A 72,089-nucleotide genomic window follows, 5' to 3' on the forward strand; every position below is an offset into this window, starting at 1 on the left:
GGTACCCAGACCCCGACCCGGCACCCCGACACGACACCCCGACCCCGAGACCCCAACCCCAAGACCCCGACCCCGACACCCCGACCCCGACCCCGACCCCGACACCCCGACCCCGACACCCCGACCCCGACACCCCGACCCCCCAAGCCTGACCCGACACCCCGACCCCGACCCCGACACCCCGACCCCCCGAGCCTGACCCGACACCCCGACTCCGAGCCTGACCCGACACCCTGACCCCGACACCACACCCCGACCCCGAAACAACACCCCGACACCGACACGGCACTACCCCGACATCGACACGACACCCCGACCCCCCGACCCCGAAACAGCACCCCGACCCCGACACGGCACCCCGACACCGACAGGACACCCCGACCACCGACACCTCCCGAAAAGGTGTTCTTTGGCCTTCCAGAGGCCGACGGGGTCATATATTTGTGAATTATTAGTTAGGTCATATATTTTTCGATTTTGTTATGAAAAACATCATATATAATTGTGTTGATCATGTAGTTTTAAATGTGCAGTTGTTTCATTGCTGCGAGGTTTGGTGTTCGACGACCTCGCCGTGCGTTTGACGAGCTCTGCCCTTTCGTTCGTGGGTGAGCACAAATGACAAGTCCTCCTCCCCCATTAATTATTTGATCTATTCCGATGAAACTTGATAGCTAGCTATATATATGTCTTGAATCATCAGTATGCGTAACCAATATGTGTCTCCCGTTCGAAAGCGTCATAGTTATAAATATGCATGCATTTGCATATTTATAACATTGATTCTTTCGAATTGTCCAAAGCTATCCATGGACATCCCGAGTATGTGTAGATTGGGTTCGTTTTCCCATATGCTTTGCTCCGGATCCGACGCATATATTTCGTCAGTGCCTCCCCTGTTGCTCTCCGGGTACACATCCTCTCTGTTTATTGCAGAGACGTGTATCAGGAGAACAGCGGGGAGGTGCTGCCGAAATTTTGCGTCGGATCCAGAGCATAGCATGGGAAAATGAACCCAATCTACACATACACGGGTGGGATTAGGACCTATCATTACCTATTAGAGTGTAGGTTGCATGGACGTAATAAAATTGACAAAGTAGATCAACTGATGAATATATACATGGTGAATTACATATATAATTGTTGTGTGTCCAGTAGCTCTGAAAGTCAAGATGAGTGACCGTGCTTGGATGTATACCGGTCACACTGGTCAGAACAAATGGAGCGCTGAATGGTTCACAAAAACTAAGGGGTTTGTGCAAGCCGCATTTGCAAATGGCCAAAAGAAAACCTGGTGCCCCTGTTTCCGGTGCGGCAATTGGGAAAAGAAGACAGAGGCTGAAATGGGCAAACACCTGCAGAAGAGTGGTTTTACGCCCGATTATACGGTGTGGACATTTCATGGTGAGTCTGCCCAACGTGACCGAGCTGAGGTGGATCATCGTCGCACCGACGAGCATGGTACCGGGATGGAAAACATGGTGCAAGGCTATGTTGATGCTCGGGATTCGGACGAGGAGATGGAGGAATCTGCAAAGGCCTTCAATGAAATGTTGGAGTCTTCGAAACGTCCACTCCACGAGCACACTGAGCTTTGTCAGTTGGATGCCATCTCACAAGTAATGGCTCTGAAGGCTCAGTTCAACTTGGGCAGAGAATGCTATGACGCAATTATGACAGTATTTGGACACTTTCTACCCAAAGGCCATGTAATGCCTGCAAACCTGGACCAGTCGGACAAAATCCTCCGTGCACTGAAGATGCCCTATGAGAAGATACATGCCTGTGAGAAAGGATGTGCCTTATTTAGGCTTGACTATGCGGACTTGAACTATTGTCCCATTTGCAAGTCTTCCAGGTATATTGTGGTAGACAACGGTATGGGTGAGAAGACACAGACCAAAATCCCCGTTAGTGTTCTTCGGTATATGCCAATCGTACCAAGACTTCAACGTCTTTTCATGGTCGAAGAGACGGCCAAACAGATGACATGGCACAAAACAGGCAAAAGAACCAAACTAGATGCAGATGGGAATCTGATGATGGTACACACATCGGATGGTGTTGCGTGGAAAAAGTTTGATGAATTACATGCTGACAAAGCGGCAGATCCGAGGCATCCTCGAGTCGGCATCAGCACGGATGGGTTCAGTGTGTTTGGTATGACGGCAGCCCGATACAGTTGTTGGCCCGTATTTGTCTTTCCACTCAATCTCCCCCCCCGGACAGATTAGGCAAAGAAAGAACATTTTCCTGACGTTGATAATTCTAGGACCCAACTATCCGGGCAAAAATATGAATGTGTACATGCAGCCGCTTAAGGACGAACTGCAAGAAGCCTGGGATAATGGGTTCAAGACATACGACGCCTTTAGCAAACAGAACTTCATAATGCGTGTCTGGCACATGTACTCGACGCATGACTTGCCGGCGTATGCGCTATTCGTTGGCTGGTGTGTGCATGGAAGGTTCCCGTGCCCCACATGCAAGGGAGCTCTTGAGTTTCGTTGGCTTCAGGCCGGTCGCAAGTTTTCTTGCTTCGACATGCATAGACAGTTCCTGGATCCTTGCCATAAGTTCAGGAAAGACAAGAAGAACTTCATCAGGGGTAGAGTTGTCAAAAACTCTGCACCACCTGCATTGACAGGCCAACAGACCCTGGATCAGTTAAACACTCTCGAGCCAGATCCACAACGTCCAGGGTACTTCAAGGGGTATAATACTAAGCACGCGTGGACTCACAAAACATGCTTATGGGATCTGCCTTACTTCAAAGACCTCCTTTGCCCACACAACATCGACGTGATGCACACTGAGAAGAATATCGACGTGATGCATACTAAGGCTAGAGTCGATCTGGAGGCGCTATGTGATAGGCCGTTACAAAACATGAAAGAACCGAAAGGAAAGTAGAACTGGACGAAGCCAAAGGCATGGTTCAATCTTGGAAGGCCAGCTATGAGGGAAATTCTCTTGTGGGTGCAACAGCAGTTGATGTTCCCCGATGGGTATGCAGCGAATCTAAAGAGGGGAGCGAATCTTGATAAACTGAAGATATTTGGTCTCAAGAGTCATGATTGGCACATATGGATTGAGCGGGTAATGCCGGTGATGTTGCGTGGCTTCATCCCTGAGGATGAATGGCTAGTACTGGCAGAACTCAGCTGTTTCTTCCGTGTTCTTTGTGCGAAAGAACTATCGCCTGGCGTGCTAGAAGAAATGGAAGAGTTGGCGCCGGAGTTGATCTGCAAGTTAGAGAAGATCTTTCCACCGGGCTTCTTTAATCCAATGCAGCATTTGATTTTGCATCTCCTGACCGAGGCAAGATTGGGGGGCCCGTGCAAAATCGTTGGTGCTACCCAACTGAGAGGATGCAGAAGACGCTTCGAGAAAAATGTAAAAATAAACGTAGAATTGAAGCATCGATGGCTGAGGCATTCATCACAGAGGAGGCGGCAAACTTCGTAACAGCGCACTATGAAGCCAAAAATCGTCATTTGCATAATCCGAAGCCTCGGTACAATGCTGACGGGCCTAAAAAGGGTGGATCCAACCTCAGCCTATTCAAAGGGAATCTCGCACCAGCTAGTGTTTCACATCCAGTATCTTTGGATAACGAAGAATGGCGGACCATTTCGTTGTATATCTTCAACAACCTGATAGAAGTGCGGCCGTACATCGAGTAAGTTCTCGGTACATTGTTTCGCAACTTCTATTTCCTTTCAACTACTCTTATTCCTGGATATGTCATACAGTCGATACGTCGCCATATTCTCGTATGGAGCGGAGATCCAAAAGGATTCCGTCGAAGAGTATGAGCTTCTCGCAAAGCAAGGAGGTGGCTATCCCGGTTTCATCTCTTGGTTCAAACAAACGGTAATTTCTGTTAGACAATTTCATTTCATTCGCTAATTTGTGCATAATGCAACAATCCTTTCATATTAAACTTGTAGGCTAATTCAGAGTCTATGGACGCCGAATTGAGACAAGTCGCTAATGGTTTTGACTATAAGGTCCGTTCATTTGACAAGTACGACATCAACGGGTATCGCTTTCGTACCTATGGCAAAGAGCTATCTATGGCCGACCGAAAGTCAACAAATTGTTGTGTATCTGCTATCGGCGAAGGAGGTACCGAGTATTATGGGAGAGTTGAAGCAATTTATGAACTTCTGTTCTATGGTGAAAACCCACCGAATGTCGTAGTCTTCAAATGTTATTGGTTTCAGCCGAAGGAGACTAGAAGGACTCATGAACATGTAGGGCTAGTTGAAATCAACCAAAGCACTCATTTAGATGTTCCTAATGTCTATATTATGGCTCAACAGGCGACCCAAGTATTCTATCTACCGTGGGCCTGCCAAACTAATCCAAATCTGAAAGGTTGGGATGTCGTTTATGAAGTGCCGCCACGTGCTAGACTTTCTCCCCCAAAGGAAGAGGATTATGAACCTCACATTAACCCAGACACATTGAAGGAGAATTCTTCCAAGAGACACGTCTTTCCAAAAAGCGTTTCAAGAACCGCTATACTTCACCCCAAAACATTGAAGTAGACAGCGACAATGAATCCGACATCACCCCAGAGGAGGAACAAGAAGAGCCGGAACAAGAAGAGGTTACTGCTGCGGATGACCTGTCAATGCTTGACTGATTACGTCAAGGTGGCCTTGCACATGTTGATGCCAATGAACCCTATGAGCCTGTCATTGATTATAGTGATGATGATGATTATGCATTTATTGATGATACTGATCGAGATTATTAGTAGTGTCAGGTATTACATTTTTTTTATGTTGTACTTGATGATGATACACTTAAGTGATACACATATTATTATTCATGTCGGTCTTTTTTTATGTTGTACTAATTTCGTTTACTGTTTGTCATGGCAGGTGTTGAAAGATGGTGGGCGCTGGTCGGGAGCGTGGTCTGAGGTCTTCCATTCCAGACGCACCTCTCCGCCGAGCGTTGCTGGACAGTATGGCCACACCGCCGGGCCCTTCTTCGTCGACCGCGGTGCCCAGCAGGGGATGAGGTAGGAAGAGAGGAGGTGGGGCACGTGGTCGTGGGAGAGGAGGTAGGGTGACTACTACGGCGCCTTCCTCGCCGCCACCCCCAGCTGTTTCACCCGAGCACGTGACTGCTAGGGTGGACTCGTCCGAGGAGGAGGCTACACGGACTCCGGTCCATGAGCCTCCGGTCCACGGGTCTTGGGCCCACGAGCCTCGGGTCGACTGGCCTCCGGCCCACGAGAGTTCGGCCCACGTGACCCCGGAGGAGCACACGTCCGGATGGGGTACCTGGCCGGATCAGCCCGAGGAGCCGAGTGGCCATGCTGATGATGGCGGGGAGCCGACTGATCTTGAGGAGGAGGGGGGCACCGTCTACCAACGTGGTGCTACACGGCTCCCGTCCGTGCCGGTGACCCGCGAGCAGAGGTGGTTGATTTTCCCTGATGGGGAGAGGTACGTAAGTGCATTTAATATTTTTGTACCTTGTGCATTCACGTTTTTTCAAATAACTAATGCGTTGGCCTTGTCATGCTGCAGGGGTTGGGACCACCATCATAGTGTCCGCCGGCCCAACTCCATCCTTGGAGTTCTTTGCCGGCTAAACTTCCCGGGGTTTGTCACGTTGCCTGGTGAGGGTCGGCTTCCAGAGCTTGGATTGAGCTGGGAGCACTACGTGGCTGCCCCGGCCCCGCCAGATGAGATTATCGACGGTGTCGTGTGCGACACGAGGGCAGACATGGTGATCAGAAAGTTCTGGGTAATTTCTCCTTTACACATTTAAAAATCTTCAACTAGCTAGTTATTAATTGTACTAATCAATATTGTCTTATTTGATTGCAGACATTCTACAGGTGTGAGGAGGGATACGAGGAGGACGCGGCACATGTTATCGAGAACGTCTGCAAGCGCCTACTCCAGAACTTACGGCACGAGGCTCGGGTGCAGGTTGTTCGAGACTATTACGCCTTGCGTGGTATCAAGAAGACCAAGTCGGCGTGCCGCGATAAGTTCCTAAGTAAGGAGCAGTACATGAAGGTAATTCTTAAGGCCTTGTCTACTTAAGTTCCTTCATTTAGTAATTCTTAGCCGTAGAGCTCAAGTTTCTATTTGCTAACTTAGGCGCCTCCCAGATGGTGTGCGGATCGGATGGATTGTTGGGAGGTGTTGGTCGATGAGTGGTGCTCAAAACAATGGCTAGCCCTCCACAACGAGGCCAAGGACAAACGTGCCCAAATGGAAGGTGTGCCACACCATCAAGGCAGCTCCAACTTATATCAGTTCGGGCGCAACTGGGTATGTGGTTTGCTTCATGATTCATGCAATTCATTCATCATGCTAGCTTGAGCCCTTTAATTACTAATTTTCATTGTTTCTCTCTTTCAGGCACGCTACAATAAGGCGGATAAGGTGCCAGAGGTGTACGACCTGTATGCCATGGCCCACACTGCCTCTTTCAATAAAGTCAAGGCTTTCTCTCAGTCTGACCTCGATGATGCAAACAACTTCACCAATATCTCCTCCCACAACAAGCTCGTGAGATATAGAGATGAGGGGAAGGCGAGGAAAGGGGAGGACTTTAACCCGAGCCAGGGTCCCATTGATCCAGAGCTGTTGATGATATCTGGTGGCGGGAGGTCCCATGGCTCCATAGCCATTGGAGATGGACTTATCCGTTGTCCTAGCACTCTCCCGGAGATCAAGGCGCACCAGTCGAGCTCCGCTCCTGAGATAAGGCCTTGTGAACGGCCAGTGTAACTCGCCATCAAGGTTAGTGATACGTACTCGGTTATCTTTCTCCATTACATTGTGTGCGCTTCCATCAATGATTACAAATGGTCATGTGAGTGGTGTTGCAGGCTGCTATATAGAGTGAGAGAGATAGAACGGAGAAACTTCTAGCGGAGGCGGCGGAGAGGCAGCGGGAGTTGGAGGAGAGGACGACAAAGATGATGGAGGAGGAGAGGGCACGGAATGACATGCAGGCAAGGGCCATGTACGAGCTCCTTGTGGTAAGTTTCTTCTGCAGATTAGCCAAAACATTCAAGTCGTGTTTGTCTCATTACTAACTAGTATGACTGAGTCGTCAAAACCAAATGTGCAGTCTGTGTGTGAGAAGACAGGTCAGACCGCTCCGCCGATGCCAGTGATTGCTCCTGGGACCATGGTGAGTTTTATTTGAATGGACATTACTTGCTAGTCTTAACATTTGAGTGTCATCATGCTAACAAGACATTGGAAATGATCTTTGGTGCAGCGTAACTCTAGACAAGCATCGCACGATCCTTCTCCAGCTACCGACACGAGCCACCCCGCTCCTACACCTCCTGGATCTTGGTAAGTTTATCTAGTGTTTTGCTTAACACATGCATAAAGACCTAGACTTAGCTTTATTTCCTCCAATGCTTACCATAATGACCTAGACTTAGCTTCTTCTCCTCCAAAATGACTTAATAAGCTTACTGGCCTCCAAAACCATCCATTTTACCTAAGTTAGCTCTAAAACGATCTGTACTTAGCTTATTTATGTCAAAAATTGCATAATTAGCTTAGTTAGCTCATAGACGATCCATTTTACCTAAGTTAGCTCTACAATGACCCATTTTACCTAGGTTAGCTTATAAATGATCCAGTTCATCCAAGTTAGCTCAAAAATGACCCATTTTACCTAGATTAGCTCCTAAATGATCCATTTTACCTACGTTAGCTTTAAAATGACCCATTTCACCTAGGTTAACTCCAAAATGACCCATCTTACCTAGGTTATCTCATAAACGATCCATTTCAACTAATTTAGCTCATAAACGATCCATTTCACCAAGTTAGCTAAAAAACGATCCATTTAACCTAAATTAGCTATTAAATGATCCATTTCACCTAAGTTAGCTCAAAAAGATCCATTTCAACTAAATTAGCTCATAAATGATCCATTTCACCTAAGTTAGCTCAAAAACGATCCATTTCAACTAAGTTAGCTCATAAATGATCCATTTCACCTAAGTTAGCTAAAAAACGATCCATTTCACCTTAGTTACCTCAAAAACGATCCATTTGACCTTAGTTAGCTCATAAACGACCCATTTCAACTAAGTTAGCTCATAAATGATCCATTTCACCTTAGCTAGCTCATAAACGACCCATTTCAACTTAGTTAGCTCATATATGATCCATTTCACGTAAGTTAGCTCATAAATGACATACTCTTCTTGTTCTAGTCTTCTTCTTGTTCTACTCTTCTTGTTCTAGTCTTCTGCTTGTTCTACTCTTCTTCTTGTTCTACTCTTCTTGTTCTAACTTTCTTATTTTTCATTTTGCAGATTTCATTCACTTGACGAAAGCTTGCATAGATGGAGTGATCCTTATCCCTTTCTCTGTTTCTTTTGTATCGTTGAACTATGCATGTATCGTTGGATGAAACTATTGTAATATATATGGTTGGATGCCTCTATGTTGAACTTGTTATGTATGATGGAACTATGCATGTAATATATATGGTTGGATGATGAAGTTATGTGTTGGATATCTTATATGTTTGCTCTGTAATGGCCTTTTGAAATATATCTATATATGTCATATATATTTGTGATGAAAATTGTTGGATTTAATAAAAAACAGATAAAAGAGCCAATATGCAGGCTCTTTGCCGTCTGCCACCGATGACAACGGGCTCTTTGCCGTCTGGCGCGGACGGCAAAGAAGACACGTGGCATCTAGCTGTGCTTCCTGGGAGCTGACCCATTTAGTCAGTTTGCCTACAGTGGCAGACGGCAAAGACTTTGCCATCAGTGGCGGACGGCAAAGAACCTGCACTTTGCCATCAGTGGCAGACGTTAAAGAACCTGCCATGTAGTGACGTGTAGATGACATCATACGGCGGACGGCAAAGACACTAGAAATTTTGCCGTCAGTGGCGGACGGCAAAGGCCTGCCGTTAGCCACTTAACGGACTGACAGCGCAATTATTGCCGTCCGCTGTCTTTGCCGTCCACCGCAGACGGCAAAGGGCCTTTGCCGTCAGCCGCCAGGAAGCAGACGGCAAAGTAGCTATTTACCGTAGCCTACTTTGCCGGAGCCTTTTGCCGTCCGCGGCTGACGGCAAAGGCCTTTGCCGTCCGCCGTTCATGCCTTTGCCGTCCGCCGTGGCAGACGGCAAAGTAGCTGATTCCTGTAGTGCAACTTCCATCATCATCATATACATGACTTGAGCATTTATTGTCATATTGCTTTGCATGATCGTAAGATAGCGAGCATGATGTTTTCATGGCTTGTCCGTTTTTTGATGTCATTGCTACGCTAGATCATTGCACATCCCGGTACACCACCAGAGGCATTCATATAGAGTCATATTTTGTTCTAGTATCGAGTTGTAATATTGAGTTGTAAGTAAGTAAAAGTGTGATGATCATTATTAGAACATTGTCCCATGTGAGGTTATCAAAATAAAAGTGGCCAAAGAAGCCCCCCAAAAAAGAGAGAGAGGCCAAAGAAGCCAACAAAAAAGAAAAAAAGAGGAAAAAAGAGAAAAAATTAAAAAATGAGAGAAAAGAGAGAAGGGACAATGTTACTATCCTTTTACCACACTTGTGCTTCAGAGTAGCACCATGTTCTTCATATAGAGAGTCTCTTGAGTTATCACTTTCATATACTAGTGGGAATTTTCATTATAGAACTTGGCTTGTATATTCCAACCATGGGCTTCCTCAAGTGACCTAGGTCTTCATGAGCAAGCAAGTTGGATGCACACACACTTAGTTTCAGATTGAGCTTTCATACACTTATAGCTCTAGTGCATCTATTGCATGGCAATCCCTACTCCTCGCATTGACATCAGTTGATGGGCATCTCCATAGCCCGTTGATTAGCCGCATTGATGTGAGACTTTCTCCTTTTTTTTCTTCTCGACACAAACTCCACCATCATATTTTATTCCACCTATAGTGCTATATCCATGTCTCACACTCATGTATTGCGTGAAATTTGAAAAGGTGTGAGAACATCAAAAGTATGAAACAATTTCTTGGCTTATCATCGGGGTTGTGCATGATTTGAATGCTTTGTGTGGTGAAGATGGAGCATAGACAGACCATATGATTTTGTGGGGATAACTTTCTTTGGCCATGTTATTTTGAAAAGACATGATTGCTTTATTAGTACGCTTGAAGTAGTATTGTCTTAATGTCAAATGATAGACTATTACTTTGAATCACTCGTGTCTTAATATTCATGCCATGATTAGATTACATGATCAAGATTATGATAGGTAGCATTCCACATCAAAAATTATCTTTTTCATCATTTACCTACTCGAGGACGAGCATGAATTAAGCTTGGGGATGCTGATACGTCTCCGTCGGATCTATAATTTTTGATTGTTCCATGCCAATATTCTACAATTTTCATGTACTTTTGGAAACTTTTTATACTATTTTTGGGACTAACATATTGATCAAGTGCCTAGTACCAGTTCTTGTTTGTTGCATGTTTTTTGTTTCATAGAAAATCCATATCAAACGGAGTCCAAATGGGATAATAACTGACGGAGATTTTTTTTTGAAATATATGTGATTTTTGGGGAGAAGAATTAACGCGAGACGATGCCCGATGGAGCCACGAGGCAGGGGGCGCGCCCCAGGGGGCCAGCCGTGCCTTGGGCCCTCGTGGCCACCCCGTAAGGCGGTTGGTGCTCTTCTTTCTCCGCAAGAAAGCTAATATCCGGTTAAAAACCGTGTTCAAATTTCAATCCAATCAGAGTTATGGATCTCCGGGAATATAAGAAACGGTGAAAGGCCAGACCTGGGAGCGTGGAAACAGAGAGAGACAAAGAGACAGATCCAATCTCGGAGGGGCTCTCGCCCCTCCACCGCCATGGAGGCCATGGACCAGAGGGGAAATCCTTCTCCCATCTTAGGAGAAGGTCAAGGAAGAAGAAGAATAAAGGGGGCCCTCTTCCCCTCTCTTCCAGTGGCGGATCTACACCAACACCTCCGTCATCTTCACCAACATATTCATCACCTTCCCCCATCTATCTACAGCGGTCCACTCTAACGCAACCCACTGTACGCTCTACTTGAACATGGTGCCTTATGCTTCATATTATTATCCAATGATGTGTTGCCATGATATGATGTCTGAGTAGATTTTCGTTGTCCAATCGGTTATTGGTGAATTGCTATGATTGATTTAATTTGCTTGTGGTTATGTTGCTGTCCTTTGGTGCCCATCATATGAGCGCGCGTGTGGATCACACCATAAGGCTAGTTGTATGTTGATAGGACTATGTATTGGATGGCAAGAGTGACAGAAACTTCAACCTAGCATAGAAATTGATGCATACGGGATTGAAGGGAGACCAATATATCTTAATTCTATGGTTGGATTTTGCCTTAATGAACGTTAGTAGTTGCGGATGCTTTCTACTAGTTCCAATCATAAGTGCATAGAATTCCAAGTCAGGCATGGCATGCTAGCAGTGGCCTCTCCCACATAAAACTTGCTATCGGTCTAGTAAAATAGTCAATTGCTTAGGGACAATTTCGCAACTCCTACCACCACTTTTCCACACTCACTATACTATCTTTATTGCTTCTTTACCTAAACAGCCCCTACTTTTATTTACGTGCACTTTATATTCTTGCAAACCTATCCAAAAACACGTACAAAGTACTTCTAGTTTTATACTTGTTCTAGGTAAAGTGAACGTTAAGCGTGCGTAGAGTTGTATCGGTGGTCAATAGAACTTGAGGGAATATTTGTTCTACCTTTAGATCCTCATTGGGTTTGACACTCTTACTTATCTAAAGAGGTTACAATTGATCCCCTATACTTGTGGGTTATCATGCTCCCACTCCTTACATGTGGCTCTAGGTGAAAACTTGATTTTCGGATCGGACGGTGGCGGCTATCCGTGGTTGTATCCTTCTGAGAGGCACCATCCTAGATTTCCTTCTTCATCATTGTCCGTCTCACCCCCTCTTTGGTGGCTCCATGTTCTTCTTGCTCATCTCTAGTTTTCTTGGTTGTCGTCCGAGTGGTGTGAGGGTGTCTGAAACCTTTGTATCTTGCCTTGGGTGTGTGTATTGTGTGACGATGTGGCGTGTGTTTGTATTGATTCGCTCAGATGTATGTGGTGATGGTTGCCTTATAACATAAAGTGGGGGGAAACCATTTTTCGGTAATGTGACGAACACAACAACAAATTTCAGATAAGAACTACTCAGAATCTCCTCCGAGACATAACTTCCTTTCAGTTCCATTGGGAGTGTATGGCCACATATAATCCTTGTTATTTCCTTTGCCCTCGTTATGACCTCACTAACGTGTTCAAGTGCTACTATTTTCTGAAGCAGAAGGTTGATGTAGAAGTCAGCACACAGTGGGGCGAAGAATGAATGGCCATGTTTCTTTTGCACATAATGCCATGCAATTCGCATATGGTGACAACTTGAACTATGTTGCGGGCGCCAAGCATCATCAACCATACGAGCAAAAACTAAAACTAGCTCATTCATGTGCCCCGTGATTCCAGAGACATCGATCGATCTGAGGAAGTACATACCTTTGCTGCAATGTACCGAAGCACTTACGAAACTTCTTTAAGCACATTGACTCTTCCAACTATCCATAATTAAGCCGCAACCACTTATGTTCCATTCTTCCTTGACTTCCGTTGCACGGTGGTCAGTTTCATTTAGTTCCTCCTACAGAAGGCATTCATACATAGGAATTTCAACCTGATCCCTATTGGAAGCCACTTGAAGCATCCTCTTGAAATATGTCAAGTTGAGAACATCCTGCCCAAGTCCGGCATCAATGATGAATTTTCCTATTGCTTCTGCTTACTTAGAATCAAAGTGAGCACCTGCATCTATCAAGTCAACACTCTACCTAGAAGATGATTTTTGTTTCTTCTTCATCGTAGAAAGATTTCAATATTGTAGGAAAGTGGCTTCTACAGTATAACCTCCCTGCAATGATTAACATATTATTCACTCATGTTTGTAAAGTGTAATTCACATAAATTACTGGCTTTCAAGTGCTTCCTCATGTAACAAGACTGCACATAATATATACTACAATGAGATCATACATTACATTACCCTAAACCAATCCTAACCCAGAAAAAAGTTGCTTGTTGTAATACTTTGTTATGTGTAACTAACATGAAGAAGAATATACAAAAATATGATCTACAGTGTGAAACACATTTACCAACAGCCAACAGATAAAAACATGAGTTTTTGCTAATAATTTTTATTATTTTCTCCATGGGAAACAAATCTTTCCGGATCAATATGATGGATGGAAGTTATTATGGTATGAAGAATTGTCCATCTTCACCATAAAAAGATAATATGTAATTAAATTGGTAGATGAACATTAACATATACTAATATGTGGAAGAGCATGTTTACACTAAAATACAGTTGGTGCAGGCTCTGGAATAAAGTAAAGATAGGAATGTGCATCGCAAAGCATGGAACGACTGCGTCCCGCCACAATACCCAATTCAGAAAAACTGGTCTAAACCCCTGCCATGGCTGCTCCACGCTCTAAACTGCTCTAAACTGGTCTAAACCCCCCAAGCCTCAAGAAACTAGTGCTCCACGTTCTTCAGGATGGCAGGCACCAATCCATAAACTGACAAACAACAGTCAGCGCCGGTATGTTACAATTTGACCTGAATCCCCTATATGTCATAGATTTTACGTTTTGCAGTAAGTCAGTGACAGTACATTGCAATTCTCTTGGTAACAACTGCTACTGTTGAGAGTCTTTTCTTCAATGATGACTTGTGCCAAAAACAAGCTAAGAAACAAGATGTGGGTGGAAAAATATGATTCATTCCTTGGTTACATTCATCGAAAGAATATGATCATTCATTTATAAACCCTAAACTCATTTCTAGAAAAAAAATCACATGTTTATCAAAATTGAAGTACGGAAAAGTTGTCCTCTAACTTGTAACTAGATTTGCATTCTGATCCCTATTGGAACCCACGTGAAGCATCTTCTTGAAAGATGTCAAGTTGAGAACATCCTGCCCAAGTCCGAACATTCGGCCCAAGTCCAGCCTTAGTGATGAGTTTGCCTATTTGCTTTTGCTTACTGAGAATTGAAGTGAGCACCTGTCTCCATCAAGTCAACACTCTACCCTGAAGATATTTTTTTCTTGTTCATCGCAGAAGGATTTCAATATAGTAAGCAAGTGGCTTCTGCAGTGTAAGCTCCCTGCAGTAATTAACAACATATTATTCACTCATGTATTAAAGTGTAATTCACATAAATTATTGGCTTTCAACTACTTCCTCGTGTAACAAGACTGCGCATGACATATACTACAAATGAGGTCATACATTACATTACCTGAAACCCATCCTAACCTAGAAAATATTAAACAAAGTTACTTGTTGTAATATTTTGTTATGTGTAAGTGACATTACGAATACACAAAAATGTGATATAGAGTGTGAAACACATTTACCAACAGCCAACAGATAAAAACATGAGTTTTGACGAATATTTTTTATTATTTTCACCATGGGCAACAAATCTTTTCGGATAAATATGGTGGGTGGAAGTTATTATGGAACGATAATTTAAGAATTGTCCATCTTCACCATAAAAAAGATAATATGTAATTAAATTGAAAGATGAACATTAACAAATTACTAATATGTGGAAAAACATGTTTACACTAAAATACAATTGGTGGAGGCTCTTTAATAAACGAAAGATGGGAATGTGCTAGCAAGCTGGTCCTAAACCGCAAACCCAGGCGAGCCAGGAAATTAAACAATCCATGTACCATTAGGTCATTAACTTGTCCCGTCAAAGCTAATTTAGAGTGATAATATCCCTGCAAAGTTAGTTACCTGCAGCAGAACTACCTTTTTGGAGCAAAAGTTAATTCCCACAAAACCATATTATATTTGTATATGTGCCCTCACCGAAAGTTTAAGCCCTCCCAGTCTTCTAATGTCCCCACCACCCAAAAGAATAAAGAATTAAGCTAATCAAATCTAGTCATGTCAGTATTTGCTCTAATGTGCCCAAAAACCACAAAAACACTTCTGATTTATTTGCCAAACCAGAAACCCTGAATCAGTGTAGGATATTTGTCGTGTCCAATTTATTTTGCTGAATCACACACCGAACCTGAGTCGGATTCACATACTGTATCTGTGTCCAAGAGTCTCTTGCAACACTCCTAATTAGCCAAAACCTAAACCTAAAAGTTGGGGGAGGATGAGTTATTTTCGGCATGTGCTCATATAAATCTAATTGGGTAGGCCTAGCTCAAGTCATGGGTATTCAGTTGAATACCCATGATTTTGACAAAAAAACAATTAGGTATACTACACATTCTGCATAAATATATACGCAAGAAGCAAAACTGAGCTAAGATAGGAGAGTATTCAAAAATTCAGCCAATGAACTGCAGCAGCCCGCCTCCCTCCTCCCACCTCTGACGTGGCCTAGTGGCCAAAAACGTTTCCAACAAAAGGAGGAAAGGGAAAAAGCCCAAACAAATTTCCATCTGCATCGCAAAGATTAGAACGACTACGTCCTGCCACAATCCCCAATTTAAAAAATGGTCTAAACCTCTTCCTCAGCTCCTCCCGGTCCTCCAACATGCCCCGCCCCAAGCCTCAAGCAACCAGTGCTCCACGATCTTTAGGCTGGCAGGCACCAGTCCATGAACTAACAAACAACGAGTCAACGACAGTATGTTACAATTTGAATTGAATCCCCTGTGTGAAGGAAATATGCCCTAGAGGCTATAATAAAGTTGTTATTTATATTTCCTTATATCATGATAAATGTTTATTATTCATGCTAGAATTTTATTAACCGGAAACTTAGTACATGTGTGAATACATAGACTAACATTGTGTCACTAGTATTCCTCTACTTGACTAGCTCGTTAATCAAAGATGGTTAAGTTTCCTAACCATGGACAAGAGTTGTGATTTGATGAACGGGATCACATCATTAGAGAATGATGTGATTGACTTGACCCATCAGTTATCTTAGCACTATGATCGTTTAGTTTGTTGGTATTGCTTTCTTCATAAATTATACATGTTCCTATGACTATGAGATTATGCAACTCCCGAATACCGGAGGAACACTTAGTGTGCTAGCAAACGCCACAACGTAAGTGGGTGATTATAAAGATGCTCTACAGGTGTCTCCGATGGTGTTTGTTGAGTTGGCATAGATCGAGATTAGGATTTGTCACTCCGATTGTCAGAGAGGTATCTCTGGCCCCTCTCGGTAATGCACATCACTATAAGCCTTGCAAGCAGTATGACTAATGAGTTAGTTACGAGATGATGCATTACGGAACGAGTAAAGAGTCTTGCCGGTAAAGAGATTGAACTAGGTATGATGATACCAACGATCGAATCTCGGATAAGTAATATACCGATGAGAAAGGGAACAACGTATGTTGTTATGCAGTTTGACCGATAAAGATCTTCGTAGAATATGTAGGAACCAATATGAGCATACAGTTTCCGCTATTGGTTATTGACTGGAGGTGAGTCTTGGTCATGTCTACATAGTTCTCAAACCTGTAGGGTCCGCACGCTTAACGTTCGATGACGATCTATATTATGAGTTTATGAGTTTTCTTGTACCGAAGGTAGTTGGGAGTCCTGGATGTGATCACGGACATGACGAGGAGTCTCGAAATGGTCGATACATAAATATTGATATATTAGATGGCTATGTTTGGACACCGGAATGGTTTCAGATAAGTTCGGGGAATTACCGGAGTACCCGGGAGTTACCGTTACCCCCCGGGGAGTCAATGGGCCTTAATAGGCCATAGTGGGAGAGAGGAGAAGGCAGCCATGTGGGGGACGCCCCCCCCCAAGCCAATCCGAATTGGGGAGGGGGCTGGCCCCCCTTTCCTTCTCTCCTTCTCCCTCTTCCTTCTTCTCCTACTCCAACTAGGGAAAGGGGGAAACCTACTCCTACTAGGAGTAGGAATTCCCCTTGGGGCGTGCCATAGAGAGAGCCAACCCTCCCCTCCTCCACTCCTTTATATACAGGGGAGGGGGGCACCCCAGAGACACACAAGTTGACAGTTGTCTTAGCCGTGTGCGGTGCCCCCCTCCACAGATTTCTGCCTCGGTCATATCATTGTAGTGCTTAGGCGAAGCCCTGCGTCGGTAACTTCACCATCACCATCATCATGCGGTCGTGCTGACAAAACTCTCCCACGGCCTCAACTAGATCAAGAGTACGAGGGACGTCACCGAGATGAACGTGTGCAGATCACGGAGGTGTCGTGCGTTTGGTACTTGATCGGTTGGATCGCAAAGACGTTCGACTACATCAACCGCGTTACTTAACGCTTCCGCTTTCGGTCTATGAGGGTACATGGACACACTCTCCCCTCTTGTTTCTATGCATCTCCTAGATAGATCTTGAGTGATCATAGGAATTTTTTTAAATACTACGTTCCCCAACAGTGGTATCCGAGTCAGGTCTATGCGTAGATGTTATATGCACGAGTAGAACACAAAGGAGTTGTGGGCGTGGGTATATACCTATTGCTTGCCATCACTAGTTGATTCTTGATTCAGCAGTATTGTTGGATGAAGCGGCTCAGACCGACATTACGCATACGCTTACGCGAGACTGGTTCTACCGACGTGCTTCGCACACAGGTGGTTAGTGGGTGTCTGTTTCTCCAAATTTAGTTGAATCGGTTTCAATGAACAGGGTTCTTTCTGAAGATCAAAAAGCAATCACTATACTATGTTGTGGTTTTGATGCGTAGGTAAGAACGGTTCTTGCTAGAAGCCCGTAGCAGCCACGTAAAACTTGCAACAACAAGGTAGAGGACGTCTAACTTGTTTTTGCAGCGCATGTTGTGATGTGATATGGTCAAGACATGATTATATAAATTGTTGTATGAGATGATCATGTTTTGTAACATAGTTATCGGCAACTGGCAGGAGCCATATGGTTGTCGCTTTATTGTATGAAATGCAATCGCCATGTAATTGCTTTACTTTGTCACTAAGCGGTAGCGATAGTCGTAGAAGAAATAGTTGGTGAGACGACAACGATGCTTCGATGGAGATCAAGGTGTCAAGCCGGTGACGATGGTGATCATGACGGTGCTTTGAAGATGGAGATCAAAGGCACAAGATGATGATGGCCATAACATATCATTTATATTGATTGCATGTGATGTTTATCCTTTATGCATCTTATTTTTCTTAGTACAGCGGTAGCATTATAAGATGATCGCTCACTAAATTTCAAGGTACGAGTGTTCTCCCTGAGTATGCACCATTGCTATAGTTCGTCATGCCGAGACACCATGTGATGATCGGGTGTGATAACCTCTACGTTCACATGCAACAGGTGCAAGCTAGTTTTGCACACGCAGAATACTCGGGTTAAACTTGACGAGCCTAGCATATGCAGATATGGCCTCTGAACACTTAGACCGAAAGGTCGAGCGTAAATCATACAGTAGATATGATGAACATAGTGATGTTCACCATTGAAAACTACTCCATCTCACGTGATGATCGGACATGGTTTAGTTTATATGGATCACGTGATCACTTAGATGATTAGAGGGATGTCTATCTAAGTGAGAGTTCTTAAGTAATATGATTAATTGAACTTTAATTTATCATGAACTTAGTACCTGATAGTATTTTGCATGTCTATGTTTTTGTAGATAAATGGCCCGTGTTGTTGGTCCATTGAATTTTAATGCGTTCCTAGAGAAAGCTAAGTTGAAAGATGATGGTAGCAATTACACGGACTGGGTCCGTAACTTGAGGATCATCCTCATTGCTGCACAGAAGAATTACGTCCTAGAAGTGCCGCTGGGTGCCAAACCCGCTGCAGGAGCAATGCCAGATGTTATGAACACTTGGCAGAGCAAAGCTGATGACTACTCGATAGTTCAGTGTGCCATGCTTTACGGCTTAGAACTGGGACTTCAACGACGTTTTGAACATCATGGAGCATATGAGATGTTTCAGGAGTTGAAGTTAATATTTCAAGTAAAAAATGCCCGGATTGAGAGATATGAAGTCTCCAATAAGTTCTACAGCTGCAAAATGGAGGAGAATAGTTCTATCAGTGAACATATACTCAAAATGTCGGGGTACCACAATCACTTGACTCAACTGCAAGTTAATCTTCCAGTTGATAGTGTCATTGACAGATTTCTTCAATCACTGCCACCAAGCTACAAAAGCTTCGTGATGAACTATAATATGCAAGGGATGGATAAGACGATTCCCGAGCTCTTCGCAATGCTAAAAGCAGCGGAGGTAGAAATCAAGAAGCAGCATCTAGTGTTGATGGTCAACAAGACCACTAGTTTCAAGAATAAGGGCAAAGGGAAGAAGGGGAACTTCAAGAAGAACAGCAAGCAAGTTGCTGCTCAAGTGAAGAAGCCCAAGTCTGGACCTAAGCCTGGGACTGAGTGCTTCGACTACAAAGGGACTAGTCACTAGAAGCGAAACTGCCCCAAGCATTTGGCGGATAAGAAGGATGTCAAAGTGAAAGGTATATTTGATATACATGTTATTAATGTGTACCTTACTAATGCTCGCAATAGCGCCTGGGTATTTGATACTGGTTCTGTTGCTAATATTTGCAACTCGAAACAGGGGCTATGGATTAAGCGAAGATTGGCTAAGGACGAGGTGACGATGCGCGTGGGAAATGGTTCCAAAGTCGATGTGATCGCCGTCGGCACACTACCTCTACATCTACCTTCGGGATTAGATTTAGACCTGAATAATTGTTATTTGGTGCCAACATTAAACATGAACACTATATCTGGATCTTGTTTGATGAGAGACGGTTATTCATTTAAATTAGAGAATAATGGTTGTTCTATTTATATGAGTAATATCTTTCATGGTCATGCACCCTTGATGAGTGGTATATTTTTACTAAATCTTGATAGTAGTGATACACATGTTCATAGTATTGAAGCCAAAAGATATAAGTTTAATAATGATAGTGCAACTTATTTGTGGCACTGCTATTTAGGTCATATTGGTGTAAAGTGCATGAAGAAACTCCATACTGATGGGCTTTTGGAATCACTTGGTTATGAATTATTTGATGCTTGCGAACCATGCCTCATGGGCAAGATGACTAAGACTCCGTTCTCCGGAATAATGGAGCGAGCAACAGACTTGTTGGAAATAATACATACTGATGTATGCGATCTGATGAGTGTTGATGCTCGCGGCGGGTATCGTTATTTTCTGACCTTCACAGATGATTTGAGAAGATATGGGTATATCTACTTGATGAAACATAAGTCTAAAACATTTGAAAAGTTCAAAGAATTTCATAGTGAAGTGGAAAATCATCGTAACAAGAAAATAAAGTTTCTACGATCTGATCATGGAGGAGAATATTTGAGTTATGAGTTTGGTCTTCATTTGAAACAATAAGGAATAGTTTCGCAACTCACGCCACCTGGAACACCACAACGTAATGGTGTGTCCGAACATTGTAACCACACTCTATTAGATATGGTGCGATCTATGATGTCTCTTACTGATTTACCGCTATCGTTTTGGGGTTATGCTTTAGAGACGGTTGCATTCACATTAAATAGGGCACCATCGAAATCCGTTGAGACGACACCATATGAACTGTGGTTTGGCAAGAAACCCAAGTTTTCGTTTCTTAAAGTTTAGGGCTGCGATGCTTATGTGAAAAAGTTTCAACCTGATAAGCTCGAACCCAAATTGGAGAAATGTGTCTTCATAGGATACCCAAAGGAGACTGTTGGGTACACCTTCTATCACAGATCCGAAGGCAAGATATTCGTTGCTAAGAATGGATCCTTTCTAGAGAAGGAGTTTCTCTCAAAAGAAGTGAGTGGGAGAAAAGTAGAACTTGATGAGGTAACTGTACCTGCTCCCTTATTGGAAAGTAGTTCATCACAGAAAACAGTTCCAGTGATTCCTGCACCAGTAAGTGAGGAAGCTAATGATGATGATCATGAAACTTCTGATCAAGTTACTACCGAACCTTGTAGGTCAATCAAAGTAATATCCGCACCAAAGTGGTACGGTAGTCCTGTTCTGGAGGTCATGTTACTTGACCATGACGAACCTACAAACTATGAGGAAGCGAGGATGAGCCCCGATTCCACGAAATGGCTTGAGGCCATGAAATCTGAGATGGGATCCATGTATGAGAACAAAGTGTGGACTTTTGTTGACTTGCCCGATGATCGGCAAGCCATAGAGAATAAATGGATCTTCAAGAAGAAGACTGACGCTGACGGTAATATTACTGTCTACAAAGCTCGACTTGTTGCGAAAGGTTGACTACGATGAGACCTTCTCACCCGTAGCGATGCTTAAGTCCATCTGAATCATGTTAGCAATTGCCGCATTTCAAGATTATGAAATTTGGCAAATGGATGTCAAAATTGCATTCCTTAATCAATATCTTAAAAAAGAGTAGTATATGATGCAAACAAAAGGTTTTGTTGATCCAAAAGGTGCTAACAAAGTGTGCAAGCTCCAGCGATCCATTTATGAACTGGTGCAAGCCTCTCGGAGTTGGAATATACGCTTTGATAGTGTGATCAAAGCATATGGTTTTATACAGACTTTTGGGGAAGCCTGTATTTACAAGAAAGTGAGTGGGAGCTCTGGAGCATTTCTGATATTATATGTGGATGACATATTGTTGATCGGAAATGATACTGAATTTCTGAATAACATAAAAGGGTACTTGAATAAGAGTTTTTCAATGAAAGACCTCGGTGAAGCTGCTTATATATTGGGCATCAAGATCTATAGAGATAGATCAAGATGCTTAACTGGACTTTCACAAAGCACATACCTTGATAATGTTTTGAAGAAGTTCAAAATGGATCAAGCAAAGAAAGGGTTCTTGCCTATGTTACAAGGTGTCAAGTTGAGTCAGACTCAATGCCCGACCAATGCAGAACATAGAGAGAAAATGAAAGTCATTCCATATGCTTCAGCCGTAGGTTCTATCATGTATGCAATGCTGTGTACCAGACCTGATGTGTGCCTTGCTATTAGTTTAGCGGCGAGGTACCAAAGTAATCTGGGAGTGGATCAATGGACAACGGTCAAGAACATCCTGAAATACCTGAAAAGCACTAAGGATATGTTTCTCGTTTATGGAGGTGACAAAGAGCTCGTCGTAAACGATTACATTGATGCAAGCTTTGACACTGATCTGGATGACTCTAAGTCACAAACTGAATACATATTTTTATTGAATTGTGGAGCTGTCAGTTGGTGCAGTTCTAAGCAGAGCTCGTGGCGGGATCTACGTGTGAAGCGGAGTACATAGCTGCTTCGGAAGCAGCAAATGAAGGAGTCTGGATGAAGGACTTCATATGTTATCTAGGTGTCATACCTAGTGCATCGGGTCCAATGAAAATCTTTTGTGACAATACTGGTGCAATTGCCTTGGCAGAGGAATCTAGATTTCACAAGAGAACCAAGCACATCAAGAGACGCTTCAATTCCATACGCGATAAAGTCAAGGAGGGAGACATAGAGATTTACAACATACATATGGATCTGAATGTTGCAGACCCGTTGACTAAGCCTCTCTCACGAGCAAAACAAGATCAGCACCAAGACTCCATGGGTGTTAGAATCATTACAATGTAATCTAGATTACTGACTCTAGTGCAAGTGGGAGACTGAAGGAAATATGCCCTAGATGCAATAAAAAAGTTGTTATTTATATTTCCTTAGATCATGATAAATGTATATTATTCATGCTAGAATTGTATTAACCAAAAACTTAGTACATGTGTGAATACATAGACAAATAGAGTGTCACTAGTATGCCTCTACTTGACTAGCTCATTAATCAAAGATGGTTAAGTCTCCTAACCATGGGCAAGAGTTGTCATTTGATGAACGGGATCACATCATTAGAGAACGACGTGATTGACTTCACCCATCCATTAGCTTAGCACCATGATTGTTTAGTTTGTTGCTATTGCTTTCTTCATAAATTATACATGTTCCTATGACTATGAGATTATGCAACCCCCGAATACCGGAGGAACACTTAGTGTGCTATCAAACGTCACAACGTAACTGGGTGATTATAAAGATGCTCTACAGGTGTCTCCAATGGTGTTTGTTGAGTTGGCATAGATCGAGATTAGGATTTGTCACTCTGATTGTCAGAGAGGTATCTCTGGGCCCTCTTGATAATGCACATACTAGAAGCCTTGCAAGCAGTATGACTAATGAGTTAGTTACGAGATAATGCACATACTACAAGCCTTGCAAGCAGTATGACGACGAGGAGCCCCGGCCGGCGAACAACAGTGGACAGAAGGGTTTTCCCCCACAAGTGCGGACAGTGAACATGATATACGCAACCCACATCCCCAAAAGGGAGCGGAAGCGCGCGTTAAGGGACGTATACGCGGTAGAGCCAGTCGCCCCAAAGTTCAACCTATGGTCCTCCTGCCCGATCACCTTTGATCGAAGGGACCATCCCACTAGCATCCGTCATGGCGGATTCGCCGCATTGGTTCTAGACCCAATTATTGATGGATTTCATCTCACTAGAGTCCTTATGGACGGCGGCAGCTGCCTAAACCTGCTTTACCAGGATACAGTGCGGAAAATGGGCATAGATCCCTCGAGGATTAAGCCCACCAAAACGACCTTTAAAGGCGTAATACCAGGTGTAGAGGCCAACTGTACAGGCTCAGTCACACTTGAAGTGGTCTTTGAATCTCCGGATAATTTCCGAAACGAGGAGTTAATCTTCGACATAGTCCCATTCCGCAGTGGCTATCACGCACTGCTCGGGCGAACCGCATTCGCCAAGTTCAATGCGGTACCGCACTACGCATACCTTAAGCTCAAAATGCCAGGCCCTCGAGGAGTAATTACGGTCAATGGAATCACCGAACGCTCCCTCCAAACGGAGGAGCACACGGCGGCCCTTGCGGCAGAAGTACAAAGCAGCCTCTCCAGGCAGTTCTCTAGTCCGGCCATTAAACAAGCGGACACCGTCAAGCGCGCCCGGAGTAACCTACAACAAGACCGCCTGGCACGACCTGAGCAAGCATAGCAATGCGGCCCCAACCCCAGCCCTCGCAAAAACGCGATACCAGTACTTCGCGTACATAACTACGCTCTAGAAATACCATGGGTACAGGGGGAGCGGCACCATCACGGCACGCCCGAAACACGGCTTAAACCGCACCAGGGGCTACCGATTTTTTAAATTTTCTCTTACTTTCATGACTCCACTCTTCGGAAGGCTCGTTCGGCAGTTCAATTGCCGAACAAACGATGCAAGAACCAGGGAAGCAGACAAGCCACGCCGCATTACGGAACTCCCAGGTGGTCTCTATCACGAGCAGTATACCTGTTTCGCATACTATTCTGCAGCTTGCCCCTGGAACGGACACGTTAAATAGTCCAACCTTTTGCTTATCGCATTATTTGTATCGTTCTGCTTTGATCGTAGCCCTCTTTAATAAACAATGCATGGCTGTTGTCTATTTTTGCATTACTCTTTTTTAATATATGTTCCTTAACGACATGTTGCATCCGTACACTTTGGTATGACCAAAATATGCCAGGGGCTTTAGTACCCCTCAATATGGTGTGAGAAGTCCGAACACTTTAACAAGTGCGGCACCCCAAACTTATAGCATTATATGCATCGGCTCCGAATCATGTCATGGGTCAATAGTTGGGTTTGCCCGGCTCCTATGTTTTGGTTCCTTACGTTGTGCTATATCGGCTAAGGTAGCACTAGGAGAACCACTGCGATTGTGCCCCAGTTGAGCTGGGTCGAGCACCTCAGTGGAGAAAGCTAAAACTGACTGTCATGATGAAGCGAGAGCTGGTCGCTGTTTGAGAGGTTTTTCGAGTCCCTAAAGACGTATGCCGCTTAGAGCGAGGAGCCGGCTCTGTCCGGCCAAGGCGTGGATGGCGCCCCGAACTTGGTCTTCCAAATACCAGGGGCTTCACCGAAATTTAAAATTATAGAATTCTATGGCTAAGTGAGAGTGTTCACGAATTATAGTCTGATTGCCTTGTTCGTTGGGCTGAGCGCCTCCCTCGAAGGACCCAAACATGGGAAAAAGAGCGCTCAGGCTTATCCCCGAACACCCCAGCACTAGCGGCACGGGGGCAGAAGCCGACGACTTGCCATCTCTCAGAATTGATAAACAGCCGCACAGAAGGTAATATTTTAAATTCCAACAGCATTGCTTAGCGCATATGAACAAGTTTTCAGCACACAGGACAAAACGAGCAAGTTTCACTCAAAAATTACGTCCCTAGAACATTCATCCGCCACAAGGCAGGCACCCTTTAGAACATCCTTATAATAATTCGCAGGCTTGCGATGCTCTTTCCCCGGCGGTGGCCCGTCTTTCACAAGCTTCTCAGCATCCAGCTTACCCCAGAGCACCTTAGCACGGGCAAGGGCCCTACGGGCACCTTCAATGCAGACGGAGCGCTTGATGACTTCGAGCCTTGGACAGGCCTCCACCAGCCGCCGCACCAGCCCGAAATAGCTCCCAGGCAGAGCCCCTCCAGGCCACAGCCGAACTATGAGGCCCTTCATGGCCTGTTCAGCCGCCTTGTGGAGCTCGACCAGTTGCTTCAGCTGGTCGCTCAGGAGCACGGGGTGTCCAGCCTCAGCATACTGAGACCTGAACACCTTCTCTGTCGAGCTGCCCTCCTCGGCTCGATAGTACGCGGCGGCATCAGACACACTCCGGGGAAGATCTGCGAACGCTCCTGGAGAGCTCCGGATTCGGGTAAGTAACAAGTAACTCACGTTTATGTGTTTGCTTTGCATAAAGAATGCCTTACCCGCCGCTATCTTCTTCACCTCATCCAACTCCTGGAGGGTCTTCTGGGATTCGGCCTTGGCAGACTTGGCATTTTCAATAGCCACCGCGAGCTCGGACGCTCGCGTCTTTGAGTCAAACTCCAAACTCTCATGATTTTCCATGAGAGCCTGGAGCTCTTGCCGTACCTTGCCAACCTCGGCCTCATACTTCTCCCACTCGGTGCGCTCCGTGGCCGCCCTCTTCTCGGCCTCGACCAACGCTTGCTTAAGGGTCGCAACCTCAGACGTGGCCCCTACAATAGCCATGATAATCCTGTCATTTTTTGCAATTGCACCTTTTTATATATATATTTAAACCAGGTATTTCTTACCTTCATTATCCTCGAGCTGCTTCTTGGCACGCCCGAGCTCTTGCTCGGACCGCTCGAGGTTCTGCTTTAGCGTGTCCACTTCTGCAGTCAGTGCGGCAGACGCAAGCAGAGAAGCCTGCATACGCACATTGACTCCTTTTTGTTATACTCCTGCGAATTTTATTTGATCCTCTATTCGGCTTTTCTTCCCGAAGGCCAAACAGAGCATCAGGGGCTACTATCTATGCGGTAATATTATTTACACATTCTTTACATACCTCGAAGCCTGTTAAAAGGCTAGTACAAGCTTCAGTCAGTCCACTCTTGGTGGACTGAACCTTCTGGACCACCGCACTCATAATGGTGCGGTGCTCCTCGTCGATGGAGGCGCCTTGGAGCGCCTCCAACAGATTGTCCGGTGCCTCCGATTGGACGGGGGTCACCGACATGGTGGGCTTGCTCCTCTTGGAAGGAGGTCCACCGCTGGACTCTAGAACCTTTGAAGGTTCCGGAGCGGTGTCCGGCCTAGAGCCGGACTTGGAGCCTTGGGGGGTTTCATCCCCTTTACTCCTGGAGTCCGGCAGGTCGCCTTGCGGCGCCTCCAAGACCACCTCCTCCGGGCTTGGAACCTGTTGGGATAACACTTCGGTGTCGTCCGTAGGGCGGGGGGAGGAAGCCGTTCGAAGCGAGTTCACATCCGACGAGTCCAGTGAGCCGCTTGATGACGCGTCGAGCCGGTCTTTGGGTGGGCTGCATAAACATATTCGACATAAGGGAAAGCTGTGCAATAAACGAATACTATGAATTACTCTGGTATCCGGATACTTACGATTTTGCCAGGGGCTTGGCCCTGGGCGGCCACTCCTCTCCGCCGTCGTCGGCGTCGGTGGAGTAGTCCGGAGGAAGGGTTTTCCCCTTCTTGGACCCTCGGGGCTCCCCAGAGAGGGCGGCCTTCCTTTTCTTCTCTCCTCCCGCCGGAGGGGGAGAGGTCTCTTCTTCTTCCTCCTCGTCTTCACGGGAGGAATGCGCCTCGGAACCGTCGGATGATGGATCCGACACCTCCTGGAGCCGGGCACTCTTTCGAGTCCCCGTGGCCTTTTTCGCGGCCTTCTTCTCCGGCACCACATAGGGTGCCGGAACCAGCAGCTTTGCCAAGCCAGCGTCCGCTGGGCCTTCAGGCAAAGGAGCCGGACAGTTGATCTGTCCGGACGTCTCCTGCCAATCCTGTCAAAGGTAAGGGAGCTTAGATCCCGCATGGAGTCAAACTATGAAAAAATGATACCCTGTAAAAGGAAAAAACAGCTTACCGCATGAGCGTGACGCTGCGTACCAAATCCGCGATCCTCGGTAGCGGATGCGGGGGCCTTGGCGCCCTTGAAAAGCACCTTCCAGGCATCTTCGTACGTCGTGTCGAAGAGACTGCTCAAAGTTTGGTGCCGCGCCGGGTCGAACTCCCATAGGTTGAAAGCCCGTTGTTGACACGGGAGGATCAGGCGGATGAGCATAACCTGGACTACGTTGACAAGTTTGAGCTTCTTGTCCACTAGGGTTTGGACGCATGTTTGGAGTCCGGTCAGCTCTCCTTTTTTGCCCCACGACAGGTCTGTCTCCTTCCAGGAGGTGAGCCGCGTAGGGGGTCCGGGTCGAAACTCGGGGGCTGCGACCCATTCAGGGTCGCGCAGCTCGGTGATGTAAAACCACCCTGCTTGCCACCCCTTCAGGGTCTCCACAAAGGAGCCCTCAAGCCATAAGACGTTGGCCATCTTGCCCACCATGGCGCCTCCGCACTCCGCCTGGTTGCCGCGCACCACCTTCGGCTTGACATTGAAAGTCTTGAGCCATAGGCCGAAATGGGGGCGGATGCGGAGGAAAGCCTCGCACACGACGATAAACGCCGAGATGTTGAGGACAAAGTTCGGGGCCAGATTGTGGAAATCCAGGCCATAGTAGAACATGAGCCCCCAGACAAATGGGTGAAGAGGGAAGCCCAGTTCACGGAGGAAATGGGGGAGGAACACCACCCTCTCATGGGGCCTAGGGGTGGGGATGAGCTGCCCCTTTTCGGGAAGCCGGTACGCAATGTCGTTAGACAAGTATCCGGCCTTCCTCAGTTTTTTTATGTCTCCCTCCGTGATGGAGGAGACCATCCACTTGCCTCCCGCTCCGGACATGGCTGGAGAAGGTTGAGGTGGGGAGTGCGGACTTGGGAGCTGGAGCTTGAGTGCGCGAGAATGGGTAAGCAAGGGAGGAAGAAGGCGTGGGTGAAAAGGTGGATCCTTATCCCCTTATATGGGTGGACGCAACTACGTGTCCCCACCAGCCTGGTAAAACTTGCTTATCTCCAAGCGACGTAATCAATGGCGCAGTTGGGTTACCCACGCCCGTATTGATGAGAATCCCGGAATAAGGGGACACGATCTCTGCTTTAACAAGACGTGCCAAGGAAACCGCCTCGCATCACGCGCTGAGGTGGGATAATGAAATGACTCGGATAAAGGCTTGGCCGTGGTGTGTCACACTACGGAATACGTCAGCAGATTAGATTTGTGTAAATATTATTCTCTCTATGGCAATATGTGGAAACTTATTTTGTAGAGCCGGACACTATCTTTGTGTTCAAAATCTTCTATGAAGTACTTGGAGGAGGAACCGCCTTGCAATGCCGAAGACAATCTGCGCACCAGACTCGTCGTCATTGAAGGCTGGTTCAGGGGCTACTGAGGGAGTCCTGGATTAGGGGGTGTCCGGATGGCCGGACTATACCTTCAGCCGGACTCCTGGACTATGAAGATACAAGATTGAAGACTTCGTCCCGTGTCCGTAAGGGACTTTCCTTGGCGTGGAAGGCAAGCTTGGCGATATGGATATGCAGATCTCCTACCATTGTAACCGACTTTGTGTAACCCTAACCCTCTCCGATGTCTATATAAACCGGAGGGTTTTAGTCTGTAGGACAACAATACAGAACAACAATCATACCATAGGCTAGCTTCTAGGGTTTAGCCTCTCCGATCTCGTGGTAGATCTACTCTTGTACTACCCATATCATCAATATCAATCAAACAGGACGTAGGGTTTTACCTCCATCGAGAGGGCCCAAACCTGGGTAAAACTTTGTGCCCCTTGCCTCCTGTTACCATCCGGCCTAGACGCACAGTTCGGGACCCCCTACCCGAGATCCGCCGGTTTTGACACCGATAGAGCGTGATTAATTACTTGCTCAACAAATCAGCGCTTCTCAGGAAGAATTTGTTCCAACATGCTTGAAGTGCATTGAACGTGAATCTGCTAATTCTTCACCTGAATGTTCAAATGCTGCTAATGTTTCAAATTCTTCACATGCCTCTACTATCACTAATTCCTCATCTGAGGACATTGCTAGTATCACTGACGATGCAGGGCTGAAGGAATTGTACACGACAGGCATGTACAAAAGCCTCAAAGGGCATCAGGCTCTTTCTGATGTGCTTAAAAACCAGATCCTCAACAGGAACCCTAGGAAAGAGGGTATCGCCTTTGAGAGGAAACTCAATGCTGATGGTACATATTGGAAGCCTGAGCAGTACCCCAAAACTACATGGGTCGCTGCAAAGGGACCTCCAGTTGATCCATATAACTTATCTGGATTTGCATGTGAATCTCCTCATTCTGATGATGAGTCATTTGACTCCAACTATAAACTGTTCAAAAATCAGAATTGTGAAGTATTTGCTACATATGTTGGCACTAACTGCAGGAACGGTTCCCCTATGAAGAAAATCTGGGTTCCCAAAAGATGCCTTGAAAATCTTTAGGTGAATGTCATCATGACGCCACCTGTGAAGAATAGGAACCCCAGATCAAATTCTTCATATGGACCAAATTCTTCATATGGATCCAAGTCCTCATACGGACCAAACTCCTCACATGGATCATATTACTCAAAAGCATCAAAGTCCTCATATGAACATCATCGTCCCAACCCGTCTGTTTCACAGGGAAGATCTGAGGATTATGGATATGTGCATTGTTCTTCAAATCATTATGTCCATAAGTCCTCGAAGAATTTCTCTGCTTACTCTTATGCTTATTCTAACCCCTCTTATGTGAAATGAAATGGACTGGCTTCTATGCCATCCTTCTCGTATGGAGCTCGCAGAATGATGAACTCTTTGCCACCCCTTCAGATGTGGGTGGTGAAGAAAAAGAACTAATCTCTTCTGCAGGGTCAGGTCTCCAGACGTACGTAATCGTCTGAAGAATTTGCTGGAGACCTGAGTATGCCTGATAGGACGCAGGCTAATCATGAAGAAATGAACTTTCATTTCTCACGTCCTCATATTGCTTTATCAGTTCTTTTACTTGATGAAATTGATCTGATGAATTGATATCATATTCTTCACTGATGAAGTATATGAGTTTGTAAGCTGCACTAATTCATCTGCAGGATGATCAACCCAAAGCCACTGAGTGGGTCCTCGATAGTGGATGTGCAAACCACATGACTGGTGACAAGAATCTATTGATGGATGCTCCATTATCTCCGTCGCATCTGAAGCATATCATCTTTGCTGACAAAGGCAAAAGTCAGGTATTGCATCTGGGTAAGGTTGCGATTACAAAGGATCGACACATGGACAAAGTCATGCTTGTTGAGTCCTGAGGATACAACCTTATGTCTGTCTCAATGCTTTGTGATCTTGATATGGTTGTTGTCTTTGGCAAGTATCGTTGTGTTGTGGTTATGGAAGCTGACAATTCCAAAGTCTTCAAAGGCTTTAGGAGAGGAGACCTGTATATTGTTGATTTCTCTACAGGACCACAACCAGCCGTGTGCTTACATGCAAAAGCTTCAGAAGGCTGGCTCTGGCATCGACGACTTGGTCATGCAGGCATGAGGAATTTGCACACACTTGCGAAGAAGAAGCATGTCATTGGCATCGAGAATGTCAAATTCCTCAAGGATCACCTATGCAGAGCCTGTGAAGCTGGGAAGATGACCAAGGCCAAGCATCCAGCGAAGACTATCATGACCACCACTCGCCCATTTGAATTTCTTCACATGGATCTCTTTGGTCCTAATCATTATTCTGCTATCTCAAATGAAGCATCTCAATATGGCTTCGTTATTGTTGATGATTATTCTCGTTACACATGGGTACACCTTGTTACTTACAAACATGAAGTGCAGGAAGTCTTCAAACGATTTTCCTCGAGGGATTCGACCAACTTTTGTGTGAAGATCAAGAACATTAGAAGTGACAATGGCACTGAGTTCAAGAATTCTGGTCTCAATGACTATCTTGATGAACTTGGTATCACTCATGAGTTATCTGCTCCTTACACTCCTCAGCAGAACGGCGTCGTGGAGCGCAAGAACAGGACTCTTGCTGAGATGGCTCGCACTATGCTTGATGAATACAAAACGCCTCGTCGTTTCTGGACTGAGGCAATTGATACTGCGTGCCACATCATCAACAGAGTATTTCTTCACAAATTCTTCAAAAAGACTGCCTATGAACTCCTCACTGATAAGAAACCCAATGTAAGTTATTTCAAAGTCTTCGGTGCTAAATGTTGGATTAGAGATCCTCATCACAACTCAAAATTTGCACCGAAAGCACATGAAGGTTTTAAGCTTGGTTACGGAAAGGACTCGCACACCTACAGAGTCTTCAACAACGTTCTTCACAAAGTTGTTGAAACTGTAGATGTGCGGTTCGATGAAACTAACGGCTCGCAAAAAGAGCACCTACCTACTGTGATAGATGAACCAGCACCTGAGGAAACTATCAAGTTCAAGGCTACTGAGGATGTCATTCCTACTGAAGAATCTGCTGAAGAATTCATTCCAGAACATGAAGAACGTTGAGCTAATGCACCTAAAGAAAATGCTGAAGAAAATGGTGCTGAAGAAAACGCTGATCAAATTCTTCAACGACAACCATCTCATCCTTGCATTGCAAAAGAAGTGCAAGTTGAAAAGATCATCAATGACATCAAAGCGCCAGGTCCTCTCACACGCTCAAAAGCTTCACATTTGTCTAACTTTTGTGGGCAGTATGCTTTTGTCTCTATTACAGAGCCCACTAAGGTAGATGACGCATTTCTGGAGCCTGAGTGGATTCAGGCCATGCAAGAGGAATTACATAGGTTCGAGCTTAACAATGTCTGGGAACTGGTCAAACATCCAGATCCTCGCAAGCACAATATCATCGGCACAAAGTGGATCTACCGCAACAAGCAAGATGAAAATGGCCTTGTGGTGAGGAATAAGGCATGGCTTGTAGCTCAAGGCTACACACAGGTTGAAGGAATTGATTTCGATGAAACTTTTGCACCTGTTGCTAGACTTGAGGCTATTCGCATATTACATGCTTATGCTAACCATCATGATATCATTCTATATCAAATGGATGTGAAAAGTGCATTCCTCAATGGTAAGCTTGAGGAAGAAGTATATGTTGCTCAACCCCCAGGTTTTGAAGATCCAAAGAATCCTGACAAAGTCATCAGACTCAACAAGGCCCTCTATGGCCTCAAGCAGGCCCCACGGGCTTGGTATGATACTTTGAAGGAACTCTTCATGAAGAAAGGCTTCAAACCCGGTTCACTCAACCCTACTCTTTTCACTAAATCTTATGATGGTGAATTGTTTATGTGCCAAGTATATGTTGATGATATTATGTTTGGTTGTACTGACCAACGTTATAGTGATGAATTTGCCTATATGATGAGTGAAGAATATCAAATGTCTAGGATGGGAGAGTTGCAATTCTTCTTAGGTCTTCAAATTCGTCAACAACACAATGGCATATTCATATCTCAGGAGAAATACCTCAAGGATGTACTGAGGAAATTCGGCATGCAAGATTGCAAAGGCGTCAAAATTCCTATGCCCACAAATGGACATCTGTGCACTGATGAAAATGGTATTGACTTCGATCATAAGGTATACCACTCCATGATAGGTTCCTTATTATACTTATGTGCATCTAGGCCAGATATAATGCTTAGTGTTTGCATGTGTGCCCGATTTCAAGCTCCATCGAAGGAATCACACCATAAGGCTGTGAAACATATTCTTCGATATCTAGCTCACACACCAACACTTGAATTATGGTACCCCAAGGGCTCGGCTTTTGATCTTGTTGGATATTCTGACTCTGACTATGCTAGTGATTGTGTGGATCGCAAGTCAACATCTGGTACATGTCATTTCCTCGGACGATCTTTGGTCTGTTGGTCCTCGAAGAAACAGAACTGCGTATCACTATCTACTGCTGAAGCTGAGTACATTGCCACACAATTGCTATGGATGAAGCAAACTCTCAAGGACTACGACGTCAACATGAAGAATGTGCCTCTCTTATGTGACAATGAGAGTGCCATCAAGATTACTCACAACCTAGTTCAGCACTCGAAGACAAAGCACATTCAGATTCGTCATCATTTTCTTCGTGATCATGTGTTGAAGGGCGACATTTCTATTGAGCATGTGAAGACTGAAAAACAGCTAGCCGATATCTTCACAAATCCCTTGGATGAGAAGAGATTCAGCAAGTTGCGGTGTGAGCTAAATATCCTAGAATCTTTGAATGTTCTTTGAAAAGGACACTCATCCTAACACTTATGCAAAATTGATGACTTAGATGTGCAACACATGAAGAAACGTTTTTCTTCAATCAATAAAGAATAACACTCTTAGTGTGAAGAAATTAACGAAGAATTTGATTCTCAGAACCCTACGATAATTGTACGCGGTATCTGAAATCATCATTCTTATATGGTGGGTCACGCCACCACCAAAAGTTGAAATTCCACAAATTATTCATATTCTTCAACTTTGCATAGTCTTCACTGGTTCCATCGTTTTTCTTCATTGGCTATATATATATATATATATATGAGTTTATGTCCTCTACAACATTCACTTATTGCTATTTCTTCAAGTTGGTTTTCTGCTAAGTGAATGTGATCGGACCCTTCCCCTCTATGCTATACTCAACCCAATCTGTTCACAAATTCTTCATGTGCGTTCTATTTGAAACTCGTTCAAAATCTTCACTGTGTCCTTGTCAGCTGAAGAAATTGCGAACGGAACTTTAAAACCTATCTTATCGAAATTTTCGGTTTTGTCGCTCAAACCGTTCCGCATCCCACGATACACTTATCCACTCACCCACGATCTAACACGATCTCCACCTCTCACTACGTGGGTGACACATGTCATGCGAATGAGAAGGGTCAGGGGCACGTTCGTCCAATTTCTTCGGGCGAGCAGTTTTTCATCGTGGCTATAAATACCCCTCCTTCCCTTCCTCGCTTCTTTTACTCCGCTCGACCTCTCTCTCTAGCTCAATCTTCTCAAACCCTAGCGCCACTGCTACTTCATCGCCGCTGGTGAGTAAGAGCTTCACTGCCTCGACCTCGTCGCCGACGTCCTCGCGCCGACCGCGGACATCTTCACTCCGCTGCCGCCATAGCGGTCTTCCTCCGCCAAGTTAGGGCGTGGAAGATCTGCACAGACGAACTTCACATCTCCTCACTCCAGTTCATCATGTTCTTCGTCCAGGGTAAATAAAAGTTACTTTTACTGCCCTCGTTGATTCGAATGATTATCTACAAAATCTTCAAAAGTGTTTTTCTTCATATCTTCACACACTGAACACCTCACAAAGTCATCTGTTCTTGATTCGTTTCTCTAAGCATCATTTTTCTTCAAGATTCCTCAATTGTGTGGATCTTCGATCTATACAACTCTGGAACCTAAGACAAAGAACGCTTAGTGAAAATCTTCAAGACTCATATGGTCAAATTCCTCAAACTTGTTCATTTTGAAAAACCTTCTGAGAACGCATATGACCTCTCCAAATTCCTCGCAACTATACTCTATTCACAGGTACACATGTCAGCTGCTGAATCACTAGGTTCTCATCAACTTAACTCATTTGCAGCGTTCCTCGAAGAAAAGTTGCATACTTCTTCAGAGAATTCAATTGTTCAAATTCCTCAACTGAAGAAAATGGCTGATGGTAAAAGGCCACAGAAGGGAGGAAAGAGGCCTGAGGTAAATACAGCATTTGAAATCCCTGATGACATATATGCTGGGTACTGCACACCTACTGAGGAAACCAAAAATGAGCGCAAAGTACGCATTCAGAAGATATAGAGGAGATGGGCAAGAGAATGGAGGGAGTACAGATATGTCACTCCTAAGTATATGAAGAAATTCGCACTCAATCCTCCATGCCCAAGAGCACCACTGGCACCTGGCCAAATTGCTGATCCCACCAGCCTCAAGCGAGGTGAGGACTATCTTGATGAATGGGCCAAGCGCCAAGGCAAGTTGGCTAATCAAGCCAAAGAAGCAGTGAGGAAATTCAATGAAGACTCTACCGCTGCTGCTGCCTCTGCTGAGGTCCTTGCTGTCAAGCCAAAGAAGGCTATGTCAAAGAAGCCTGCGCACAAGCCGAGTGCTTCCTCAACAATGCCCTCACGGCTAGAATCATCAAACCCCTCGCGGCCAATTCCTCATGTTGCTCCTATTCCTCCAAAGTCCTCAGCTCCTCCGCCAAAGCCTTCAGCTGTTCCGACCAAATCCTCAGCACCTATGCATATCTCTTCGTGCCAAAGGACTGCAGGCATCTCCATTGCCTCAAGTGTCTCAGCTAGTTCCTCAGCTGCACCAAGTTCCTCAGCTGGCCCCTCACTGCTCAAGACAAAGGCCACTGCTGGACGAGGTCCACACCCAAGTCCTCAAAAGAAGCAAGTCGCTTTCCATGTGCCGTCTGATGAAGACGAAGCTGATGATGATGAACTTGCAGAAATCATCTGAGACAGGCAAGTCAGGGCCGCTAGAGCCAAAGGATCAGAGGTGCCACTGCTTTTGGATCCCAAGTTGATCCTCGACTACATTGATGATTGGCACAAGGACCCCAACAATCCCTTGCCTGACTTCAAGCTGACCCCTGGCCAGAGTCACATGCTGACCCACTTCATTCAAGAAGAAAAGTGGAAATTTGAGAAGGCCAGGCAGATCAAGAAAGCGCAGTACAAGAAAGAGCGCTATCTGAAGAAAAACGTTATCTCTATGACAACTGAAGAACTTGTCACTACTTAGACTGAGATTAAGAAACTTAGTGATGACTTTGAAGCATATCGCGCTGATTGGCTTGGAGCCAAGGTTCGTTTTGTGAAACTTGGGGATAACTTCACTTCCAATATTGTAGCCCCAAAGCAACAGGAAATTCCTTAGGCTGAAGCATCTGCTCAGCCTACTGCAGAAAATGCCAGCACCGCTGATGATAATCAGGTTGCTGAAGATAATGTGAGTTCCAGGGCTGATGACTGCATTCCAGCCGCTGAAGAAATTTCCAGGGCACCCACTAGTGGTGTGCCTGAAGAAAATGAAGAACTCAGGGCAACTGCATTAGTTGTGCCTAAAGAAAATCAACCAGATTCCTCAGCTGCTCCTGCACCAACTTCAACTCCAATCCTTCCATCTGCATTGGATGTGAAGAAGACCAAGGCTGCAGAGCGTGCTGCAGTGAAGAAAAGGAAAGCATCAGCTGCTTCAGATTCTTCAGCTCCGAAGAAAATGAAGCCTATGACAAGTTCATTTGCACATCCGATTGATGATGTTCCCATCTCAATCAGGCCATCAAAGGACCTTGTTCCTTTTGATGAAGAATATGTGATCCCCAGCGGATCTGATGAAGCAACTCATTCTGCTGCTTCGTCTGAACCGTTGGATGAAGAAATTGAAATGGATGCGATCCCTTCAACACCTATCATCTCCTCGCCTATGCCTCAGTTCACAGCTGAAGAGGCTAGCATTGAAGAAATGGAAGATGAAGATGTGGACATTGGCTGCTCCACACCCGTAATCAGTGATGAATTCTGGGAAAGTCAGCATCCAAACTCTCCAATGTTCACCCCTCTATAGCAAATTCCTCAGTCCCCCACACAAACTGTTCACATGGGCTCTGAAGAAACTCATCCCACTGCATCTGTCCATGAGGAAATTCCAGCCACTAGCGTTGAAGAAACTGCTGCTGCTGAACAATCAACGACGCAGACTTTCACTGAGGAGGAACCAGAAATTCCTCAGCCTGAAGAACCTGCGATTGAGATTCTTGAGGTCGTGATGCAACTCACTTACACTCCTCTGCCGAAGCCAAAGGACCCATTCTCATGCAAGCAAAAGTTCAAGGCGGATGATCTCTTCAGCGAGCACGTATTCTTCGAAGATTACAACCCATATGTCTCTACTCGCATTAGGAAGAGGCGTTTCTGGACTGCTAGTCAAGCCAATTTCTATTCCTCAGTGCTGTTCAACAAGGAGAAGATTTTCTACCATGAGCATATTCCTCACGTGGATATGGAATCTCTACCGTGCTTCGCACCAGTCCTCAGTGTTCTTCACGATGCTGGGCTGCTCAACTTTTGCTCTGACATCTGCGATTGGAATGAAGAACTGATTCTTCAATTCTATGCAACGCTGCACATCACCGAAGATGCTGAAGATGTGAATTCATGGGTGCTGGACTGGATGTCTGAAAACACTCACTACACTGCACCAGCCTCTGAATTGCTTCGTGCTCTACCACTCAGTCCTCCCCTTAAAGAAGCTCGCTGCATCTACAGTGAACCTGAGCTCACACATCATTACATGCAGGTGCTGATGAAACCTTTGAAGCTAGGTCAAGCACCAAGAACCAAATTCCTTGTGAAGGAATTGTTGTACGTGCCCAGAACTGTCTGTCGTATTCTTACGAGGACAATCAGTCCTATCAAAGGCCACGACTCATCTGATGAGGAAATTGTTGGCATAATGAAGAATCTGGTATTCAACATCGTTCATGGCATTCCTTTCAATTATCACGATTTCTTCATGAGGACTATGGCCAATGTTGCACTGTCTCCATTTGAGCTGAAGCCTTATGCACCTTGGATCATGAGATTCCTCAGGACAAGGTCTTCACTCAACTACAAAGCTGATTTCCAGAATCATCTCAGCTACTTGCCCGCAATTGAAGTCCTGAAGTAGACATATTCCTCAGTTGATGGAAAGGGCAAGGCACCTGCTATAATTAATGAAGGCATTCGTCCATTGGATGGTCAGTTTCGCAAAGTTGCATCTTATTCCACCAATGATGACTCTGCCACACATGACTCTGCCAATGCACCCAATTCCACTCCTCAAGCCACTGCTCCACGCGTTATGACTGACCGTGAACTTCTGCTTAGTCTTCACCAAAAGGTGGAACGAAATCACAAATGGGTTAAGCGTCAGTTTGGTTCACTTCTTCACAACATGACTGCCACACACAATGCAGTGAATAAAAACCACTACTACCTCCATCAAGTCTTCGGTCGCACCTGGGCAATCCTGTCACATCTGTATGGTGAAGAAGATCTAAAGAACATGGGTCTTAATGAAGATTTTGACTGGTCTGCACCTCCACCGAAGAAATTCAAGAAGGTCAAGGTTCCTTCTCTGGTGGCCAGCTCATATTCTTCATCGCGCGACACTGATGAACATGAAGATTTGGAGGACACTACGGCAGGCCCTACATCAACCAACGACCCCAACAACGCTGGCGCTGCTTCATCAACATGATTATCTTCAGGGGCGTTAGTCCTCATTTTCGATCCTTTTGGTCATTCAATGACAAAGGGGGAGAAATATGAGTTAGTCTTCAAGCGGGTCTACTATATGGGCATTTTTTTGCTAAGTTACAACTCTCGTTCTTTTGAAGCTTTATTGGATCGAGTTGTAATCTTAAACCCGATGGTGCTCTGATACTTTTGATGCACTGTGCTCTAATACTCTTGATGCACTATTCTGCATGCTTATTCCTCGTTAATATTATTGCACGCATGCTGAATTTCATCAGGCACCATATTTCATCATGCATTTCAAATTCTTCATATTATATGTTAAATGCGTGTATGAATTACAAGATATAGGGGGAGATCTCCATGATTCCACTCTTCAAGTGTGCATTGCTTCAAAAGAAAATTCCTCACTATGCACATCTTCAGGGGGAGTTCTTCTATATCTTGCAATCAAATTCCTCAATATCAGTATTTACACTTCATATGTTTATCCCCATTGAAAACTTAACCTATATTGTCATCAATCACCAAAAAGGGGGAGAATGTAAGTGCATCTAGTGCCCCTTAGTAATTTTGGTGTATTGAAGACTTATAGGTTAAGGGACTAATGCGTGTGTGAGTGTACATAGGTCTATAAGTCTATGAGGAGTTTGATATTTACAGGAAAAGTCGACCCCCAAAAATGAATATCTTCGACTGAAGATTTTGGTATTTCTGAAGACTTTCATGAAGACTTTGAAAGTGAAGAAATTGGTGTGTCCGTGAAGACTTGATATTCATGCGAGAAATATGAAGCTTGAAGACTTTCGTGTTCATAGTTTTGTTTTTCTCTTTCTTGAGTCATCAGAAACACCATACTGTTAAAGGGGGTCGAGGAAATACTAAGGAAAAATTTCCATGTGATGCTGAACTCAAAATCCTACACCTACCAATCCGTTCAAGTGAAGCCATTGGAAATCTCATACAGTTCAGTCAATTTCTTCAGTGACAAAGACGAAGTTCTTCTGGTCTCTGAGGAATTTTTCTTGACTGAGGAGTTAGGAATTCGCCAGTGTGGATTGCCTACATAGTGAGGAACATGATAGCCGTGATGATTTTGCTACTCAAAGTTCTGACCGTTGCTGTGCTATGCGCCAGCTGTCCCAAAATATCTATCCACCTAACGGTCATATCATTAAAGGGCATTTATGTCTTATCATGTCGGGCTGCTCCCTCGGCTATAAATAGCCGCCCCCTACAACCACTAGCTGGTTGGCTGCTCCAAGAGAAACTGACACTTGTCATTTGAGAGCAACCCATCCTCCGAGGACTTTGAGCGAAAATCATCAAGTGAGGAAAAACCAAAAACCCAAACACCTACAAACCCCAAGTGATTGAGCATCACTGAAGAGATTGATCCTGAGTGGATCCGATGCTTGTTACCTTTGAAGACTGTGCTTCTTCCAGACGGTTAGGCGTCATGGTCTAGAGCATCCAAGAGGAATTGTGGATCGCCGAGTGACCAAGTTTGTGAAGGTTTGGAAGTCGCCTGAAGACTTACCATGAGTGATTGGACGAGGTCTGTGTGACCTTAGTTCATGGCGAATACGGTGAGGACTAGGTGTCTTGGACTAAGTGTCCTTGACTGGGTGTCCGGGACTGTGTGTCCTCGAGTTTAAATACTCAGCCGCTCCAACCAGACGTACAACTGAGACAACAGTTGGAACTGGTCTACCAAATCATTGTCTTCACTGACCTTACTGGTTCTATTTCCTCAACTCTTTCATTTCCTCATAACTGTGTTGTGTGTTTGTTCATATCTGTGTTTGAAGACTTGGACTGAAGACTTTCTCAATTTCCTCAGTTCAATTTCTTCAGTCTGTTTGTCTTCATCCTGTGTTATCCTGTGATTACGCTTCCTATACTCTGTGCCTGTTTTCATTTCATCATGATGACTATGCTTGTATTCTGTTATGTTTACCTTTGAGTACTTATTCCACTGCTAGTAGTTCTTCACTAAGGAATTTCCTCACCGGCAAATTCCTAAGTGAAGAATTTCATAAAAATCGCCTATTCACCCCCTCTAGTCGATATAACGCACTTTCATGAATTGCTGAATCTGAAACAAAAGTACCCAATTTTCCTTTATATACTTCAATTTGTGCTTCCAGTTTCCCTGGATCATAATGCCCTTCGGCCATTCCAGTTGCGCAGGCCTCAACACCGCCGCTGACATCAGGATCATCATGGGAAGGATCTTCGTAAAAGACCCTTGGGTTTAGCATAAGACGAGCAGCATGAAGTGGGTTGTGCAAGTAAGAATACCATATCCTGTCAACTAAATCCAAATAAGGATGATGTTTATCTCCATGATCGCGCTTTATGTCTTTTATAGTATCCACGGCATCATACAAGATACCCACTGGACAGTCCTCAGATTATAGTTTAAACAACACATCGACAATTGGTTTTGTAACCTTTAAAACATCAGTAGCAGCACACCAAAACACGTCATCTGTCCTTACTATGCCGCTGATATGCCTAAACAAGCCTTGAGAAGCCCAACTAGAAGAATCCCATTCAGGCTAGCTAAACATCTACACTACGTTTGCTCTTGCAGAAACTAACCTCTCTAATGTGATGAATATAGCAGCAAACTTCAGAGAACTGCTCAGAATCTCCTACGAGACATAAATTCCTTATAGTTCCATTGCTAGTGTATGGCCATATATAAACCTTATTACTTCCTTTGCCTTCATTACGGCCTCAAAGGCATGTTCCAGTGCTGCTATTTTCTCAAGCAGAAGGTTAATGCAGAAGTCAGCACACGGTGGACGAAGAATGAATGACCATGTTTCTTTTGCACATAATATCATGCAATTCGCATATGTGGTGACACATCATTTGTGACAACTTTAAATATGTTGTGGGTGCTAACATCATCAGCCACACGAGCAAACACTAAAACTAGCTCATCCATGTCCTCCGTGATTCCAGAGACATCGATCGGTCTCAGGAAGTACATACCTTTGCTTCAATGCACCTTAGCACTTACGAAACTTATTTTACCACATCGACTCTTCCAACTATCCATAATTATACTACAACCACTTCTTTTCCATTCTTCCTTGAGTTCCATTGCACAATGCTCAGTTTCTTTTAGTTCCTCCTACAGAATGGATTCATACATAGGAATTTCAACCTGATCCCTATTGGAAGCCACTTGAAGCGTCTTCTTGAAAGATGTCAAGCTGAGAACATCCTGCCCAAGTCCAGCCTCAGTGATGAATTTGCCTATTGCATTTGCTTACTAAGAATCAAAGTGAGCACCGGCCTCCATCAAGTCAACACTCTACCCTGAAGATGTTTTTTTTGTTTCTTGTTCATCGCAGAAGAATTTCAGTATTGTAGGCAAGTGGCTTCTACAGTCTAACCTCCCTGTAATAATTAACTACATTTTATTCACTCATGTATGTAAAGTGTAATTCACATAAATTATTGGCTTTCAACTACTTCCTCATGTAACAAGACCGCACATGACATATACTACAAATGAGATCATACATTACACTACCCTAAACCCATCCTAACCAAGAAAACATTAAACAAAGTTACCTGCTGTAATATTTTGTTATGTGTAACTGACATGAGGAAAGAATACAAAAAATATGATCTGCGGTGTGAAACACATTTACCAACAGCCAACACATAAAAACATGAGGTTTCATGAATAATTTTCATTATTTTCACCATGGGAAACAAATCTTTTTGGATCAATATGATGGATGGAAGTTATTATGGCACGACAATTGAAGAATTGTCCATCTTCACCATAAAAAAGATAATATGTAATTAAATTGATAGATGAACATTAACAGATTGCTAATATGTGGAAAAAACATGTTTACATTAAAATACAATTGGTGGAGGCTCTTGAATAAATGAAAGATAGGAATGTGCAAGCAAGCTGGTCCTAAACCGCAAACCTAGGACAACCAGGAAATTAAATCACCCATGTACCATTAGGCCATTAGCTTGTCCCGTCAAAGCTAATTTCTACAGTGGTAATATCCATGCAAATCTAGTCACCTGTAGCCACTACAAAAAAAAGACACATCCGTGACATTTTGGGCCGAACGATTTTTTTCTGTGATACATATGACACTTCTATGTGGATAATTGTGACAAAACCCGGTATCATCATCGATGTGGTGGGCTCCTACTTCTATGACAAAAAATCATGACAGAAAATGGGCTTTTTGTCCTGGGCGGGCCGGAGAAGTAGCTGCATGACATTCTTTGGGCCGTCCATGACGGAAAAAACCATGGTAGAAGCGAGGGGGAGGAAAATTTTGGGGTGTTCCCGGTTATGGTGGGAGGTCGAGGGCCGAGCGATGAGCGATGCGTGTTTCTCTCGTACACGTACGCGCGTGTGTGCGAGGCGTTGGCAGGCGTTGGCTCTAACTGAATCCGAGTGAGGCGTTGGGCTCTAATTAAACCCGAGCGATTGCACTGCAGGCTATGCGTTACTGAACCCGAGCGATCGATCGATGGCTGTTAACTGAACCAGATCGAGCGATTACTTCGCTACTGCTGCTAACTGAAGCCGATCGATGGGATGAATAGTGAGCGTTGCGGGGGGGGGGGGGGTGGATGAACAGTGAGCGGTGGCGTTGCCTCTGGATGAACAGGACCCCTTGGTGTGGTGGAGGGCTGGATGAACAGTAGACCTGGAGGGGTGCCCGTGGAGGGGTGGATGAACAGGACCCCGTGGTGTGGAGGGCTGGATGAAAAGTAGACGGTGGAGGGGTGGTTGAACAGGACCCCGTGGTGTGGAGGGCTGGATGAACAGTAGACGGTGGAGGGGTGCCCCTGGAGGGGTGGTTGAACAGGACCCCATGGTGTGGAGGGCTGGATGAACAGTAGACGGTGGAGGGGTGGTTGAAAAGTAGCCGGTGGAGGCTGGATGAACAGGAGCCCGTAGAGGCTGGATGAACAGGAGACCGTGGAGGCTGGAGGAGCTCGACGGTGGAGATCAACAGTATCCCGTGGAGTCCCGTTTTGCGGTACGCCACACCCCTCCCGATGAACAGGACCCCCGTTTCGACCGTAGCGCTCCAACAACGGTCAGTTTCGTCTGTTTTGCGGTACGCCACACCCCTCCCGATCAACAGTACCCCCGTTTCGACTGTAGGAGGCCCGTTTCGTCCGTTTTGCGGTACGCCAGACCCCTCCCGATCAACAGGATCCCGTTTCGAACGTGGCCGGTCGAACACAAGGCCGTTTCCTCCGTTTTGCGGTACGCCAGGCCTCGTTTCCATCGCCTGTTCCGTCGAAGCCCTCCCAATGAATACGACCACGCATTCCGTTCTGACCCAGCCGGTTGGCTCCCACACGTTCCGTTGCCTCCCGATGAACACGACGCATTCCGTTGCCTCCCCATGAACACAACGCATTCCGTTGCCTCCCCATGAACACGACGCATTCCGTTTCCTCTCCATGAACACGACGACGACGCTCTTTCTCCGTTCCGACCCAGCCATGTACACGAGCCCTCGCCGTACGTATGCGCGAGTAGGTGTTCGAGACCCCGCCCGTATGTACACATATGTGGCCGTATTTTCTTTCTTGCACCCTGACCGCTGTACGTACGTGTACATGCTTCGTGCGCGCCTCTACTACGACACGTGCGCGCCTCTACATCGACCAGCATATATGTACGTACACATTCGCGACCAGAATGACAACGCTATGTACGCTTCGACCAGGTGGGTCCCGACTGTCAGGCACTTCCTTGCGTGCGAAGACGTAGCTGGTGGGTCCCAGCAGTCAGGGGGGCGAATCATTTTCTTTGCCCGGACGCACTTCCTTGCGTGCGAAGGTGTAGCTGGTGGGTCCCAGCAGTCAGGGGGAAACGTTTTTTTCACGAAATACGGTGGCCCGTCCGGTGGGTCCCCGCTGTCAGGTGGAGGAATAATTATTTTGCACGTAATAAGGAGGCACTTCCTTGCTGCGGCCATGGACCCAGCTGTCAGCCTCTCCACGTATAGTCCACGTCCGACGGAAGTCGTTCTTTGACCACGTTGACCACGCCGCGCCGAGAGCACCGGGGCGGTGGACGACGGCGAGGCCTAGGAAGGGGACGACAGGGAGCCGGGGAAGACGCGGCAGTGGAAGCCCGTGCGAAGAGGAGTACGAGGGTTCACTGGTTCGGCTGCGGTGTGAGGATGCCGTCGCTACAGGGCCTGGCCAGTGGTGGGAATAGTAGGGGGCGGTGAGGCCTCCGCGGTAGCACAGCCGGCCACGGGAGGCAGGAGCATGCGGCACAATCGGCGCTGCTTTGGGCGGCTGGAGCAAGAAGACCAGAGGTTGAAGAAGCACTACGCCCGTTGGATGGACATCGTACGGTCACTTGAGCTAGAATCATTCATATTGACTAAAGTTGACAAAGGCCCCCGTCCCAGTCAACTTAGTAGGCCCACAAGTCAGCCTCCCACCATTGTGGGTCCCACCTAGTAGGGGGAGTATTCATTTTTTGTGCGTAATAAGGAGGCACTTCCGGTGGGTCCGAGCTGACAGCGGGGGAACGTTTTTTTCGCAAAATACGCTGGCCCGTCCGGTGGGTCCGAGCAGTCAGGGGGGAAACGTTTTTTGCGAAATAAGGTGGCCCGTCCGGTGGGTCCCTGCTATAAGGTGGAGGAATAATTATTTTGCACGTAATAAGGTGGCACTTCCTTGCGGCCACCTGGACCCAGCTGTCAGCCTCTCCATGTACAGTACTCTTCCGATGGAAGTCGGTCGTTGACCACGCCGCGCCGAGAGCACCAGGGCGGTGGTCTGGACGATGGCGAGGCCTAGGAAGGGGACGACGCGGAGCCAGGGAAGACGCAGCAGTGGAAGCCCGCGCGGAGAGGAGTACAAGGGTTCACTAGTTCGGCTGCGGTGTGAGGCTGCCGTCGCCGCAGAATAACAGGGGGTGCGAGTGAGTGGAGGGATGGCCTGGCCAGCGGTGGGAGTATTATGGTGGCGGTGAGGCCTCCGCGGCAGCACAACCGGCCACGGGAGGCAGGAGTAGGCGGCACGACCGGCGCTGCTTTGGGCGGCTGGACCAAGAAGACCAGAGGTTGAAGAAGCACTACGGCCGTTGGATGGACATCGTACGGTCACTGAAGCTAGAAACGTTTATTATTGACTAAGTTGACAAAGCCCTTGGTACGCTCCAACTTAGTAGGCCCATAGGTCAGCCTCCGAAACGGTGCGCCCCAGATGTCAGGGGGAGGAATCATTTTTTGGGTGGCCGAAGCTAAGAATATCCGAGATTGAAGAAGAAGCACGACATCCGTTGGATAGACATCCAACGGCCACTGCTGCTAGAACCGTGTGTTGACTATAATAAGTTGGCAAAGCCTTGCATACGCGTCAACTTATTTTTTAGGGCACGCGTCAACTTATAGCCCATTTGCGTTTTGTAAGAATGTACAACCCATTTTGGAATTCTAATGGAATTTACAACAACCCATTTACAGTATGTTAAAAGTACAACCCATTTTCTAGCTAGGACAATGATTAATAATTTCAACCAACCGTTGAAGACAGAATTCAATAAAATTTCCCACATTTTGATGGGCTCCGAAATATTTTTATCCCAAAATTTCTAGTCAGATTAAATATAAATTTGTATTACGTAAAAATCCAACGAAACATTGCGCGTGCAACAATGAAAATTTAAGATTTTCAAAATCCATAAATAATATTTTATAAACTAATTTCGTGTTTTGTGCAATTTTTTATAGTTACTTCCCAGTTTTTATAATTACATCCCATTTATTATTTTTTAAAGCCCATTTTCCTGTTAAGCCTAATGCATCCCTCCTAGGAAAGATTTGCAGCCCAGCGGGGCGGAGAATAACAAGTTGACCTTGCCTGGGTATTCCTCAAAAAGATGTATTGTTGGGCTAGCCATTTTCATCTTGAAAAAATTAGTATCTGGGCTGGATATCTGGCCTGCGTTAGACGGGCCACAGCCCGCCCAGTTAATATCCTGCTCTCCTCTGAACAACAACGAAATCATCGCCAAGAAAAACTCTACAATGCTCACGCCTCAAAAACACAAATACTGCTCGAGCTGCTTGGACCCAGCTGTCGGCTGCACCTTGTGCAATTCTCTTATTTATACTGACTACATAGGTTGACAATGGTGTGGGGCCGTGATGTCAGGAAACCAGGAGAAAGCAAAAAAAACTATAGTTGTACATAATAAGGAGGCACTTGCGTACGTACGGCTATGGCCCTAGTGGGTCCCTAGTGTCATCCAGTCAAGATAAAGCCATCTCCTGAATCCTCATGTTCGTTGAGGATGTTAACAATGCTCGGCGCCACAGCGAGCACAACAACTCGAAGGACAACGGAGAGGGCCTCGCGGGCCCTACGGATGGTCTGATACAGCGCCCGCTACTCATTCAGGAAGCCAGGATCATCGGACACCTATGAGCACCTTCGAGAAACTGAGACAGCATGAAATGGTAAGGCCGCTCTTGGGAGCTCTGGTTTATTTCAAACCTGTATTAACATACAAGTGTAATTTACTCATCATCGAAAACAATGCGTAAAATACAGGCGTAATGAAACCAAGGGCCCGAGGTCTGTAAGTAAAACCGGCGGGTTACGCGTGTAATTTGAGAGATCAGTGTATATTTTACGAGCACTGCTATATGGACGACATTACCAGACGATACATGCACGACGTGCGTATCATGCCATCCATGGGCAAGGCTGAAACAACAGCTAACAACTGGATTAGCAATCGTCCGAGTGTCGTTCAGCGTTTTTATCGTGTGTCAAGTACTTCCAATATTTTACTAGTCGAAATCGACCAACCAAGCGCCTTCGCCCGAGACCATCTACTTTAATTTACAAGCGTCAGTTTTACAAGCGGTTTTGGTTGGAAAACGATGATCCAATCACGGCCTAATATCATGAGTTGGTCAGAAGATCATATGGTTTCACGTCTAACCTACCCGACTTGTCGTATAGGGTATGAATGAAACATCAGACGATGAACTTCTTAAGCACGGAAACAAAAGAAGAGGATGATCTTCTTAACAAGCAAATCATTGGCATTAGATCGACATGCAAAACAATACGAAGAATTATTCTGAGGAGGCACGGTGAACAGCTCGTGATGCCGCATGCCACAACATTCCAAGCTCAACTTTGCAATCAAAGACAAGGCCTGGCGTTACATAGACAGTATTCATAACAAACTCTTAACACAGGAATATCTCAGCAGAGTAACTATTTACTTCTAAACTGAACACAGGAATATGAAAAAACACTTGACACTGCTCACAGCAAGGGCGTCCCACTCAAAAATATCAAATGCATTTCTTCTGGCTAACATAAATGAGCAAATTTTGACAACATTTTCCAATTCCAATATATTAAACTAACGTCTTCTTGCTAACATCAATGATTAAACTTTGACAAGCTTTTCCCATTCAAAATATGGAATGCCTATGATCTTGGAGTCCTGTCGTAGCTTTTGTACTTGTTTGGGCACTTTTTGCCCGGGGCACTCCACGTGTTGTTAAATTGCCAATGTTCTCTGCAGACTAGTCATGTCACCGGTGTCTAATAATACTCTGTAAAGCTTCTCGGTCATTCCTTCTGTAATGTAGCGCAAACAGTGACTGCTTCTTTCTGCAAAGTGGAATGACCAACTAGACCCAGTAATGCAACAGTTTGCCTTACACATTGGCTCCTTTTGTGTAGTTCAACTAAAATCGAAGTCAGAATAAAACCGAGCTTTAATTTTGATATCCCTGTAAGCAACAATAGGTATAAGGGAAACAATTACTAAGAAATAATGGTTGATGACTTGTACTCCCAGAAGAAAAGCTTCTACTGTTCTACTTTATCTTAATGGGAAACAAAGAAGGAGAGTAGCAATTCTCCATCAGTGTGATTCATTCATATTGACTGAGACATTATCTTAACAATGCCTTGTTTCAACATGTATAAAGAACGACAAAGCTTATAAAGGGGGTGATGCTGAATTTGTTGTAACAAAGCAACAAGCATCATGTCTGGGTTGGTCCCATTTTTGTTCACTACTTAATGGAAAAAAACAACAATACAATAGCTTCAATTCATCATTTATTTAAAACAGTACCAATACAAGTAGCACAACATCTCAAAACACACTGCACGATCATGTGGATGAAGGCAAGTACCAACCTGTCATGATGCACACAAGATCACGTACGAATCTGCCAACAGGAATAGGAAATCCAATCTTGTTTTGTGCAGTTGCACTGAAATCAAGCAAAGTGTTTCGCGTAGCGAAGCAAAATGTCATAATAGCAACAAGTTGAATAGATATCCTTGTATAAACAGAGGAAAAAAAGGAATCAATTACTGGCTAATAAAGGAGGATGAAACATGCGGCCACAAAAATGGTAATCCCACCAATCCCTAACAAGTGTTGCAATTTTGAAATATGATTCAGTAGTTAATTCTGAGAGTGCCATCAATTACTGGCTTATGAAGGGGGCGATGCTGAATTTGTTGTAACAAAGCAACAAGCATCATGTCTGGGTTGGTCCCATTTTTGTTCACTACTTAATGGGAAAAGACAGGAATACAATAGCTTCAATTCATCATTTATTTAAAACAGTAACAATACAAGTGGCACAACATCTCAAAGCACACTGCACAATCATGTGGATGAAGGCTTGTACTGACCTTTCATGAGACGACCAACATAAAATACGAATCTACCAACACGAATAGGAAATCCAATCATGTTTTGTGCAGTTGCACTGAAATCAAGCAAAGTTGCCGGTGTGACATTTAAGTTTTCTATAGCAACAAGTTGAATAAATATCCCTGTTTTAAGAGGCAAAAAAGAAAACAATTACTAGCCAATAAAGGAGGATGAAACATGCGGCCACAAAAAGAAGCATCTACCTTATCTTGATGGAAAACAAAGTATAGGACAGTAGCATTTCTAAAATGGTTGCATTGATTCATATTAACAGAGAAATTCTTTTAAAACAAATCAGTAGTTAATTCTGAGATTAACAACAGCAAAATAGCTGCATGGGACATGCCAGCACCATGTGAGTCCACACATATAAATGGGTGATGGAGAGTATGTAGCCAAGCAACATATATGCGTTGGTCCCATATTTGTTCTCTTTGAACCTTCTTCCTATGTGAGGGCAGTAAATCTAGTCGTGCACAAACTACCCAACCCCCCAGTTTCTTTCCCTTTTCAACAAAGAGATCGGTTCCTTACAGATGTGTGTACTGGGTTACCCCCCTTTTCCCTTTTCGACCTACAAAGCGGCTGGATAGCCAGTCTATACTACTTTCCGCCCCTCCTTTCCTCATTGAACCACGTCCTAGATTCTTGCTCCAGCCCACTGCACCCTTCTTTCCTCTTTGAACCAAGACCTAGATTCGACTACAGATCGAAAAAGATCCACATGCAGCTAGAGCAACGACGGTTTCAAAGAAACGTATACCTTAGGGTTGTCGGGATGTGGCAAGGCGTGCGGCAGGAGGCCGGATCTTCCCACACTAAGTACGGCAGCGACGAAGATGGGGTCGGTGGCCCTCCCGCACAGGCGCTGGGTGAAAGAGAACAACGCAGCCGGTAGTGGATTGCATCCCTCGCCGAAGGCGATAGAGTGAACGCTGCACCTCCTCCCCTTCCCGGTGCGACGGGATACGGACGCCTCCTTCACCAGCTGTGAGGGGGGGAGAGAGAGACAAGAGGCCAACGCAGTCTTGTTTAGATCTGGTGAAGAGAGGGTGAGATACTGTGAATATAGCAAACCCTAGCAAATGTATCTAGACTCATTTTAATGCTAGATACCTCTGTATCTAGACAAATCTAAGACAAGTAATTCGGAACGGAGGGAGTAACATATATGTAGTGCCGCGAGCGTGTGGAGAGTGCAAACCCTAGCGAACAAGCGCTGAGGCTCCCGCTTATATATATACTATTGTAGTACGGACTGAGCTCCGGTGCCTTCACTGCACCTGCTTTTGGCTGTATTACAGGTCAGCCAGCCACATTTTGGGCCCTCCTATCGTAAAACCCTAGCGAAAATTGCACCAACGTGAAAGACAACTGCGTCTCCAATGCAACCAAGGTGAACTGAAGAAGGATATCATCTTTGTGCGTACCAAGCGAAGAGCACTGATGGAAGACAGCTTGTTTTTCGTCGAAAATCGATCAGCTTCACCAGCCGATGCAACCATGAGGCGCAACCATGAGCATCGATAGGTCATCATGGTGATGCATCATCCATTTGGCATCAAGTTTGGGTGAGGCACCTAAGAAGTTCGACAAATCCTCACCGTGGTCTATTTCTTCTCAGTAATCAAGCTCGAGGAAGGAAGAACCACGTGGCAGAGGACAGGGAGGCAGAACAACAATGGCCATCCAATTTTGTCCAGTTCCACTAAAATTGAGGAAGACATGCCCGGGTATGGAGACACGCATCGCTGTTTCCAAAAATATAAAAAAAGGGCAACGACATCTCAATTGTCAATAAGAATTAATGAAAAGTACACCAACAAACAGAAGCATCATAATTATCTTGATGGGAACTAAACCAGGATACCCGAGAAAAAAAGCATTTCTTCATTTAACCAGTGATAGTACTACCACCATATGGACAATGCCCGCACAACCACCATGTACTTTTTGTCGAAACAACATGTGTACCTCCACCGAGGCATAAATCAAGACAACTATTTGAGTGGCATTTCCTCTATAATAGTACTAGTAGGTGATGTTGGACCAGCCGACGAACCCTAGCTACTATGCATGGGGAGCTGGGCAGTAGTCGCATAGAAGAAAACCCGCACGCAGCGACCTGGGGAGCTGGACCAGTACAAGAAGTTATACCTCAGGTGGGCGAGTTGTCGTTTAGGCGGGCGGGCAGGATCAGCCCACAAGACGGCAGCGAACAAGGGCGCGGAGGATCTTCGCCGCTCCAGCGCCGGCTCCGAGAGGACGGTGCGCATTTGCTTCCTCGGTCACCGACGGCGACAACGTCAACGCTGCACCTCCTCACCTCCCGCAGCGGACAGGATTCGGCCGGATCTGTGACCACCGGTGAGGAGAGAGATAAAGTGGACACTGTCATCTTGTTTTGATATGGAGAGGGTGAGAGAGCGAGACGCGAGAAACTCTATCAAACAAGAGGCTATAATGGAGTAAAAAAAATCTCTCCATAGTAGTGGTTTTCAATAGAATACGCGCGTTCCCGGAAAAAAGAAACGAAAACTGGCGGACCATTTTTTAAGGGTCTGTCTAGGACACATCTAGATGTGACATAGTTATGTCACATATAAGTTGATGTCCACTCTGTTTGTGGTCTTTTCCTAGTTTTTTTTCTTTCTTGTTGCTACGTTATATACTTGTGGTAGCTTAGATGTGATATCCTTAAATAACATCTAGATGTGAATTAGACAAACTGGTTTTCTAACGTACCAGGAAAGAAAACTCGATCAAAAACATGCCCCCGCTTCCAGGTCGCGAGAGTCGTCGCGCACACACACATAGACATAGACATGCATATCCGTGTTTACTTAAAATTCCATTTCCATCTCCATCTCCAATCATATTTGTCCAACTGGCACATTATTTACGTTGTTAATTATATACACAACAATATTAACGTACAACATCTCTTGTTTGCGCACGTCCGGACCGCTGCCACGGCAGGTCCTGACCAACCCGAACCCTCTTCATCACCCGCGCGTGCTTCCCGCCCGAAACGGTTAGTGCCGCATTCATGCCCGACCAGAGCAGACGCGACCTCTCACTGGCGCCGGCATTGATTACGGCACGCCGGCCAAGAGAGCGTCGCCCGCGCCGCTTCTGGGTGCACGCGGCTCCCCGCGTTCAAAGGTCGCAATAGCCGGCTACAACATGCGCGATCTCTTCCAGTAGTAAGTTCTTGGGAGTCCGTGCTACAGCTAGCTGTCCTCCCCCAACTCGTCAATCTCTTCCAGTAGTGCTAGTACTCCATGGCGCGATCCATCGACAAGAAGGTGGGGAAGTTATGGTATACTACTCTGTTTGCGGTGAGTGGCATGCCGAGCGACCGTGTGGGGTCGAGCCATGGAGGAGGGTGAGACACGAACACGACATACGTGATTTAAATGTTGGTTTTGCTCGATGGCGCGATCCAACGAAACGAAACATTGGTTTCTCTCCGTTACCATTTTTTCTCCGAAAAAACGGAAACTTTTCCACTCCATTTTCATTCCTATTCCAAGGTTGCCCCGTTACAACATTCCATCAAATATAAAGGAAAACTAACATGCATGCTGATGCATCTCAATGATTCACAGATCATAGCCAATATTTTCTTCACAACTAAAGAACAAAGTTGTGAGAGCATGTACGATAGAAAAACTACTGATGCGGTCACTACGACTTAAACCCTAAACCCTAAACATGATTTAATTCCCTGGTCAGGTAGAACCTGTCGAAGGAATGTGCTAGAGGGAGATTCTTTAGTGAGAATGTCAGCAACAATAGAAGAAGCACTCTTTGGTTCTCCATCTTCTGCTACCTCTTGTTCCATAGCACTTTCCATGTTGGGAAGGAAAGACGGCTGGCACCCTCGGATCATACGATGCTTTTGTGCGGTTCCACTAAAATCGACCTGAGCATCCCTGATGGCAAAGATATTGAAGAAGTGTGATTAGAATAATAGTACTGGCACTAGTTCATGAGACATAAACTCATCACAAATAGAAGCAGGTAGAAGTAGAGAAAGATCGACATGGAGATGGAGCTACGGCAGTGGAGCAAGACGGCTCCAAAAGGAAGATGGACTACCTAGGACTTCGGGCTATAGCTAGAAGGGCGGTTGGGACGCGGCATCGGCCCATACCGCGGTGACCCCCGATTGGGACGCACCGACTGTGGGTTTTCTCCCTCGCCGATGTCGACTGCGTCTACGCAGAACATTGTTCCCTTCCCCCAGCTGCAGGGTCAGGCCCGTCCTTCTATGCTTTTGAAGAGAGCAACCTAAGCAAGCAGGCTTATAGCTTAGGCTCCTGCTAGTGTATATATAGTGATTTTTTTCTCTCCATATCAACCATTTTATATTGCATACGTTTCATTCAAGAGTGAAATGATGGTTTCTTCTTCCGACTAACTTACTGTGTGATTTGACTGCTCCTTAGTGGCCCCTACACGTACTCCCCCTATGTGTATGCAACAGTCACACGTACACATGGATGCTAAAACGCGCGCGACGCCCTAATGCATGCATGTCCGAGCACACGACGGAACACACACGGTCACGCTCAAGTGCTCAACCTACACGTGCATGCACACACATACTCAGTCAGGGTGAGCTCGTGACCGTATGAACACCGGAAAATATATATATTGAGCGCAATGAGCGTATTATGAAGTCCACTGACCGTATTTTTACAAATATACAGTGACAGACAGTGTATTTATCTCGTTTGAAATTAAGCCATATTAACCGGAGAGGAGGCAGCATGGACTAGCATTACTTTGTTGTGTCCCGTCAACTTGCCGAACGAGGAGAAGGTTGCAGGGCGAGAGAAGCTTGCGCACGGTGGCTCGCAGGACAAGGAGAAACTTTTGACTAATGCAAGCTCTCCCTCGCTCAGGCGGTGGACGTGCAACAGTTAATTCGGTGTCAGATTGCCAGAAGCATACACTATACTACTAGTGCTATTATTGTTCGACTTCCCGAACAGCCAAGCGCAAAGTTTACTAGTACTACTACTATAGTCCATAAAGGTACATACTATACTAGTACTAGGAACCGGATGAAGAACCGTCTGCACTCTTATTATAATTTCAAAATGTGATAAAGCAATCTTCAACACATTTGGTTCTCTTCGAGGGTTCTCGCATGTGATAATGGAAGTTGATTGCAGGGAACACTCGCCACAATTCTCGCTTAATTCTGGCTCATATAATGTTACAAATAGTAGTGCTCAGTAATATTTCCTCTTTTTTTGTTATTCAGCATGTAAACAGGTCAGCAAACCTTGCGGCGCATCTTCGTGTGAACCGTGCTTGCTGCAGTTTGAATGTGGCCGAGAGCTGGCTTGATGAAACACCTCGCTTCCTACTTCTTTTTTTGTGGGGTACCTCGCTTTCTAGTGACCAGTGTCTTGGCTGATCGTCCTAAGAATGCTTATATATGAATAAAGCTCTCTCATTTACCCGCAAAAAATATTAAGCCATATTAACCGGAAAGGAGGGAGTATGGACTAGCACTACTTTTTGGTGTGTCCTGTCAACTCGTAGAACGAGGAGAAGCTTGTAGGACAAGGTGAAGCTCGCTTATGCCTTTTGACTAATGCAACCTACCCTCGGTGGACATGCATCAGTCCATTCGGTGTCAGATTGTCAGAGGCATACACTGTAGTACCCAACATGCAGAGTACCATCATTGTTCGACTTCACGAAGGGGCGAAGAGCCAAGCGCAGTAGTATGCGTACTTGGTTTTGCACCTTCATACTACTCCACCCTCCGTCACAGTTTATAGGGCGCGCTTCATTATGATGCATTTCTCTCAATGCATTTCCACCACCAGAGAGACTTTAGACGTGTTTGGTATAATGCTCAATTAATTAGGGTGTGGTAACCGCAATCAAGTCCACAATTTTCTCTCCATGTACTATACTACTACGGAGTGCATGCATGTGTGTACCCAGGGTGGAAGCACTGCATGCATGTGTGTACGCATTATTCCCTCTAGTAATAGATGCCGTGATATAACTACCAATGATATTTTTCATGACGATCGCTAGTCGCCTTGGTCCCACAGATTTTTTTTTTCTTCTTTCCGAAGCACGTTGTATAAACAGTGGCGGATGGAGTAGTATGAGCGGATTCAAAGAAGAGCGTATTGATGGTTGCTTCTTCAGAGCAACTTACAGTGGGAAAGGTGGGGCTTATCTTTTGACTGCTCATTACTCACTATTAATGTGGCGCAACGACCGGGCTGAGTCTCCCATACTATTGTGCACTACCCCCTCTGTTCTTAAATATACTCTGATGTATTTGTCTTTCTAGAGATTTCAACGAGTGACTACTCAAATATTTGTCTTTTTAGAGATTTCAAATGGACTGGCACATACAGATGTATATAGACATACTTTAGAGTGTAGATTCACTCATTTTGCTCCGTATGTAGTCACTTGTTGAAATCTCTGTTAAGACGAATAGAATATTTAGGAATGGAGGGAGTACACATACAAAGCAAAATGAGTGAATCTACACTCTAAAATATGCCCGTTTGAAATTTGTAAAAAGACAAATATTTAGGAACGAAGGAGTATAATTTTGTGCATGGCACATGGGCCCGGATGATGAAGATGCTTCTGGCAATGCTATCAAGCTTCCATCATTTCTTTACATAATTGACGTACTATACAAATAATTTTCCAGCGACATGAAATTGTACAATGGTGTGAGCTTTCGGCTTTTGTTTTGCGTGTCTTGCCATCGATGCTCTTTCGGAAACAATAAAAAACTAACTTCCTTGCTAATGCATGTCAATTATTAGCAGATCAGAGCTAATAATTACATCACAACCAAAGAAAAGTTGTTAGAAGGTGTTAAATTAAAATTGATCCACGCTTTCATTGGCAGCAATGTCCCCCCAGCTCTGTCTAAATCAACAAGGCATGTTCGGAAAAAAAGTAGCTGTCTGGAGCATGCAACATTTCGATCATTTTGTGCAGCTCCACTAAAATAGAGCTGAGCGTCCCTATTCCAAAGATATCAACTGTGATTACGATAATAGAGGACTGCTGATGAAACAATAAACACACAAATAGAAGCCGACCACCTTTGCAGTCTCTCTTAAGACTAACTAGTTGGAGAAGATTAGGCTCGGAGTTGGATGAGGAGGATAGAGCAAAACCAATCTCCCTTTGTGCAATCACACTAAAATGTAGAGACGTTGCCCGTGTGACATTTTAGTACAACTACACAAAACACTCTTAAGAAAAATGTGATTTGTGCAGTTCACCAAAAGGTCACAATAGCAACAACGTGAAATGGATAGCCCTGTTTGCAAAAAAGAGGTAGAAAGGAAACAATTACTGGCCAATAACAGTTGATGACACATGTGATGCCAAAAAAGAAGCATATTCCTTGTCCTAAGGGAAGATAACAACACGGTTGTGTTTGTCTAAAACGGTGTGAGGACGAGAATGCAATATGGAAAGTACGCCGGACGAGCTATGTTTTGGGCAAAGAACTATGGAAGATCCACATGCAGCAACGTGGGAAAACGGGAAGTGGAGCAAGGCCGGAGGGGATACCTGGAGGTCGTCAGGATGTAACTACATGAGCGGCGGCGGACGGAATCTGCGAGCAGGTGGCGTAGGCCCTGCCACGCCGGAGCTTGGTCAGAGAGAACGGCGTGTACCGCAGATCGGGACGTGCTTCCTCGGCGTCGTCGAACGGAGAAATGATGCACTTCCTCCCTTTCCCTCGGCGGACGGGATGCGGCTGGATCAGTGATCAACGGTGAGAGAGAGAGAGGCCACCGCACTCCCTTTACCCCGGCGGACGGGATGCGGCCGGATCAGTGACCAACGGTGAGAGAGAGAGAGGCCACCGCACTCCCTTTCCCCCAGCGGACGGGATGCGGCCGGATCAGTGACCAACGGTGAGAGAGAGAGAGGCCACCGAAGCCTTGTGTGAGATACTCTGAAGAGCGGACTACCTTTTCCTCCATAAAAATCGTTTTATATTCTGTGTACGTGCCATTGAGCGCTAACTTTATTTAAAAATAACGCGGCAACGCGTCAAGTTGAACTTTGTTTCGTGCATGTGTGGTACACGACCTCCCTAGGTAAACAACTGCTACAGGCGTTCAAATTAGCACGTGGGCTTCCATTTCGTAAAGAAAATGAGCTCCACCGTGTACCCGCACGGGTGTGGCTGGGCACGAAGTGTGAGTATGTGCACAGTGCACCTCTTCTCTTCTTGTATACATACACCACCTACGTGGGGTTGTGTGAGAGAGATACAAACCTAGAGAGATATAGTGTGTGGGTTGTTGAGAGTTTTTTTTGTGAGGGGGGGGTCAATCAAAAAAATTTAACATATGCAATGTGTGTGAAATAGAGTCCTGGATATAACATATATAGAGGGGGCGATCCACGAGAAGAGAGTGGAGTTATCATCGGCTTGAGGTGTCCATAGAATCAAAGAGAGGGATGATGTGTGTGTGTGTGTGCGCGCGCGATCGATAAAGAGTGCCATCGAATTTGTGTGTGCCCACGTCAAAGATATAGAGTGGTTGGCCTACTAGAACGTGAGATGGGAAATGTGCAGTTTGTCTATGTGGCATGGATACCTACCTGCAGTGCTCGTCTATCGGTGTGTGGTGGGGGAAGAGGGAAGCCCAATTAACTATAGAGGTACAATGGCTGGTATATGTGTGGAGGAGGAGAGAGGCCTACCTCATGTATTAAGGAGATCGATCTGCCTCATGTATTAAGGGAGATCGATCGGCATCCATGCATATGTGCAGGAGATGAATAAGGTTGGGAGAGAGACAAAGCTAGAGTGTTGGAGGGGGTGGTAGTGGAGTTGCTTCTAACAAATGGTGGGATAGGCTTGCTAGACAAACGGAGGGCACGCCCGCAATATCAATAAGAGAGGAGATGGCTGCTTGTTGTCTATGCACGTGCGTGTGAGAGACGGGTCATGAGGCATGCACGAATGATGAGGGGGATGATGTGGCTGTGGTAAGCAGACGTAACTACATAGGAAGGTCAATCGCCCTTTGTAAGAGAAAGGAGAGACATAACTTGTGAGGTACGTCGATCGATGGGGGGGGGTAGTTAAAGTCGATCTAGGTATATGTTGGGAGATTGATCGGTATACGTGCATGTGTGTGTTAGATGCAAATGAGGCACGAGGAGAAGGATAGAGAGAGATGGATGCATGTAGGAGGTGGTACGAGAGGCATACTATATCGAGGGGGAGGAGTGTGTGAGTACGAGAATGATGAAAAGAGTGGTGGGAGTGAGGCACGGATGGTGACAAGAGAAGAGGGGAAGCTTGTGTTTGTGCTAGGCACACCTGGCTAGAGAGGCATATCGATCGATGTATGCCATAAAGAAGGAGCTGGGGGGCCTACACACACCGTGGGTGAACAACCTAAACTGAAAAGACAAATTTGCGCAATGGAGCTAAAGAATGCTGAGGGAGGGTGAGAGGGATGCAGGCGTGTGCATGCACAAGAGAAAGTTAGGGCTAGCTACAAAGATAAGAGGGTTGTGTGGGTGTAAAAGACGAATAGAGATCATATATACTTCATTATAAAAAGCGAATTCGGATATATGAAGAATTTATCATAGTGTTTCAAATCGACGGATGTGTGAATATATATAACGGTGATACACATGGTGTGGTTATGAACATGGTATACTACATTTAATATATTTTATCTCTACTCTTATAAAAAACAGAGTTGTTGATGATGGTGTGCCTGCCATCCTGCATTATAGGCCTTCTGATTTATATCTGGCGGATAGCAAGGAAACTATGATGGTTGAAGTTGGCAACAATCATGATTGTAGATTCTTATTGAAATAGAGAAACCAATACAAATTTAGTTCGAATTGCAGCGGTAGTATAGACATTTGGAATGCACTAAAATGTTGGTATGAGTAGGTTACATGCATTATACAGCAAGCGAAAAAAATTTAATCGGACATAACATGGATTCATACTCCCTCCTTCCATCTATATAGGGCGTAATGAAATTTTTAAGACCGCCTTTGACTATTGACAAGATTAATAGTACATGACATGCAAAATGTGAAAATTATATCATTGAAAGAACCTTTCACAGACGAATTTAACGGTGTGCTTTGTGTAAGTTGCATGTCATATATCATTGCTCTAATATTTGGTCAAAGTTAGCATAGAAAAACGCATTAGGCCCTATATAGATGGAAGGAGGGAGTAGCTTCGAATAGCATTTGTATAGTAAAACGGGGCAAGACTCTCTCTTTGTGTGGTGTGAATAGTTTTATTTTTTCGTTTTCTTTTTGGTTGAGGGAAGTGCGAATTGATTTGGTATGTACAAGTACAATATTACTACACGTTAGGCTTGTCCCTAAAATTCAACCCGTGTCTTGTTATTTCCCGAAAATTCAGATATCGTGCTCCCAAAACTGGCGCCTCCACAACCCACGCCTTGCTATCCCGAAATTACAACGCGCGCGAAAACTCCCTCCAGCTGCCAAATCCCGACACACGAAATCCTCCTTCTAACCCTGAGCCGAAAGGGCCTCTAGTTCAAATAGGTGGGTGGTACTTTTGTAACACACCCTACATTTTGGACAAGCGCATTCCTAAGTCATGCTTCACCCCCTCCCATCGCCCCCTTTTCGCCATTCGAAATCCCAGGCCGCAATAGCCTCTCCGCTCCAGCCGTGAAACCCCACCCTCCTCTATCTGCCACGTCACCGCTGCCCAGCCAGAGCCTCTTCCCCGACGACGTTGTCCACCGCAATAGCTCGACGTCCCTCATCCACCTCCTCGAATGAGGATCCGTCGTCCATCTCGTCGTCCCACCAGTTCAGCCGCCTCGTCCTCCACCTCCAAGGAGCTGCTCCGACGATTGCCTCGTCTATCGCGGCTGCTCCATCCCCACAACGCCGCCTTAACCTGCTCCACCGGAACCGCAGCATCCTCACCGACTCCTCGGACGAAACCGAGGCCTACTCGGCGCCACCAAAGAGGTTGTACACTCATCGCATCGCACCTTCTCCTTAACTTGACCTCCCGGTGCCGACGGTGCTCCATCCCGCACCCCCATGGAGCGGCTACCTTGAAGCCGGCGCCGTGGGCGACATCTCCACGGCGGCTCTCCCCCAGTGCGAGGCCCCTTCAGTGGCGGCGGCCATACCAGCCGGATCTGCTGCTGCTGCTCCGGCTCTCGCTCGATCGCTCGCTTGCCTAGCTGCTACTGCTACTCCCCCCTTACTCATGCTGCTGCTCTGCTCCGATTAAGCCACACTTCAGTCAACTGAATCGACTTTTGGGTCAATCAATTTTCAGGGGTTGGGGGGGCTCGCCGGAGTTAAGGAAGAACCACCCACAGCAGGGATGGGGGCTCGCTGGAGAGGTAACCCACTATCTATCTTAGGGTTCAGGGTGGGGGCGGGGGGCCTAGAGGGCTGGCTGGGGCGGCTGTGGCGAGTTGTTTCGGGGCACCGAGGTGGCGCTGGGGCTGGCGGTTCGGCCGGTGGTGGCTGGCGGCTCAGGGGGGTGCAGGTTGAAGATGAACTACAGGCCCTCCCTAAACTACATGTCAAGTGCCTATCTGCTACCATTGTGTCCAGTTTCGACAGTAGCATTCAGATTCCACAGTAATTTCATTTTCGATAGTTAAGTTCAGAGTCAACAGTTTTTACCTCATCTATTGTAGTCAGGTGGTTTTGGTGATGTTAATTTTACATCCATTTTACATCATCTATTTGAGATGCTATTAGAATCCCACTTGAGATTGACGATGTCTGTCTTGTGCTGCTTCAGCCTTGACGTCTTACGGCTCACCGGAGCTGCTCCAACGACAGAACGATCCGTCACAACAGAGCAGTGCCCTGGACGCCGTCTACAAATTCCTCAGATCTTCCTCCACACCTCCGACAGCCACCTCTGCCTCAACTGCTTCAGCGACCAACCCAATGATGCTAAGGTCGACACGGCTACGGCAAAGAGGTTGTACACTTGTTGCATCACTTATTACTATACATTCACGTCGATCCATTAGGGCTATTTTGGTTCAATGGAAAAACATCGATCCACTGGTTGTTACCATCACTCTAAATTTCTGCATGCTCTCCTTACATAATCTCACCATATTTTTTGTATGCATGTTAGATATTGTACACAGTCATGCTGAACATGTAGAGAAAAAGAGAAGAGTTTTGCGTGGCAATACAATGTCATGCAGACATCGCTCCATGGTGGGTTCAATGGCAAACCCTCCCCACCCCTCTCCAGATTGTAATCCAGAGGAAGATATCTGTTCTGAGGCGGATTCGTACGCCGCTGACCACTCCTATTTACCCCCCAAGGTGTTTGCTCTACCTTGGCATGATGATGTTAGTCATATCATGCATATGTTGCCTTGTAGTGCCTACTTTTGACATCATATATGTCATCTGCTTAGTTTAGACATGTTCTGTAATGCCACCTGTTTAGTTTCTATATCATATATGGGAATTATGCAGTCTCATGTCTTTTAGCCAGCCATAATATATGTGAAATGTGCAATGCCATCCTGTTTAACCAGGCATCATATATTTGAATGATATCTTGCCCATCCTTTTCTTCATTACATTTCCATTTGCCGACAATGTTTGTACATTAAACTACTCTTCCTGTGAATCAGCCATTTCGGTGGGAGATGGAAAAATCTGGAGTAAAAACAAGGCCTTCAGAGAAGACAGTGCTACCTGTCGAAGCAGATCTCTTGTTGGGTCCCGTTAGCTCCTCAGAGATGGATTCAGAGACAGATGACCAGTCCTATTCCCCCACTGAGGTGTATGCTCTAACTTGGCACGGTTATACTGCTCATATCATGCATATGGTGTCTTGCATTGCATAGTTTAGACATCATATACAGAATATTCAACACCATGTTCTTAGTTCAGACATCATATCGAATGCCCTTTGTTTAGCATATAAATCACATATGTGAATTAAATGATGCGATCCTGATTACTTAGATAACATGTAGGTGAATTATGTCATGCGATCATGTTTAGTTACTCATCATATCTTTGAATTATGTTATGCTATGCTATTCAGTTTAGATAGACATCATATATGTGAAATTATGTCATGCTATCCGTTTTAGTTAAACAATATACATGTCAACTATTTCATGGCCTCTTTTTTCCACACTATCTATTCATCTGTCTCTCATACAATGTCTATACATTCAACTATGTTTCCTGTTTATCAGCCATTTGAATTGGAGCCGGTGATGCCAGTATCTAGCGGACTAAAATCACGGTCTTCAAATAAAACAGTGCTACCTCTTGGTGGAGATAGCACCCCGGTTGTACATGCAAAAGAACCAGCCCTACCACACATAACCCAAACTCTCGTACATTGTACCCCTACTATGATGGATAGAGAGCCAGCTTCACCCAATCTAACCCCAACCCCAGCCGATAGTAACCCAGTTCCTGTTGACACAACACCATCTCCACCACAGAGCTCCCAAACAAGAGCAGTTAGTAAGGCAGCTCCAGTGCCCAAAGGGCCAGTACTATCACGGCGAACCCCAACTCCACCAGTTAGTACGCCTATTCCTGTGGAGGAAGCACAACTAGCTAGTCGTAGTTTAGCATCTATCGCATCTGATGTTGTTAAATCGTATGTGTGTATCTTCCCATCTTGGAAATATTATACTGAAGATGAAGGAAAATGCCAGTTGCAGGTGTTTGTCCAGGAGTTATGTGTAAGTAATGTTATTCATGGCAATTACTTTGCTTCGTCCCATACCTCCTACCTCCATTATGGTTATAATACAGCAAATTTTCCCATTTTTCTCTATAGAGAAGGACCGATTTGGAAACTCCGGATGAGGTAACCTGTGCTAATACCTCTGCTATCTTCAAGAATGCTTGGTGGCAGTATCGGAATTACCTGAAGAAAACGTACTTCACTGGCAAAGAAACTCATCAAATTCCCTTACGTTCTCCTGAGATACATTTACTGGACGATGACTGGGAACGCCTTGTTCTGTACTGGTCCCGAACCAAGAATGTGGTAAGGTCTATGAGCTCATTTTCTATTTTTAAGTATTATATTCTTGCGTCTTACTGTACTCTGTTCATGTACAACAAGTGCCTAAACCTGAAGAACAACTGTTCTAATTTAAGATTCCATTGCTACCATAGGACATAGATATATGTTTGTTTGATGCTTTTATTGTGTACTAGTATTTGGCAATAGAAGACTTGGTAGTTTAATCCTGTCCGCCTTACTAATGAACTGGTTCACCGAAATGAGTTTCATATACTAGTACATGCTAAACTTGTTATGTGTCTGCTTGTTTCTTCTTTTAGAATGCTGACAGAATATTGGGGAAGAGTGCCTTATTAAGCAACGGTAAAGGAAGTAATGCAGATAAGGTTCAGGATAGTGACACATCCTGTCTTGGTTTAGTGTTGGAGTTACTGGCCACTACCGCTTGCACAAGCTATTCAAACTCACTATCTGAATCAGTTCGGTTTCTTGAGTCTCAACTACAAGCTGAAAGACATCGATCAGTTGTGCTGCGACAAGAAGTAGAAGGACTGCGGAAGTCCCTGGAGCATTCAGATGCATACTTTCTGGTGCAACAGCAAGTGTTGGAGGATTTTAGCGCCAAACAGGACAAAGCTAATCAGCTTGCTAAGCTTATTGCCAGCATGGTGGATACCCAGGATAACATTTCTTGAGCTCTTCTGAAGTTGTTTCAGTTATGCTCTTGTTTTGCTGCCGTGTTTATTTGCACTGGTGGCCAATTTTGACGGCCAGTGTATATGATATGCTGCTTTGTTCCCTATATTTGCACTGGTGGTGAACTTTGATGCCTAGTGGATGTAATATGTGTAATAGCCGTGATAGCCTAGCGTTAGTTGCTTGCTTATTTATTTCCTTGTTGTCTTGTTTATTTGTTTGCTTGTAGTCATTGTAGTTCTTTTTCTGCGGTTAACTAGTGGCTGCAATAACCTATTTTTTAAAGTTAGGCCACAATAACCATGGGCTAATATTTACTGTAGTGACACTGGGCTTCATACGGGCCGTAGAAACAGTGGGCCTTCTACGGGCCGTAGCGGGCCGTAGAAACAATGGGCCTTCTACGGGCCGTATCATCAATGGGCCTTATACGGGCCGTATGATCGATTGGCCAAACATGGGCCAATAACAGGCCGCATTATGGTCGTAAACGGGCTAGAGTTGGAATCGTCCGTTCATGGGCCGACCGTAACGGGCCATCATTAATAGGCCGTATTTGATGACGCTATGAAAACGGTCCAACGTATTAACGGACCACAAACGGGCCGGCTGTAACCACGGGCTGAATTTGGCCCACAAGCAAAAAATGACAGTAACGGGCCGTAAGTAAAAGAATGCTGGAAATGAGCCCAATAATAAATGGGCTCTGAGAAGGCCGAAAGATAACATGGGCTGGAAATGGCCCAACGGATTAATGGTCCGTTAATGGGTATAAAGTGATACACTATTCATTACGGGCCAGTTTCACCACGGGCCGTTAATGGGTGTAAAGTGATACACTATTCATTACAGGCCAGTTTCACCACGGGCCGTTAATAGGCCAAGAGTTACATAGGGCCTCATATGGACCGAAAGACGTCATGGGCCAGAAGTGAAAACGGGCTGGAATCATATTGGATGGCCCAGATAACACTACTGGGATTAATTCGGATAGGGCGTAACGGACCTTAGGTTAGCGGGCTGTAAATGGGCTATATGCGAACAAGCCGTTAACAGGCTTTCCATGGGCTAGCCAGCCACCTTTTGACCAAGTCAAACGGGGCGGCCTTTTCACAGGAATGGGCCTCTGTTGGGTCGTGCCACGTGTCGACGTATCATAGGCGCCTTCCGTCCAATGTGTGGTTGACATCTGTCCCAACGATGAGCCGACACGTGTTTCCTCCAGCCAATGATGATTTTACACGTGGAAAATCCCCATTGGTCGGGGCTGTTAACGGGTTATCGGATCCAAAACTTGACCCGATAGCTTAACAGCGTTCCGTTACAGTTGATGCCACGTGTCGGTCACCCTTGACAAAAGCACTTCTGTGACGCGCAATTTATTGCCATGGAAGTGGACACTTCAGTGATGATAATTTTGGTAATGTCATGGAACACTTCTAATACAGCACAGGTATGACTATCTTGATTCTGTCATAAATTTGTCATGGATGTACATGCATCACAAAAAAGCGACCTACTGTGACAAACATGTATCATCACGGAAGTGTATTTTTTTTGTAGTGAGCAGAATAGCTTTTTGGAGCCAAAGTTAATTCCCACAAAAGCATATTATATTTGTATATGTGCCCTCAGCCAAAGTTTAAACCCTGCCTGTCTACTACTGCCCCGCCACCCAAAAGAATAAACAATTCTGCTAATCAAATCTAGCCATGTCAGTATTTGCTTTAATGTGCCCAAAAAGCACAGAAACGCTTCTCCTAATTTATTTTGCCAAACCAGAAACCCTGAATCTATGTAGGATATTTGTCGTGTCCGTTTTATTTTGCCGAATCAGAAACCTAACCTGAGTCAGATTCCCATACTGTATCCGTGTCCAAGAGTCACTTGCAGCACTCCTAATCAGCCAAAATATAAACCTAAAAGTTGGGGGAGGATGAGTTATTTTCGGCGGGTGCTCATATTAATTTACTTGGGCAGGTCCAGCTGAAATCATGGGTATTAAGTTGACTATGTACACTACACATTCTGCATATATATCTATACACAAGCAAGAAGCAAAACTGGGCTAAGACTGGAGAGTATTCAAAAATTCAGCCAATAAACTGTAGCAGCCCGCATCCCTCCTCCCACCTCCGACATGGCCTAGTGGACAAAACCGTTTCCAACAAAAGAAGGAAAGGGAAAAGGCCCAAACAAATTTCCATTTGCATTGCCCCCTTCCGAGCCACTTCACATCACAAAGATTAGAATGGTTGCATCCCGCCACAATCCCCAACTCAAAATATACCAGGTCAAAACACCCGCCTTATCTCCTCCCGGTCCTCCAACACGTCCCGCCCGAAGCCTCAAGCAACCAGTGCTCCATGCTCTTCAGGCTGGCAGGCACCAGTCCATGAACTGACGAACAACAAGTCAGCGACAGTATGTTACAATTTGAACTAAATCCCACATATTTCGTAGATTGTACGTTTTGAAGTAAGTCAGTGACACTACATTGCTATTCCCTCGGTAGCAACTACTGGATTTGAGAGTCTTTTCTTTAATAATGACTTGTGTCAAAACAAGCTAACAAAGAAGATGGCGGTGGAAAAATGATTGCTTGGTTACATTCACCGAAAGGATATCATCACTCATTTATAGACCCTAAACTCATTTCTACAAAAATCACACATTTATAAAAAACTAAAGTACGGAAAAGTTCCCTCTCTAATTTGTAAGCTTTCTTATCATTATGGATCCTCTCCATATGAGATATTGACACCTTGATATGTTTTTAAGAATTAGTACTCTCTAATGTTATTATATTTCTTGAAGTTGCAATCTTATGATCAACTGTATACTCTCTATTAATTATACTGATCAATTAGTACTCTACATTTTGTTATCAAATGTATAAACTATACGCCAAAAACAATGCATCATGTTGTTACGAAGTCTTTTTTTAGTTTGAATACCCAATCTGGAAATCATGGGAATGCCCCAAAAGAGCTCCTCTCTCGTTCAGCAGAGAACCCTGACCTAGGCTACGGATACAGTTCCTTCTCTTCCATCGAATCATATTCCTGAAGAAGTTGGCATTCCTTCCTGTCCACAGGTTCCAAAGAGCAACGATAAGAACAGAGGAGAAAATTTTACTAGGAAATGTAGCAGGATCAGTCAAGGATGAACCGACCAAGTTGATACAATATGGGGGCCAGATGGTGGACTGGCAAAGGTAGGCCGGAGGGATCGCGGACCGTGCAGCTAGACCTAAAAGCTGGGGGAAACAATGGCCACCTCGGGCTAGGGTCTTTGGAAACTATCATTAAGAAGTATTTCATTAGCCATGATTATAATCTACTGCCATTAGGCTTAGTTTGGTTGTATATTCTGCTTGCCTAAACTTTTTTTCACAACCTCTTTATAAACTTCAAGGGAATGTGTGACTTCCACAAAGTCCAGCATGAGCACATCCCTAGTTCCACCATCCAAAATGGCTTCATGCATAGAATTGATTCTGAATGTTAAATGTCACTTAAAATTAGACAACAACATCACTTACCTCAAAAGAAAAAAGACCACAGCATCACTCTTTTTACCACAGGAAAGCAACTTTGCTATTTCATCAATCCTTGTATCTTAGCCTGGCAAAAAAAAATACTTCAGAGAGCAAGCAAACCTTGCATCCTTTCATAAAACAAGAGGGGAAAGGTCCAAATGAGAAATAAAACCTTGCCACACTGCATTCCCTGATCTTCCTTCTCTTAACTGGTCATGCAACCACAAACAATTAGGCATTCATGGATGATAATAGCATGATCGGTACTAATAATTTTCTCTAAAAAATATGCCATATCATGCATGCAAAGACATAATTGATGCAAGTGAAATTTAGAAACAAAGAAAATATGGGAAACAGACAATTTTTGTGGTGCTGAAAATGTATCTCCATATGTTCTCTACAATTGTTCTGATGACTGAATGTCAAGGAAAAAACATTCTGTTACAACAAAAATAACAACGATTGTTTGCGCCCATATTCTATTCAAGAAATAAAATTTGCTATATTGTACTCAATTTTCAATTACTATATCTTCTCGACATAGTGGATACCTGAGCCATTCACTCCCCAACTGTCTACTAGGTTTATCAAACTGATCCCCCAGAAAAACCGCGTATGAATGGGACTGCACTGGCAAAATAATTATTGTAGTGGACATAATCCAATCCATGGTACAACTCTTGGATTATACATGGCCTTGTCTTATGCACCTCCTCGGATACCTGCCAGTTGATGTTGTACCTTTCAGTGCCAAAGAAAATTTGGCTTAAGACCCGAGTTGAAAAGCTTTGCAACTCAGGTGTGCCAGTACCAAGGGCCGGCCACCAATCAACTGCAATTTGAAACTAGACAGGTTCAAAAATTAATTCCCTTCTTATAATACTAATGAAGCATCAATGATCGTAGTGGATATCTTTGTATTTTGGAAATCAAAGTGAAGAGAAATGCGAAGGGAAGTTTAACTTGACTAAGAGGGGATAGGCTATACTTTACCTTGTGGTATCTCCATTATTTGCTGACTTGCTGAACCTAAACCAAAAGTACCTGATTTTCCTTTATATACTTCAATCTGTGCCTCCAATTTCCCTGGATCATAATTCGCTTTGGCCATTCTGGTTGCACAAGCCTCAATACCGCTTCTGACCTAAGGATCATCATGTGAAGGATCTTTGTAGAAGACCCTTGGGTTTAGCAGATGACCTATATGGAGTTGGCTATGCAGGTAAGAATCCCATATCATGTCCACTAAATCCCAATAAGGACCATGATTATCTCCAAGATTGCGCTTAATCTCTTCTTTTGCACTATCAATGGTATCATACAAGATACCCATTGGACAGTCCTCAGAAGTATAAATAACACATCAACAATTGGTTTTGTAACCTTCAAAACATCAGCAGCCGCACACCCAAACACATCATCTGTCTTTACTATGCCAAGGATATGCCTGAACAAACCTTGAGAAGCCCAACTGGAGGAAACCCATTCAGGCAAGCTAAACATGTGTACAAGATTGGCTCTTGCAGAAACTAACCTCTCTAATGTGATGAACACAGCAACAAATTTCAGATAAGAACTACTCAGAATCTCTTCCTGGAAGTAACTTCCTTTTAGTTCCATTGGCAGTGTATGGCCATATATAAACCTTGTTATTTCCTTTGCCTTCGTTATGACCTCACTGACATGTTCCAGTGCTGCTATTTTATCAAGCAGAAGGTTAATGCAGACAACACAAAGTGGAGCAAAGAATGAATGGTCATGTTTCTTTTGCACATAATGCCATGCAATTTTCATATGTGGTGACGCATCATTTGTGACAACTTGAACTATGTGGCGGGGACCAACATCATCAACCACATGAGAAAACAGTACAACTAGCTCATCCATGTCCTCGGTGATTCCAGAGATATCAATTGATCTCAGGAAATGCATACCTTTGCTGCAATGCACCGGAGCACTTATGAAGCTTCTTTTACCACATTGGCTCTTCCAACTATCCATAATTGAACTACAACCACTTTTTTCCATTCTTTCTTGAGTTTCATTGCATGGTTCTTAGTTTCTTTTAGTTCCTCCTGCAGAATGAATTCATACATAGGAATATCAACCTAATCTCTGTTGGAAGCCACTTGAAGCATCTTCTTGAAAGATGTCAAGTTGAGAACATCCTGCCCAAGTCCAGCCTCAATGATGAATCTTCCTATTGTTGTTGCTAACGGAGAATCAAAGTGAGCACTTGCCTCCATCAAGTCAACACTCTGCCCTGAAGATGTTTTTTGTTTCTTGTTCATCCCAGAAGGATTTCAGTATTGTAGTCAAGTCGCTTCTATAGTCTAACCTCCCTGCAATAATTAACAATATATATTATTCACTCATGTATGTAAGTGTAATTCACATAAATTATTGGCTTGCAACTACTTCCTCATATAACCAGGCATGAAATATACTATCAATTGCATCATACATTATCCTAAACACATCCTAACACAGAAAATATTAAACAAAGTTACTTGTAATATTTTGTTCCATGTAACTGACATTAAGAAAGAATAAACAAAGATATGATCTACAGTCAGAAACACATTTACCAACACCCAACAGATTGAAGTACACAAAGACATTGACCAAGCAATTTGGTACTGTTGACAGATTAGTAATATATGGAAAATTACAACATGTTTACACTATAATAAAGTTGGCGGGAGCTCTCGAATTCACTAAAGACGAGAATGTGCAAGCAAGCTGGTCCTAAACCTCGAACCCGGATCAGACGGGAAATTAAACAGCCATTGTCCCCTCAAAAGCTAATTTCTACAGTGATAAAATCCCTGCAAAACCAGCCACCCGCAGCAGAATTACATTTTTGGAGCAAAAGTTAATTCCCACATTAGGAGTGGGACTGTAGGAGTATACCGACGTTGTGTAGGTTACATTAGAAAAGTGTAAATATGCTCTTAGTTCTTATCATTCATTCCTTTTGAATATGATTTATTAGGGAGGCTTCTCAATTTCTTCTCTGTCATCTATATCTATACTCCCTCTGTTTTTATTTACTCCGCACATTAGCTTTGACTCAAGTCTATAAAGTATGACCAAGTTTGTAGAAAATAATATGAACATTTATAGTAACAAATTTATATGATGTGAAAATATGTGCACTGATGAATTCAATGAATTAAATGGTATTGATTTGGTGGTGTATATGTTAATATACTTTTCTACCAAATTTGTTGAAAGTACATAAAGTTTGTATTTAAACAAACCTAATATGCTGAGTAAATAAAAATGGAGGGAGTACCTACTAATAATGGTGAAGGAAATATGCCCTAGAGGCAATAATAAAGTTATTATTATTTTCCTTATGTCATGATAAGTGTTTATTATTCATGCTAGACTTGTATTAACCGGAAACATAATACATGTGTGAATACATAGACAAACAGAGTGTCACTAGTATGCCTCTACTTGACTAGCTCGTTGATCAAAGATGGTTATGTTTCCTAACCATAGACATGAGTTGTCATTTGATTAACGGGATCACATCATTAGGAGAATGATGTGATTGACTTGACCCATTCCGTTAGCTTAGCACTTGATCGTTTAGTTTTTTGCTATTGCTTTCTTCATGACTTATACATGTTCCTATGACTATGGGATTATGCAACTCACATTTACCGGAGGAACACTCTGTGTGCCACCAAACGTCACAACGTAACTGGGTGATTATAAAGGTGCTCTACAGGTGTCTCCGAAGGTACTTGTTGGGTTGGCGTATTTCTAGATTAGGATTAGTCACTCCGATTGTCGGAGAGGTATCTCTGGGCCCACTCGGTAATGCACATCACTATAAGCCTTGCAAGAATTGCAACTAATGAGTTAGTTGCAGGATGATGTATTACCGAACGATTAAAGAGACTTGCCGGTACCGAGATTGAACTAGGTATTGAGATACCGACGATCGAATCTCAGGCAAGTAACATACCGATGACAAAGGGAACAACATATGTTGTTATGTGGTTTGACCGATAAAGATCTTCATAGAATATGTGGGAGCCAATATGAGCATCCAGGTTCCGCTATAGGTTATTGACCGGAGACGTGTCTCGGTCATGTCTACATAGTTCTCGAACCCGTAGGGTCCGCACGCTTAAAGTTCGATGATGGTTATATTATGAGTTTATGTGTTTTTATGTACCGAAGGTAGTTTGGAGTCCCAGATGAGATC

At 44.8% G+C, this 72,089-nt stretch overlaps 2 pseudogenes; both read right to left on the minus strand.

Annotated features, from left to right (window-relative positions):
• Window positions 1-40,857: 40,857 nt before the first annotated feature.
• Window positions 40,858-51,841, minus strand: LOC147960682 (uncharacterized; annotated as a pseudogene).
• Window positions 51,842-67,674: 15,833 nt separating this feature from the next.
• Window positions 67,675-70,155, minus strand: LOC147960683 (uncharacterized; annotated as a pseudogene).
• Window positions 70,156-72,089: the final 1,934 nt, after the last annotated feature.

This window comes from Triticum urartu, chromosome 7A, assembly GCF_056163025.1.
Source record: "Triticum urartu cultivar PI428250 chromosome 7A, HENAU_Tu73, whole genome shotgun sequence".
Taxonomy (NCBI): Eukaryota; Viridiplantae; Streptophyta; class Magnoliopsida; order Poales; family Poaceae; genus Triticum; species Triticum urartu.